This window comes from Neomonachus schauinslandi, chromosome 10, assembly GCF_002201575.2.
Source record: "Neomonachus schauinslandi chromosome 10, ASM220157v2, whole genome shotgun sequence".
NCBI lineage: Eukaryota > Metazoa > Chordata > Mammalia > Carnivora > Phocidae > Neomonachus > Neomonachus schauinslandi.
Genome location: NC_058412.1, coordinates 109,596,653 through 109,657,600, shown reverse-complemented (window position 1 = coordinate 109,657,600; position 60,948 = coordinate 109,596,653). Strand labels below are relative to the sequence as shown.

The 60,948-nt window shown below is 48.5% G+C and overlaps 3 protein-coding genes across 4 annotated transcripts in view; 2 read left to right on the top strand and 1 right to left on the bottom strand.

The window, feature by feature from the left end:
- The first annotated feature begins 15,409 nt into the window (after positions 1-15,409).
- Positions 15,410-15,882, top strand: LOC110579468 (40S ribosomal protein S24-like). Its single transcript, XM_044918746.1, has one exon. The coding sequence runs from the start codon at positions 15,419-15,421 to the stop codon at positions 15,809-15,811; it is 393 nt and encodes a 130-aa protein (XP_044774681.1). The 5' UTR covers positions 15,410-15,418; the 3' UTR covers positions 15,812-15,882.
- Positions 15,883-20,266: 4,384 nt separating this feature from the next.
- On the top strand, positions 20,267-41,340 carry TGM6 (transglutaminase 6). Its single transcript, XM_021689331.1, has 13 exons — positions 20,267-20,273; positions 27,722-27,895; positions 28,386-28,628; positions 29,402-29,520; positions 30,790-30,918; positions 32,616-32,793; positions 33,367-33,505; positions 35,923-36,026; positions 36,104-36,346; positions 37,019-37,360; positions 39,786-39,940; positions 40,233-40,366; positions 41,187-41,340. The coding sequence occupies exons 1-13, from the start codon at positions 20,267-20,269 to the stop codon at positions 41,338-41,340; spliced, it is 2,121 nt and encodes a 706-aa protein (XP_021545006.1).
- Positions 41,341-57,686: 16,346 nt separating this feature from the next.
- The window catches only part of SNRPB (small nuclear ribonucleoprotein polypeptides B and B1), a 9,265-nt gene continuing 6,003 nt past the window's right edge, over positions 57,687-60,948 (bottom strand). The window contains exons 4-7 of one of the 2 annotated variants that reach the window (XM_021689011.1): positions 59,809-59,961; positions 59,140-59,278; positions 58,683-58,808; positions 57,687-57,824 (exon numbers count right to left, since the gene is read on the bottom strand). In XM_021689011.1, the coding sequence (XP_021544686.1) occupies positions 57,787-57,824; positions 58,683-58,808; positions 59,140-59,278; positions 59,809-59,961 (456 nt within the window). In that variant the 3' untranslated portion in view covers positions 57,687-57,786. Of the gene's footprint in view, positions 57,957-58,682; positions 58,809-59,139; positions 59,279-59,808; positions 59,962-60,948 lie in introns of both variants that reach the window. The other variant, XM_044918637.1, reaches the window with a different exon arrangement.

Below are 60,948 nucleotides of genomic sequence, written 5' to 3'. Positions count from 1 at the left end.
TTTCAACATATGAATTTTCGGTGGGACACTTATTAAGGCTAACACTTTATTGACATTCCTCCCTTCCATGTCACTCGAAATGCTCCTTCACTTCTGCTTCCTTGGATCACCTCCCAAATCAGCTACGTGCACCCAAGCCCTTGTCTTAAATTCTGCTTTCAGAGGAGACCAAACTAAGACCCCATTCATCACTGCTCCCAACATGCCTCCCCAGACACGTGCCAGGGCTCCTCCTGGGTGGGTGATCACCATTGCCCTAAGCATCTCTAGACCCCGGACTCCTTGACTACTGTGGCCTTGCCTTCTTCACCTCCAAGGAGCCCTCTGGACTCAAGAAAAAGTAGCCAAAAGGAAACGATCGATGCACTCAACTTCATACAACACTGAAAATACTTCAGGTAAAATGAAAGCATGGGAGACAGACCATAGTGACTGGAAGAAGGAGTTAATCTAGTTAATCTAGTTAATTAACACATCCATCCCCTCACAGATTTATCTTTTTTTTTTTTTTTTGGTGAGAACACTTGCATACCACCCTCTTAGCAAATTTCAATTATACAATCCAGGATTTATCAACTGTAATCACCATGCTGTACATTAGATCCTCAGACCCTACTCATTCCATAGCTGGAAGTTTGTACGCTTTTACCAACCCCTCCCAGTTTCCCCCACCTAACCCCCAGCCCCTGGCAACCACCTTCCTACTCTCTGTCTCTATGAGTTCACTTAAAAAAAAAATACACTTTTGATTTGTTATTTGAGACAACTTTATCTGTAGTAGTTGAGGATGAGAGAAGAGAACCAAAGACAAAGTCATGGAGACCCCCATGTTGTTACCGCTGGAGGCTCCTCCTGACCTCGTCTTCCCACCTGTAGGAGGGGGTCCGGCTCTCAACACAGGCCCCAGCCCAGCCCAGTAAGCAGCCTTGTTCCATCTTCTGCATGTTAACCATGCCAGGCCTGCCCAGCACCCCAAACACTGCATGCCATGGGGTTTGCTCAAGGGAGGCAAAGGGGTTTATTTGCTGTGTCTAGTCACCTGATCTGACAGATGCCAAGTGCCCCTGGGCTGTTTCAGAGGGCAGTTCCCCAAGATAGGCACCAGCTCCTGCTCAAGAGTGCCACCTATAGAACTCGGAATGAGGCACCAACTCCACCAAAGGCTCAGTCCCTCAGGAACAACTCAAGTCCAGGAAGAGAGTCCTCCCCGTGGTCCCGGTGGGGAGCCACAGAACACAGAGATGGGGGAGAGCAGGGGCAGAGTGGGAGAGGGGCAGACACAGCGCCTATCTTGCCACAACCAACAGCAGTGTGGTCCTTGGCCAAAGTCGCCTCTCTCTGAGCCCTGGGTTCCTCATCTGCAAAACGGAAATAGTGACACATCTTCAGCCTCTTTGAGCAAAATTACATGAGGTGATAAATTTTAAATTTTTTTTCCAATTGTTATGTGCTGAACATGCTGACAAGGGACTGTTGTTATTACTCTGACTGCTGTCACCAGGACTCTCCTGCCCCCAAGCAGAGGGATTTGATGGCCCCAGAGGTCATCTATCCCCAAATCCCAAACTTGGGTCAACTGGGAACCATCTTCATGACTTTCACATTTTCCTGACAAGTACTGCTTCTGCCAACCAACAACCAAGAGAGAACCTTCCAGAAGAAAGGTGGTAAGATGAAGGTGAGCTGGTTAGAGACCCCAGGACTAGGGGAGCAACACAACAGCAGGGCATCTAACACCCACCACACTTCCGAAGAAGGCGGCTCACAGCCAGCCCCAACATAGCAACTGAAGGTGGTCCAGTTAGGCTCATTCCTTCCCTGGATCAAACAAGTGTCACTCTGACACCACCAAGCAGACCCCAGCTCTGGCAAGGGGGACCCATCTAAATCCCACAGGCAGCCAGGGCTTCCCTCCCCACCCGGAGATGCCAGGTACTAGGCAGCATTGGCAAGGGAGATCCTGCCACAAGGAACACCGAGAAATCTCCAAGCCCAGATGGAGAGTTCTACCAAACATGAAAGAAGAATTAACACGAAGTTTGTGCAATCTCTTACAGAAAACAGAAAAAAAGAACACTTCTCAATGTTTTGTTTTGTTTTGTTTTGTCCTGCCTGTATCTGGTTCTGGTCTCAGGGTGAGATTGACCTCCAAGCTGTTGTGTGTCTCAATATTTCATTCCTCTTTATTGCTGAGCAGAATTCCATGGTGTGGCTCTTCCACCATTTGTAAACAATTCACCAATGGTTTAGGTGAAGGGGCTGGCTCTTTTCAGCTTTGGGAATGTTACAAATAAAGCTGCTATGGACGTTGGTGTCCAAGTTTTTACATGAACATAAGTTTTCATTTCTCTGGATAAATGCCAAAGAATGCAGTTGCTGGGTCGTATGAGAATCACATGTCTTGTTTTATAAGAAATTGCCAAACTGTTTCCAGAATGGCTGTACCATTTTACATTCCCATCAGGAACAGATGAGTCATTCCGGGTCTCCACATCCTTACCAGCATTTGGAAAAACTATTGATAAACACAACTTAGATGAGCTTCATGGGGATTATGCCATGTGGAAGAGAGGAAAAGCCAATCCCAGGAGATTACATACTCTGATCCTATTTACCTAACATTCTTCAAGCATCAAAATGATAGAAACGGAGAACAGATTACTGGTTTCCAGTGGTTAGAGATGGGAAGGGGGCGTGCGGGAGGGAGATGGGTGTGATTATAAAAGAGCAACGTGAGGGGTCCTTATAGTGATGGAACTGCCCTGTATCTTGGCTGTGGGGTGATGCACAAACTGATACAGGTGATAAAAATCTGCATGAAGCTAAGTACATGCACATCAATATGAATAAAATGGGAGATCTAAATAAAGCACATGGGCTGTATTAAAGTCAGCATCTTGATTGTAATATTTTTCAATGGTTCTATAAGATGTTAGTGCTGGAAGAAACTAGATAAATGGTACCTCGGATCTCTCTGTGTTATGTCTTACAACTGCATATGATTCTGCCATTATCTCAAAATTAAAAGTTTCACTGAATAGAGACATGGCCAACGTGTTCCAGTGTCACCGCACCGTCCCCCAATAGTCAGCCCTGGTCCACTTCTCAGATCTAGGGGTACACACAGCACTGTCCAATCCACCAACAAGAGGACCAACCTGGGGAATAGATCTCTTGGAGACCAATGTGGGGAAGGAGTTAGATGCAGGCGTGGAGCTGTTCGATCAAGATTAAAGATGGCATCACAAGCTTCCTGTGGTCATGACCTCTTGACTTCCCAGAATTCTCTCCATTGAGGGGGTGGGGGAGGGAACACGGTGCATGACCCAGGTCTAGGGACAAATCAAATCCAATAACTCTACAAGGTTTGCATGAAAAGCATCAATCACCCACTTCCTTTCCCCTAACTGCCCTCTCTCCAGTGGCAACTTCTTTCCCTTTTTGTGGTAGACAGAATTCTAAGATGGCCACTGTGACGGTTAATTGTTTTTCTTTTTATTAAAGTGTAATTGACATACTACATTTTATTAGTTTCAGGTATACAGTGAAATGATTTTATATTTGTATATATTGTGAAATGATCACTGCAAGTCATTAACATCTGTCACCATACATAGTTACAAAATATTTTTCTTGTGAGAACTTTGAAGAGTTACTCTCTTAGCAAGTTTCCAATGTGCAAAACGATATTCTTAACTATAGTCACCATGCTGTACATTATATTCCCAGGACTTATTTATCTTGTAACTCAAAATTTGTAACTTTTGACCCCCTTTATCCATTTCACCAACCTCCCCACACACACACCTCTGGCACCCACCAATCTGTTCTCTGTATCTATGAGCTTGGTTGATTTTGTGTGATGGTTAATTTTATGTCAACTTGACTGGGCCACAGGGTGCTCAGATACTTGGTCAAACATTATTCTGAGTGCTCCTGTGAATCTTTTTGGATGAGATTAACATTTAAATTGATAGAGTAAAGCAGATTGCTCTCCTTCATGTCTTATTCAATCAGTTGAAGGCCTGAAAAAACAAAAAGGCAGAGTCTCCTGTGAGTAAGAGGGAAATCCTCCTGCCTGGCTGCCTTCAAGCTGGGAGACTGGTTTTTTTTCTGCTTTTAGACTCAAACTGAAACACTGGCTCTTCTAGGGTCTCCAGCCACTGACTTTCAGATTGGAATGACATCATTGGCTCTCCCGGTTCTCGAGCTTTTGAATTTGAACTAGAATTACACCATCAGCTCCCCTGGGTCTCCGGCTTTGCAACTCACTCTGCTGATCTTGGGATTCATCAGCCTCCATAACTGCATGACCCAGTTCCTTGTAATAAATACCTTTATATATACTTTATTGGTTCTCTGGAGAACCCTGACTATTACAACCACCAATAACCCTTGCCCTTATAAAAATCCCCCCTCCTTTGAGTGTGGATAGAAACTATGAATCACCCCCGTGATTGTGTTACATTACATGGCAAAAGGGAGATTATGCTGAGTGGGCCTGGCCTAATCAGGTGAGTCCTTCAAAAGCAAATTTTCTCTGCCTGGTTGCAAAAGAGGAAATCAGAAAGACCTGCTCTGGCTGACCTGCAAGAAAGCAAACATCCATGCTGCAAACTGTCTGTGGGGCCACTTGGCAAGTAGCTGCAGATGGCTCCTGGTAGCTGAGAGCCGTCCCCAGCTGACAGTTAGCAAGACAACAAGGACCACGATCCTACATCTGCAGGGTCTGTCAACAACCTGAATGAGTTTGGAAGAGAAGCTCAAGCCTCCAGTGAGAGAACGAGAACAGCACTGGCCAACAACTTGATTTCAGCCAGGTAAGGTCCTCCGCAAAGAATCCAGTTAAACAAAGCCTAGGCCTACAGAAACTATGGAATTAATGCTGTCTGGGTTTTTTGGTTTGGTTGGTTTTTCTAGAACAGAATTTTAAGCGCGCCTGCGTGGCTCAGTCAGTTAAGCGGCCCATTCTTGGTTTTGGTTCAGGTCATGATTTCGGGGTCCAGGGTCTGAGCCTTGTGTCGAGCTCCATGCTCAGCAGGGAGTCTGCCTGTAGATTCTCTCTCTTCCTCTGCCCCTCCCTCCACTCATGCTCTCTCTCTCTCAAGTAAATAAATAAATCTTAAAAAAACACACACACAAAAAACAAAAAACAAAACCGGAGTGTTATTTCACATATGCCAGGTCATAATTTCTGGATATTCCTCCCCACGCTGGAGAATAGAGACTTGTTATATTTGGTTACTACTCAAGTTTAAGGGGCTCAGAACATTTTCAAAAGACACTAATAAGCACACCCCTCACTCCGTTCTTTAAAGGGAAGTGTACTACTCCATTTTTGGGAATAGAATTAGATCGGAAAACAGAATGGAACAGCGAATGAAGGAAGAGGAGAAGGAGAAGGAGAAGGTTATCTCTACCTCATGATAGGTTCCCTTCATCAGGTTAGTGGGCTGCTACACACACTAACCCAGAATGACACCATACAATTAGATTATATAGGGTTTTTTTTTTCAATGTGGTGAAATTCACATTACATAAAATTAACCACTTTAAAGCAAACAATTCAGTGGCGTTTAGTACATTCACAGTGTTGTGCAACCACCACCTCTATATATTTCTAAAACCGTTTCATCCCCCAAACAAGAACCCCATACCTATGAAGCAGTCACTCCCCATTTCCCCTCCCCTCAGCCCTTGGCAACTGCCAATCAGTTGTGTCTCTCTGGTCTAACCTACTCTGGATATTCCATAGACAAAGAATCATACAGTGTGTGGCCCTTTGTGTCTGGCTTCTTTCACTTAGCATGTTTCCAAGGCTCATCCACGTTATATCAGGCATTAGTACTTCGTTCCCTTCATGGCTGAATAATATTCCATTGTAAGCATACCCTACAATGTGTTCATTCATGCATCCGTTGTTTCCCCCTTTTGGCCATTGTGAATCATGCTGCCATGAACATGGTATACATGCACTTGTTTGAGGACCTGTTTCCAATTATTCTGAATATACACCTTGGAGTAGAATTACGGGCTTATACGGTGATTTTATGTTTAGCTTTTTGAGGAGCCACCAAACACTTCTTCATACATGTTGTTTTAGCTGCTATTTGTGGTAATTTATTATGCAGAATTAAAACACAAATACACCTTTCTTTTACCCGATTTTTAAAAGTCTATATCCAGGGACACCTGGGTGGCTCAGTTGGTTAAGCATCTACCTTTGGCTCAGGTCATGATCCCGGGGTCCTGGGATCGAGTCCCGCATCGGGCTCCTTACTCAGCAGGGAGTCTGTTCCTCCCTCTGTCTGCCGCTCCCCCTGTTTGTGCTCGCTCACGCGCTCTCTCTCTGACAAGTAAATAAATAAAATCTTTTAAAAAAATAAATAAAATAAATAAAAGTCTACATCCATGTCTTCAAATAACATGCTCTGGATAATTTAATTGCTTCTTCTTTATTTTTCAGAAATATAATGACAACTGTCCCTTGATTTCCCACCATGAAAAATGAGGGTCAGGTCCTCTTAATTCCCACCCCCCACCCCACCCCCAGGACAGTCCTCCCATCCTCCTCTTCCCAGGGTGGTTGTCATAACTTTTGTAGGATTATTATGTGGTGCTTACATTACTATAACAACCATGCAGCTGCACTGTGCTTACTCTTCCTTTCCTGCACAAAATTGGTTTTCTCTGGAGTTAATGATTTAAAATCTAGGCTTTATGTTTGCTTCATTTTCTACGTACTTATTACTATTTCAAAAATCAAACACTCTGGCAATTGTTGAAATAGCCTCTCAAGATTTGTGGACACCTCAGCTACTCCATCCATTTTAACATGCTGGAGAAGCTTCTCAGAGCCTTCTGACCTGCTGGACCCTGGACTTGGCTGGTTCTTATGCCCAGTGACCAGCTGGAGTCCTAGGGTCTCCCTTCTGGATCATTCTGGAATTTGTCCCTCTCCATTGGGGCTCCTATTTCTTGTATCACCTATTTTTTCCTCTTACCTGACTTACTTCCTCTTTTATGTTGCAAGATATGCTCCAGTAATTTCCCAAGAAAGGGTCCTTGGAGGTAAATCTTTTGAGACCTTGCACATCTACAAATGTCTTTATTTTACCCTCATATTTGGTTTCCAGTTTGGCTGGATCAAGAATTCTGAAGCAGAAATTATTTTCCCTCAGAATTTTCTTCATCCTAGTGTTATTGAGAAAATGAAAGCCACTTCCATTCCCAATTCTTTGTATATGATCTGTTGCTTTCCCCTGGGGGCTTGTAGGATCTTCTCTTCGTGCCTACTATTCTGTAATTTCACAAGACCTGGTGATGTCCCTATTCATCTGTAGTCCATTCAATTTGTCATTCAGAAAGTCCTTTCACCCTGGAAAGGCATGTCCTCTGGTTCTAAGAAATTTTCTTGAAATATTTCATTGAGGGGCACCTGGGTGGCTCAGTCATTAAGCGTCTGACTTCAGCTCAGGTCATGATCCCAGAGTCCTGGGATCGAGGCCCGCGTCGGGCTCCCTGCTCTGAGGGGAGCCTGCTTCTCCTTCTCCCACTCCCCCTGCTTGTGTTCCCTCTCTCACTGTGTTTTTCTGTGTCAAATAAATAAACAAAATCTTTAAAATAAATAAATAAATAAATAAATATTTCATTGATAATTCATGTCTGTCTCCATCTATATCTTTTTTTTTTTAATTTTATTTTATTTATTTATTTGAGAGAGAGAGAGAAACAGCATGAGAGGGGAGAGGGTCAGAGGGAGAAGCAGACTCCCTGCCGAGCAGGGAGCCCGATGCGGGACTCGATCCCGGGACTCCAGGATCATGACCTGAGCCGAAGGCAGTCGCTTAACCCACTGAGCCACCCAGGCGCCCTGTCTCCATCTATATCTTTATGAAATTCCCATGGCTGGGATATTGGACCTTATGGACTGGCCTAGAAATTTTCTTATCTTCTCTTTATCATGCGTATTTCCTTGTTTTTCTTTTTACACTACTCACTGAGCAATATCTTCAACTTTCTTTTCCAAGACTTATATTCTAATTTTTCATTTCTGCTATCAAATTTGTAGTTTCCTAGAGCTTTTTGTTTTGAATGTTCCTTTTCTTTTTTATCATACCTTGTTTTTGTTCCATGGCTACAATATCTTCACATGGTTCTGAGGATACCAGACGTGGTTTACTTTCCTGAAATGTTTCTCCTCAAGTAGGCATTTTGGTCCAAGGTTCTTGTTTTAGTATGTTTATTTCTTTTCCCTCTCTCATGATTAGAAGTTTTCTACAGATGTCTGGTGATTCTTGTCTGCTCAGGGTTAAGGATGGGGCCCCAAAGGGTTGGTAGGAGGCCTGGGGATGCCTGGGGACAGGAGCGTCATGGTGCGGTGACAGCTTGGGGTTGTTTAGCTGAGAAACTCCAACTCTGCATCTTAAAGTCTTTCTTTCAGAGCTGGTCAGCCTCCTGACAGGTGTATCCCGCCGGCTGCCAGCATCATGGGTGGGAAGTCAAGAGGGAGGTGGAGGCGGGGTGGGTCGGTGCCTTGGCATATGATATTCAAATGCCTCCTTGATGCACCTGTTTTCAGTGCGGTGCCCCAGCCCTCAACTGTGCATGCTGTGTGTCCACCTCAGTTGTGTTCTCCCCAAAGAATAGAAGTCCAGGCTTTATTGGGCCGGGGAAGGGGAAGTCATTCAGCTCTCATGGGTGGGGGGAGGTGTACTGCTTCATAAACAGACTTCCAACCAATTCCTATTTTATTACCTTTAGCCCCTCCACCCCACCCTCCAGTTATGGAGGGGTCTGCTGCTGTCAGTTCCAGAGCCTTTGGGGGGACTCTGCAGTATGACAAGTTGGTTTTCACCACTGCCTGACTCTCCCCATTGGTGATTCCAGGTTGGGAAGTGTTTTTCAGATCTGCTAGTGATTTGGCTCTCTTGCCCCTGCCCTCCGTATTTCCAAGTTTTGCAGCTGTTACCCTCTCCCTGGCTCTCCCATCCTTGTGCACGTATGCATTTTGCATAGAAATTCCTTCCTGCCATTTTGGTGAGGTCTCAGGAAATGCCTGCACGTGTTTACCCCAGCGCCATTCCTGGAAGCCCTCTCCCACCCCTCCTTGTTCTGCGAAGCTCTCAGTAAAGTTGTGGGGGAACATTCCCTGCTGGCTTTGTGGGGTAACTGGCCTGAGGTGGTGCTGGCCTGGATACAGCCAGAACCTGACATTGTTCATCTTTTTCTTTGTTTCATCTCCCTTTAGAGTTTGAAGAATGTTTTGCGGCGGCGGGGATTGGGAATTCGGTTGTGAGAGTATTTTTCCCAACTGGTTCCATTTGAGATTTAATTAAAAAAAAAAAAAACACTCAGAATACACAGGAAGAACATCCTTCTCCCAACAGAATGAAATCACTTTTAATTCGTTTCCTGGGAAACTTACTGGAATGGTCTCTCCCAGCTCTGAGCGAACCCATTCTCTATGCATTTCTTGGGAATCATCCATTTCTACCACGTATTGTGATTATTTGGGGTATGGGTTTTATCTCTCTTATAAACGTTGAGTTTCTTTAAGGCTAGAGACTCTGTCTTATTCATTTTATTCTCTCTCCCCACCCCCTATTGTCACTTTGCCAGGAGCAGGTGTTAATAAACATTTTATAAATGATGGAGCGGATGAATGAATCGAGGGATTCTGAACAAAATAATACCTGGTAGCCGGAGTCTGTCTGACTCCTTAATCTTCCACAGTGCCTTGCCCAGATGCCCCATATAGGTGCTAATATGTGCTCGGTGGCTGGCAAGAGGATATGCGAAGCCTTCAACAGCGATAACTGGACCAGAGAAGCGGGAGCGCGGCAATCTCCTTGTGTCCCTGCTGTATTCTTGCCGTGTCTAACCTAGCCCAATAAATGGCACCAGCTATCTAGTGAAGAAATGAAGAAGCAAAAAGTTGCCATGGGGCTGAACATCGATTCACTGCATAACCCTGTGGTTGAGAATATGGGCTCCAAATTCAGGCTGCACGGGTTCAAGTTTGGTTCTATCAGTATTCAAATGTGTGACCTTGAGGCATATCTGGATCCTTGCTGAGCCTCAGTTTTCTCCGCTGAGAAGTGGGGACAACACTGGTGACTAATCACACACGAGAAGCAGGTTAGAGCAGAGGCACCTAGGAAGCACCGTAGTAAATGGTAACCTTTACAATTTCTCAAAAAGGTGAAGAAAATATGGCTTGTCAATGTTCCATCATGATCTCATCTTCGTGAGCCCTGGTCCTGCCCAGAAACAACGGATTTTAAACGTGGGTCAGTCATTCCTTATTCTTTTAGTCCAAGTGGTCCGTAGGGAGGAACCAGCCCCTAGTGGATGAATGCCCAGCCTCTCAAATCTCCTTCTCTCCTTATTTCTCTCCAGGACCGCATCTGGGGCTTTTATGATGGAGTCCTCTGATCACAGAGAGGCTCCCCGTCTGCTCCTTGACTGGTGACAGGTGATGCGTGCCCGATCCCATGTGGCCCTCTGGGAATGGGGCTGGCTCCAAGGGCGGCAAGCTTTCACTTTTTACTTGTTGCTCTCTGACCTACTAGATCTGTGATTCAGTGTCTGACATCAACTTGGGGAAATTCTCACTCATGATTGCTTTGAATATTTCTCTTTTTTTAAATTTTTTTATTGTTATGTTAATCACCATACATTACATCATTAGTTTTTTTTTTTTTTAAGATTTTATTTATTTATTTGAGAGAGAGAGAATGAGAGACAGAGAGCACGAGAGGGAAGAGGGTCAGAGGGAGAAGCAGACTCCCTGCCGAGCAGGGAGCACGATGCGGGACTCGATCCCAGGACTCCAGGATCATGACCTGAGCCGAAGGCAGTCGCTTAACCAACTGAGCCACCCAGGCGCCCACATTACATCATTAGTTTTTGATGTAGTGTTCCATGATTCATTGTTTGTGCATAACACCCAGTGCTCCATGCAGAACGTGCCCTCTTTAATACCCATCACCAGCCTCACCCATCTCCCCCCCACCCCAGAACCCTCAGTTTGCTTTTCAGAGTCCATCATCTCTCATGGTTCGTCTCCCCCTCCGATTTCCCCCCCTTCATTCTTCCCCTCCTGCTATCTTCTTCTTCTTCTTCTTTTTTTTCTTAACATATATTGCATTATTTGTTTCAGAGGTACAGATCTGTGATTCAACAGTCTTGCACAATTCACAGTGCAGGGTTTGTGCTCTGGTGAGCGCTTTGAATATTTCTGTTTCTTTCTCTCTTTCTTGTACTTTGGCATTCCCATGATGCAGACGTTACACTGTTTGTAGCTGTCCCACAGTTCCGGATATCCTGTTCTGGTTTGGGGGGTTGTGTGGTTTTGTCTTGGCTTGTTTTTGTTTTCATTCTTTTTTTCTCTTTGCTTTGCTTTTTTGAAAGTATCTATGGACATATCCTCAAGGCCACTGATTCTTTCATTAGCCATTTCCAGTCTACTAATGAACCCATCAAAAGCATTCTTCATTTCTGTTACAGTGTTTCTAGCATTTCTTTCGATCCTTTCCTAGAATTTTCTTCTTCCTGCTTACATTGCCCATCCCAAGCATATTGTCCGGTTGTCTCCATTAGAGCTCTTAGCATATTAGTCATAGTTATTTTAAATTCCCAGTCTGGTAATTCCAACATCCCTGCTGTCTCTGAGCCCAGTTGTGATGTTTTCTCTATCTCTTTAAACTGTGTTTTTGCCTGCTAGTAGGCCTTGTGATTTTTTTTGTTGAAAGCAGGACATGATGTACTGGGTAAAATAACTCCAGTAAATAGACCTTTAGTGATGTGGTGGTGAGCTGGGGGGTGGATGCAGGGAGCATTCTGTGACTCTATGATTAGGTCGCAGTTTTTTAGTAAGCCTGAGCCTCCGGTCTGTGACCTTCACAAGTGTTTCTCAGCCCCTCAGCCCCCTTCAGTGGGACAGGATGGCTAGAGGGGCATGGAGTTGGGTATTTTCCTTGCCCCAAGTCAGCTAGGCTTCTACAAAACCCCAGCAGTTTAGGCTGAGGTTAGTCTCACTTAAGGGCAGGCCATGTTAAGAACAGAATGCTCTGGCTTATTTCTAAATGGTTCCTTTTCCCCTGCCCCTGACTGAAGCATGGGGGGCATTTTCTCTGATCTTCACCATGAGAATCTGGTAGGGCTCCTGGAGACAAAACTCACAAATGTGTGGGGTCCCCTCTGGGACGGGGGCCCCCCTGGAGTTTTTCTCTCTCAGACTTGTCCAGCAATTTGTCAATAACACACTAGGTTTTCCAATCCCAGGACTGGTTCCCATGGAGGTTTCTGCTCCAGTCAATTGCCAATCTCTCTGTCTGTCTATCTCTCCAGTTTGGGAGTCTGTAGCTTGCCCTGTGACCTCACTTCTTAGACAGATCTAAGAAGAGTTGTTGATTTCCCGTTGCTTACTTGTTGTTGGAACAGCATGAGGACATCCAAGCTCCTCACATGCAGGACTGGGAACTGGAAAGCCTCCTCCACCAGCCCTTTCAGCATCTGTTCCCCAGGGGCACGTGGGAACATCTGGATCCCCACCTGTTACATACAAGAGGCTTGTTTCAGGCCCGCCTCTCAGGCCTTCTCCTTGGCAAATGCTGTTTCCAGAAAGAAAAAAAAAAGAGCTTATGAAAAGGATGCGGAGGGCCCCCAGAATCATCAGGAGCACTCAGCTTCTAGGAATGATATCTGGAACCTCACAACTAGCCTGCAGAGGAAACAGCAGGTCCTGCTGATGCTCCTGCCCCTGCCTTGCCAATACTACCTGTGGGGTAGGAGCTCATTCTTGCGATGCCTGGGAAAACGTAACTGCCGTAGCAACTGCTCTCAGCCCCCGCTCACGCCAGCAAACGCCAGACATGCAAGGACTGCGCACTCTGAGCTGGCGTCTGGGTGTGATCTGATGAGTGTACGTCACAGGCCTGCATCCTAGCTACAAGGGAGGCCGGGTATAGGGACTCCCGAGGCTGGAAATTCATCAAACACAGCAAGGGCATTCAAAGGGGGTTGGGCAGCTGGACAAGATGATGCAACATGGAAAGAAAACCCTTTTTCATTTTATTATGAAAATGGTCAAACATTCCTTTTATAAAATTTTGTCGGGGCGCCTGGGTGGCTCAGATGGTTAAGCATCTGCCTTCGGCTCAGGTCGTGATCCCAGGGTCTTGGGATCGAGCCCCACGTCCGGCTCCTGGCTCAGCGGGGAGCCTGCTTCTCCCTCTGCTTCTCCCTCTGCTCATGCTCTCTCTCTCTCTATCTCTGTGTCTCGAATGAATAAATAAAATCTTTTAAAAAAAAATTTTGTCAAAGAATTTTATAGTGAACACCATATAGATTTCGCCATTAACACGTGACTCTACTTGGTTTGTCACGTATCTCTCCATCCATCCATCCATCTCATTTTTGTTGCATTTCAACTGCACCATCATTAAATTGCAGGCATCAGTAGACCTCCCTCTAAATAATTCAGCACGACTATCATTGACTAGAGTTTGAAATTTGCTTCCAGCTTACCTTTTCTTAACTTAAATTCACATACAATGAAATATGCAAAAAAATTTTTTTCTTAAAGACTTTTATTAAATAATCTCCACACTCAACTCACCCGACTTCGAGGGGGGCTCAAACTCACAACCCCGAGATCGAGGGTCGCATGCTCTACCAGCTGAGCCGCGAAATATACAAATCTTAAGTGTACATTTGTTGAAGTTTACCAATGCCTGTGTAACAAACATCCCAATCAACTATCCCAATCAAACTATCACCCCAGAAAGTTCCTTCATGTCCCTTCCCAGTCAATCCTTGTCCCCAACTCATCCCCAAAGGCAACCACAGTTCTGATCTCCCAGCACAGTTTAGTTGGCAATAATCCTTTTAATTTCGGCTTTTCCCTCAAACTATGTAGCTACCAATACCTCCCTGCCGGTCCTCCTGCCTCTCTGGAAATTTGGTCGGGAGAGGTGAAATCGGGTCAAGAAATCTTCCTGCTTCCCCTCCTTTGGTCTCCCTTCTCTTTCCTGCAATCAGCAGAGGGGGGCTTCCTTCACTTCCCGGATGGAAAAGATTTAAATGGGATATCCAGAGATCTCTGGCCCTGGCTTACAATAACCTTGAGGGTCTCATCCATTAGGCCTGGCTCCTGATTGTTAGTGGAGGTTTAGCCTTTACTAAGCCTTTTCTCGGCAAGGCCTAGCTTTAAAGATCATTGTCTTGTTAGACACCAATCGAAGCAAACAGAAACCAGAGCACTGAATCAGGCAGCCAATGCCTGATATCCACTCTCCACTTCAGTGGGTGGGGACATAATTATAAACATAAATTTATAAGACATACAGCTGAAAATATTTCAAACACATTATCCTCCATGAAGAATGAGGGAACCACATATGAACCAAGGGGAGGATCTAAAATAGGTTGATATATAAACACTGATAATAAAAAAAAAAGTGTCCAAAGTCTATGTAGGAATGAATTTCAGAAGGAGTGATGAATGAGGAAGAATGTCTAAGTACATGAAGGGATCATGAGCGCCCATCGAAAAAACACAGTAAGCTGTGAATGCTCCGTAACTTAGTAGCAGCTTCTAGGTCCTGATGATGTCTGACAGACGGCAGGTGGATGAACAGGGCAACACTTGGATACGGGGGGCAGGCTGCCTGTGATCTCCTGGCTCATCCGCAGCTTCTGGCCCTCACGCAGGGGGCAGTAACTGAAGATGGTAGCATGGAGCCTGGACGCTGGCTAGCCATGTCACCATGGTTATTCCTCTCAGGATGAAGTGATGTAGAGATGAGTTAGAGATTCCCGGTCTTTTATTAGTTACCCAATGACTTCACCCAGGGATGGAAGGGAATAGAATCATCTCCCACGTCACAGCTCAGATTGACGGAGGCCCAGAGAGGGGAGAGGAGAGCCTGCTACCAGACCAGTCCAGGTCTACCTGAGCTGGGTCCTTCTGACTCACTGTCCTGTGAAGATGAATTCCCAAGACAAATGTAGATGACTCCCAGCCTGGGCGCACGGAGGATCATGTGTCCAGCTGGCTGCTCAGACCTTGGGATTCGCCCACAGACAGCACCGAGCTTGCAGTTGCTAGAAAGGAGGGTACCCAGCACCAGAGGGCTCAGTGGGAGGCCCCTGCAGAGCACAGCTGCCCTGGGATTTTTCGGGCCCATGGCCTCGTCTTCACCTGAGGCCACAGCCTCATGCCCACTCCCCACTCCCACCTCCTAGAGGGAAAGTACACCCTAGACCAGCACTTCTCAAACATATCAGTTTTAGGACCTCTTTACTCTGAAAAAACTCCCAAGAACCCCAAAGAACATTTTTGCTTATGTGGGTTATAGCTCTGGATATTTGCCGACTTAGAAATTAACACTGAGAGAGCTAGGCCGCCATCATGAACGACACAGTAACTATCCGGACCAGGAAGTTCATGACTAACCGACTACTTCAGCGGAAACAGATGGTCATTGATGTTCTTCACCCCGGAAAGGCAACAGTACCTAAGACAGAAATTCGGGAAAAACTAGCCAAAATGTACAAGACCACACCAGATGTCATATTTGTGTTTGGATTCAGAACCCATTTTGGTGGTGGCAAGACAACCGGCTTTGGCATGATATATGATTCCTTGGATTATGCAAAGAAAAATGAACCCAAACACAGACTTGCAAGACATGGCCTGTATGAGAAGAAAAAGACATCAAGAAAACAGCGAAAGGAACGCAAGAACAGAATGAAGAAAGTCAGGGGGACTGCAAAAGCCAATGTTGGTGCTGGCAAAAAGTGAGCTGGAGATTGGACAACAGAAGGAGTAAAGATGCTACAGTGGCTTTATCTGGTTGTGCAGATTTTTCATGAGAGGAACAAAAAAAAAAAAAAGTTAAAAAAAAAAAAAAAAAAAAAAAAAAAAAAGAAATTAACACTGAGAAACTTACAAAATGTTTATTCATTAACTCATTTAAACACTAATAAGCCCACTGCATCTTAACACAAATATCATGTACTTATGACATATAACTGTATTTTCCAAACCCAAAAAATAATATTAGTAAGAGTGGCATTGTTTTACTTTCTTTTTTTTTTTTTGGAAAAATCTCTCTAAATAGAAGACTTCACAGAAAAACAGCTATAGTCTCATATCTGCTTTCCCATTCAATTTTTTGCAATATCATGTATCACACACTTCACTGTACACTCATGAGAGAATAAAAATGAAATTAAAAAAAAACCCTTCATAGTGCTATGCAAATAGGATTGACTTCACAGATTCCCTAAAAGAACCTTGGTGGCCCTGGGCTTCCCTTTGAGAATGGCTGCTCTCAATAGAGTTTCTCAAATTGTATTATGCATATGAATCGTGGGAGGAACTGTTAAAATGCAGATTCTGCTTCAGAGGGTGTGGGGAAGGGCCCAGGAGTCTACATTTCTAACCAGCTCCCAGCTCTCTCGTGGGGGAGTGGGGGATGCTGATGCTGCTGGTCTGAGGACCACACACTCACAGATTCACTACTCTGCTGCTGCCACTCTCCAAGGCAGGACCAGACAGATGCCCTGCGTCTTGGAAAAGTCATGGTGCCCTCCAATCCATATAATTAAAAAAATTTTTTTTAATTAAAAATTAAAAGAGTAAATTTGAAATTAAATAAAGCCCCCAAATGCTTCTTTTTCCCAAAGTGAGCACTTCAAATTTCTTTTTTTAATGATTTTTAAAACTTGTTTTTGGTGCGCACACTTTGCTGGTGTGAAGCCTATGAGTAATCCATTACTGTTCAAAGGGCGGAGGTCCCACCTAGGTCTCTGCTGCTCTGAGAAAGCCTCTCCCCTACCCTCCGCTGCCCACGAGGAGGCCCCTGTTTTTCTGTATTCCCCCCACCAAAAGGACAGAGGACGTTAGCGTGACCTCCCTCTCCACCAGATAGAGGGCTCAGTGCTGGAAGCAGGTGAGAGGACAGAGAAGCTCTCCAGATGTCTGTCGTCAAGGAAACGGAAATGCAAGGATGCCAAAACAGCTCTGCAAAGAGCATGACATTTCTTGCTAAGGGCAAAAACCTGGGAAAAAATGACATTCCCATCAATTCAGGGAAAGGAAGCAAAATTATATAAATTGGCACTAGAAATCCACTAGTGATGAGTGTGCACGCGTGTATTCGTGATCTGGAAAGGGAGCATGACATGAGTGGGTCATACAGTTAAGTGAAAAGGTTAGGCTATAAATCCACGTCTCCGTACAGCGGGACATGTGTGAATTTATTTACATATGTTTGCAGTGACATGCATGTATACCTTCTTCTTTCTCTGCGTTGCTTGGACTTCCCACATGAGTATATATTATTTTTACAATCAGAAAAGCAAATTATTTTTAAAGATTTTTATTTATTCAGGGCACCTGGGTGGCTCAGTCAGTTAAGTGTCTGCCTTTGGCTCAGGTCATGATCCCAGGGTCCTGGGTTCGAGCCCCGCATTGGGCTCCCTGCTCTGCAGAGAGCCTGCTTATCCCTCTCCCTCTGCCCTGCCGTTCCCCCTGCTTGTGCGTGCTCTCTCTCTCTTGCAAATAAAAAAATAAAATCTTAAAAAAAAAATTTAGGGCGCCTGGGTGGCTCAGATGGTTAAGCGTCTGCCTTCGGCTCAGGTCATGATCCCGGGGTCCTGGGATCGAGTCCCGCATCGGGCTCCCTGCTCCTTGGGAGCCTGCTTCTCTCTCTCTCTCTCTCTCTCTCTCTCTCTGTCTCTGTCTCTCATGGATAAATAAATAAAATCTTTAAAAAAAAATTTATTTATTTGAGAGAGAAAAAGCACAAGCAGGGGGGAAGGGCAGAGGGAGAGGGAGAAGCAGACTCCCCACTGAGCAGGGAGCCCTATGTGGGACTCTATCCCAGGACCCTGGGATCATGACCTGAGCCGAAGGCAGACACTTAACGAACAGAGCCACCCAGGTGTCCTGGAAAAGCAAACTATTTTTAAAGCATGTGTTTATTCCACAGGCAAGGATTTAATTTGTGAAGCAACATTGGGGTATCCTGAGTTGTCCCAGTCTTTGGTTCCTGCCTGATCATGTAGAATCAGAGAAGGTCAGAACTGGTAAGACCTAGTCTGCAATCTTATTAGGCACCAAGGCCCAGAGAAGGTAAGTGACTGGCCGAGGGTCACACAGCCAGTTTGGCCCAGAGATAACAGAGCCCAGTCTCCTCTCTCTCATCCCAGAGTACATTGCTCTCCTCTAAGCTTGACTATGAATTGACGTCTGGGGTTGTTTGGGGCTGGAAGGGGGGGGTGCTTTTTAAATGCCCCATTTTCTGGGAGCCCAAGTCCAGGCAAACCCAAGATGAAAGATAAAGGGCCCTGGATGAGACTGTGATTAGTGGGGAGGAGCCTGACCCGCAAGGGCAGAAAAGCAGCCTCAGTAGGGCCTGGGTCCGCAGCTGCAGGGCGGGAGGGAAGGAAGAGCCTGGCCCGGGGCCAGGAGGCTGTAATTAAAGGCAGTGCAGGCCTGCAAACAGCCCATTAAAGATGTTTGCCCTGCATCAAACTCAACCCTTCTGCCTTTCCACATCAAACACTTGGGGATTTTATACACTTTCCTGCATGCTCAGGTGATCACAGGGAGCCATGGTGCACAGTGCTTCCTGACCTTGCCCCTTCTTGCCCCCAACCCCATCTTCCAGAGTACCCCCCTCACACTCCCCCTTTCCTCCCTGACCCAGCCCCACCCAGCCTCTGTGGGCCCCAAGTCATCTGCTCAAGGCACTTACCAACAGAGAGAAACTTCCCTCCCAGCTCCCAGGAAGATAAAATTCCTTCTATTTCATTCGATGAGATAAAACTTCACAAGCTTTGAGGTCCGGAATCTTGGAGCCTTGGGATCTTAGCCTTTGAGCTAAGATGATGCTTCATGCTTTAGGCCAGTCCTTTCAGGTCACAGGTGGAGAAGCCAGGGTTCTGAGATGAAGAGGTCTTGCTGAAGGTCATGAGCACGGGTGGCTGCCAGGTCTCTAAGCTTCAGGCTGGAGCCAGCTCACAAAGTCGGGTGAATTAGCCTTGGCTTTGAACCCAAGAGCCACTCCCCTCTTTCTTACTGACCTCCTCCCAAGAGCCTAGGTTGATGTCACTCCTGGAAGTTGCACTGACACGGAGAGACCCTGCAAGAAGTCCAAGGAATCGGGCTGTCTGGGCCCAGACAGAAACGGGAACTCAGTTTCTCCCCCAGTTTCTCCTTCCAATTTCCAGGCTAGATTTCACTCAGGCAGAGTGGCAGGGCAGCATGCCAGCTCCCTTGTCCCACCCCGAAGCTCAGAAGTCCCAAACTGGAAAGTTCACAGACTTTGAAGAGGTGGACAACCTCAGGAATGGTCCAACTCCCACAGGATGAGCGACTGCCAGAGCCGAGGGACAAGTGAGTCAGGGTCCCTGGGCATCCAGACCCTGTCCGTGAGTTATCTCAGTCTCCCCCAGGGTCGCCCTGTAAGGAGAGGCCCCTGTCTTCATTTTACTGCTCCTGTGACCAGGAGACGAGCTGGCCTTCAACCCCAGGCCTACGTGGGTCTGAAGTTTCTCCCTCTGAAACTCAGGGCTCCTTTCTGGAGGCCGAGGCTGCCGGTGGGGCCTGTGGGAGGCAGAGGGTGTGGCATGGTTGGGGGCCTGGCCCAGGGGAGCACTGCAGGCCCTAGCCCTGTAGATGCCTCCGGGAGCCCAGCACAGAAGAGAGCACCTTGGCCCGGGAGGCTCCTCCCCTCACCCAGGCTGGGAGAAGCCAGCCCCAGACCAGTTGCCATGAGCCCCGGGGTCCCGGCCCCGGCTCTGCAGCTTATTACCATGTACCTTGAGGGCACCCTCTCTGAGCCTCCGTTTTCTCATCGGAGGGCTGCTGGGAGGGTGAGAACGGGAGACCACAAGCCCAGTTCCCGTCGGCTTTCCTCTTCCCCCTCCTCTGTTCTTGCCAGGCTTGTGACCTTTCTGGGCCTCAGTTTCTCCCACAGACCAGCTCCCAAATCTGTGTGCAGAAAGCCTCTTGGCTGAAGCCACTCCCACGCTGGACACCCTTGAGGTGCGAACCAGGGCAATTAGTGGGTGATCAGGTGTCGCTGCTAGGGTAAGAAGGGCCACGCCTCCTCTAGGATTCTGACCGTCCTGCCTGGCAGCGCCCTGAGATTCGCCGTGTGAACTCGGGGCTGGCTGGCTGCTCCCACACGCCGTCCACACGGTCTGCACACCGCGCCCCAAGGAAGCAAGGGCAGGCTGCCCCGGCATGGCAGGTGAGTGGGCAGGGCCTGGGGCCTCGGGGCACAGGACCCCCGAGGGGAGCTTCAGGAAACTGCACGATCCATGCGCTGTTCCCTCATGCTCCCAAGAACATGGAGGCCCAGAGATAGAAAGCGCCATCCCCAGACGGCCGGGCAAGGCCATGACAGAGCCCTTCCTGGCCTGGAGCCAGGCCTTCCCCGCCCACCTGGCGAGCAGGGGAAGAGAGGGGTGGGTAGAGAGAGGCCCCATGGTCTGTGTCCTCTTCAAATTCCCACCCCACAGACTCGAGGGCAAGAGCAGCTCTGTCTGAGGTGAAAAGAGCTACGTGACCTTGAGCAGGAGAATTTGCCTTTGGTGCCTCCATTTTCCCATCTATAAAATGGAAATTATTACAAATCTTCTCACGGGCCTGCTGTGAGGAACTGATGAGACCGAGTGTGCCAAACACCCCACAGTATCTCATGTGGGGCCTCATAGGCAGCAGACTCAGAAAATGCACCACCCTCTGTGGGTCCATTATAGTGAGGGGCAAACTCACTTCCACCCCAGGAACTCATCTGCTAGCTAACAATTACATATTTTATGCCTCCTCTGGCTCGGTGCTGGGGTCCAGGGGGTGAGCAAGTCAGCCCACGCAAGGGTCTTACTCTCGTAGGTCTTTAAAGGACTTTCCTAATTCTATGCCTCCTAATCTTCTATTGTCCAGGATCATGTGATAATCATATGAGTCAACTCTTGTTTATTTTTTGACTTTCAAAGGCAGGTAGTTTAATTTCCTTGTCATATTTGAACTTCTTCTCACTCCACCCTGGCAGTTGCTAACATTTACGGGCATCCTGGGCCCTGGCTCTTGGGCTGGGTCTGCTCCCTGAGGGCCTTGCCCCCCCAGCTCACTCCCAGATTGCTGTTTCAAGAGCTGGGGCTGCTTCTGCCCTGTTAGCCCTGGGTTCCAGGGGACTGGCTCTGCTTCTTTTGGGATCTACATTTCAGGGCACACCTAGAGGTCCTTCTTCCCTAATTATCTGATACACTATCAGACTTAAAGTTGACAAAGTTTAATGGCTGAGAAAAGACCCTTCTGGGAGCAGAGTCAGGGACAGGGGTTTCCAGTGTCAGATCTGTTACTAACTTGCTGGATGGCCATTCCTCTCTCTGAAGCTCAGTTTCCCCTTCTGTAAAATAACGGGGAGACCCATCACACCTAGCAAATAGAAGTGACAGATAGTTAGGTCGAATTCAGTTCCTTGGTCGTCTGGTTCTGGGTCTTCCTGGTTTCTTGGGGACCTACTCCTCTGAGCGGTAAGCACCTGCCCACCATGGAATCGGTGAATGAATGACCAAGACATTGGATTCTGAAAGCAAAGTGCGTGGCCTGCGTGCTGATTCTCCTCTCCCCGCCGTCCATGGCAGACATCACTAGTTGAGCCCCGAACTCCCTCCCTCCCCCCCTCCCCCCTCCCCGCCATGGGACCTGGATGTGGCCCCGGGATTCTCCTCAACATAGTTCTTCAAGTAGTCCTACCAGTCGATCGGCGCCAGCAAATGAAGAAACCTTTTGCCATTATTGGATTATAATAAGCTTTCAGCTCGGAAATTCTAAGAACCGAAGGACATACTCTGGGCAGAGGTTGGTTCTGGCCAGGAAGTTCTCACTATTGCCTAGTGGTGAGAGAGGCCAGCAGCTTCCAACAGGACCAGAAAGGAAAGGGAGATTGGACAGTGGCCCCAGGCAATGCCCCAATTATCATTTAGCTGTGGAGGTCAGGTGCTCGTGATGCACACTAAGGATAGGGTCATGGTGGGGCCCATTAAAAACCAATTAAGCGGAGTCCAGAGTCTGGGAGAGATTGCTGATGTCAGCAGAGCCTCGTGGGCTCAGTCCCACTGGCCAGCCCTAGGGCTAGGACAGAGATCTGGGGAGGAGAGCATCACCAGCTGTCTGGTGTCACCCCAGGGCTGGAGGAGAAAGAGTTGGGGGGTGAGCTAAGGCTAGGGGTGGGTTGGTGGTGAAGAGCGGGGGCGGCGGGGCAGGAGGCAAATTTTTCCTCCAAGTAGGACCCATTCTTAGGCTGACGTCTGGGGCCAGCAGGTGAGCAAGGGAGCTGGAGAGAAGATGCACTTGGCCGGGGGTGGAGTGGCAGGAGGGGCAGATGGTGAAGGATCTTGAATGGCAGCCTCACGGCTGTGGGTCTGATGGCTCTGGAGCAGGGGAAATGACACGCTGACCCTCGTGCAGTCAGGAGAGTCCCTTCTCCTCGCAGAAGCTGGGTTTCTCCATAGTAACGGGATGGACTGAACAGCATGAGCTGGGAAAAGCTGAGAGGCTGTTGGAGCTGTGCGGTAATTTCAGCAAGAGGTGAAGAGGGGAGAGTACAAAGAAAACCAGTGTGTGTGGGAACAGGGAAGGGGCGGACCGAAGCGGTGGGGGAGATGTGGGGAGAGCAGGAGGCCCACCCTGCACAGACCCAGCAAACTGTGGACCCGGCACCGGGCTAAGTACCACATGCAGAGGGAGACCGCTCACGCTGGCCGACGCTTGTTGCCGGAGAGTGTTTATTAAATGGCTCCTCTCATTCTCTGGATTTCCAGGCTTGGGAGACACATTTTCTCCCCGCCCTACTTATGGTCCTTACCTCCTCTTCCCGAAAAGCCTATGAGCAAAGTATTATTATGATTGCCACTTTCCAGGGAAGGCAATCTGAACCTCAGAGAGGTCCATTCACTTATCCAGGGCCACACAGCCAGTAAGTGGAAGATTCGGGAGAACACTGGACAGGCAGTGAGCAGCTCTTGGGCAAGTGCTGATGAAAATCAGATTCATAAGCCGCACGCGTACTGAGCACCTCATAGGGGCCAGGTACTGCGCTAAGTACTCCACATGACTTGTTCCCCTTCAGCGTTACCACCTGAGGGGGCGGCTCCTACCACAATGCGCATTTCACCGGGAGACTGAGGTTCAGAGAGGTTCAGTCACTTGCCTCAGGTCACACAGCCGGTGATGGGTGAAGCCTGCATTTGAATTAACGTGTGTGCCTCTGAAATCGCCGTGGAAGGGAAGGCCAGGAGAGGAAGGTGGGTGGGAGAAGGAAACGACAGCAGCTGGAGGGGCCACGAGGCTTCGCGGTGACAGGACAGGCGGAGAGAATGCTCTCACGGCATCCCTCTTCCCTCGTGTCTGGCGGGCACAGCCTCAGGTTTGGCATCCGTGGGCCTTGAGCTCAGGGCTGGAGCTCACCCCGCATATCCCCAGGGCGGGGGCCCCGGGGCTGACAGCACGTCCCCCAGTGTGTCCTCAGGGCCTCAGGGGCAATGTCGATCAGAGAAGTCCTCCCCCAGCCGGTGTGACCAGCCTCCGTCAGTGCAGGCTCCGGGGTGGGGGGGCATATTGTGGGCAGGGGCTGAGAGGAACCCCAGGGGTATCTGAAGCACTTGATTCAGCAAACCGCCAACTACCAGCTCTTCTGGACTCATTTCACAGATAAGGAAACTGAGACCCAGAGAGAGGAAACGACTTGACCCCTATCCCATGGGGAGCCAGCGGCAGGTGCCCCACCTAGGCCCAGGACTGCAGAAGGAAGGAAGACAGGAAGGAAGGGCCAGTTTGGGAATGCGACGGGTTGACAGAGGGGATTATGCGTAGGTGGGGGGCACAGGGTGTGGGCAGCTGACGGGGCACTGGTGTTGATCCCCAAGGGTGTGCCAGGAAGCTCGGGAGCTCCCCTTTTCACACCCTTGTCCCAGCTGAGGGACAGGGAGGGACATCCATTCATCCAACCAACATTCACTGAGCCTCTACTGGGCCCTGGGCCCTGAGCGGGGCTCAGCCGACGCAGACAGAATGAGACCCGGGCCTTGCCTTCACGGGGCTCACAGCGGAGGAGAGAGACATGTAAGCAAACAATTATGTCTGGGCTTCCTTGATGACTGATTAGAGACACAGCCTTAGTCTCGGCAGAATTGGAGCTGAGCACATGGAGGAGGCGACGTCGGGTTTACTTTGATAGGGGTTCTGGAAGCCATCCCGCATGCACACCTATCTCCTGGCCTTGGGCTGCCCCATACGAAGGCCCCCCCTCCTCTGTGCCCAGTGGTCCCCATGAGGGCTGAGGAGGACACCAGTTAGGGCCCAGTTGGGCTGTAATCACCAGAAAAGTGGCTTTCTCCCTGTGGGATCCTGCCCCCGACCCCCAGCGCTCACAATCAGCCCGCAAATGCCGGGTCACGAGGGTGTGATGCTCCCGAATACCGATGGCGCAGGAACCGGAGCAGTGACCTCCGGGGTCAGGGCAGGCATGGCGCGGGGAGGGTGGCAGCTCAGGATTTCTCAGTAACAGCTCTGCAAAGTCGGCAAGGGCCAAAACCAAAACAGCTGTGTTCTGTGAGGGTAAGGGAAAGGCCGAGCAGGGACAAATGGGGGCCGGGGGTGGGGGGGGAGTTGCAAGAAAAAAGTCTTTGGTTCAGCGGAAGGAAGAACTTTTTAACATCGGGGCGGTGGATGAGCCGCCTCTCAGAGGTATGCAAGCTGGAATTATGATCCTGTGGTCACCGAGAATTCGGAGGAGGGACTCTGACTTCGGCAGGAAGTTGTGAGAGAGATGGTCTCTGAGATTTGGGGGTAATGATGGTAATAGCAGAGTGACTCATTCCACTCCTCCTGCCCCACCGCGATGAGGCTCCAGATGCCCAGAGGGCAGTGGGAGCTGGTTTGAGCTGTGACAGGGAAAGGTGAAGCCAAGATGGGATCCCTGGGACTTGAACCCATGACCCGGAGCCCAAGGACTCTTTTTACCTCCTAACCACCCCCCTCACAAGAATCCCTGGGGCGAGCCAGCACTGAGAAAATTACCACCCAATAACCTTATCCCCTGCTCCTTGCTCATCCCCTACAAAACAAAAGGAAACGAAACACAAAAAACAACTGCATCCTGTTCTGGCCTGTCCCCGCACGGGGTGTGGCTGGATTGGTGTCCTTGGGCAAGAAGTCCCTTTCTTTCCATCTGTGGGTCTCAGTTTTTGTCCGTAAAATACAGCCCTGGGCTTCTAATGGCCCTCGCACCTCTCCTGCTATCAGACAATCCCGTACGTAAAAGGTAACTGGGGTTCCTGCCTGTGTCTGCAGACAAAACAGAGGCCACCTGAGCTCAGACTCCTGGGACCTGAGAGGAAGGTTCCTGACGGAGAACTAATGGGGCTGGACGGGTGGTGGATTCCATTCTACTATCAGGCGGGAGAATTAGCGCGCGAGGTGGGGGCAGGGGGCAGTCCTGGCTCTGCTATTCTGGCTACCGCCAGACGGGATCGCTGTTGGAACCAGTCCTTGCTCACCCACCGCCCCGCTGCCGAGCTGGGGACTCAGTGTGCGCCGTGTTACGTTCCCGTTCACCTGTTCAGTCATTATCCCCAAATCATGATGCCCTGCGAGGGCTTCCGGCTGAGTTAGAGCTAGCTAGAACCAGCCTTTTCCAGGAATCTCAGGCCTGGGTATCGAGACTGGAGCACCAGCCTGGCTCCTCGTAAGTGGACACTAGTTGAAAGACTTTTGCAGTCTAGACAAGAAGGATGTCCACAGCCTCCCAGTGGAGGTCTCCAGAACCAGGCTGAGGAGCTGAGACTCTTCCTTGGGGGAGGAGAAGCACCCCAAGAAGTCGTGGAAGTCGGGGGCAGAGTACCTACATCTGCACCGTTCACAACTGCCTGTCGCTGGTCCACAGTCGTTAGCTGCTGGTGAAGAGTAATCCTGGGACCAGGTCCATTCCAGCTACGGTGGAAAGATGGGAAGAATTACTTACAGGGCCTGCGTCAGGGCTCCCAGGCTGCACAGAGGACTTGGACTTGGCCTTGACCATGGGAAGAGGCAGAGGTTAAGCCGGAAAAGGGACAGAAGCCTGTGGTATCAGAGTGCAGGTCCCACCTTCCCCAGGAAAGAACATGACACTTGCTGAGTGCCTACCATATGCAAAATGCCACACCACTGGATTTCCTGCAGGGGCAGTCTTTTTGGCTGAATCCTTCCAAGAACCCTGTGGGGTAGGTGCTGTCATGGCCTCCACTTTTTAGATCAGGACACTGAGACTCAGAAAGGTGAGATGTGCCCAAGGGCACACGAGAGATGACCCAACTAGAGTCAGGCTCCAAATCCTGCGTTTTCTCCATCCCACACCCCAATGACGCAAGACAATTCCTGGTCTGGGTCCTTGCTCACCAGAGAGGCAGGATAGCATGGAACCCTGGCACCACCCATACTAGCTGTGTGACCTTTGTAGAGTGACTTTACCTCTCTGTGCCTGAGTTTTCTCATCAGTAGAATGGGGGTAATAGTAGTACTTACCTCAAGGTTGTTGTCGTGATTAACTGAATTTATGAATGTAAATCACAGAGGATGATGTCTAGCTCATGGTGAGTATTGAATATATATGTATTAGCTATTCATCTTATTACTCTCATTATCATACTTGGGGGCAGGGTGGCTTTCACATCACCTGGGAGAGTCTTACCAGGCCTCTAAGTTAGGATTTGCATACTGGAAAGAAGTTGATTGTTATTGCTGAAGAAGAGTCCTAAGGATTTATCCAGATACCAGAGTTGCATGTTGAAAAGTTTTGCAGGTATGAACTGACAACCCAAACTTGGATGTGAAAGGTGTGTCACGGGGTGCCTGGATGGCTTAGTCAGTTAAGCGTGAACTCTTGATTTTGGCTCGGGTCATGATCTTAGGGTCATGAGATCCAGCCCCGCATGGGGCTCAGCGCTGGGCGTGGAACCTGCTTAAGATTCTCTCTCCCTCTCCCTCTGCCCCACCCCCCTCTAAAAAAAGAAAGAAAGGAATGGAGGGAGGGAGGAAGGATGGAAGGAAGGAAGGAAGGAAGGAAGGAAGGAAGGAAGGAAGGTCACATTTACTGATACTATTTAAAGGAAATCTAACTTTGGGTCCTGATCCCACTGGGCTTGTTGGAAAATTCCATCCCAGTTATTCCTGGGGCCCCTGCATGTTTTGCTTATCTACTGCTATATAACAAACCGCCGCAACACATAGAGGCTTAAAACAACAGCAATCATTCTCTCACTCACAAACCCGCAGTCTGGGCAGAGCTCGGTGGGGGCAGCTGGGTTCTGCTTTGCTTAGAATCAGTGGAGGCAGCATGACCAGAGGCTGGAGGATTTGCTTGCAAGATGGCTCGGTCCCATGGCTGCCAAGTCGGTGCTGGCTGTCAGCTGGGCGTTCGGGGGGCTGGGGGCTGGGGGCCAGGCTAAGAGTAATGGTTCAGTATTCGCTAAATCAGTGTTCACGGCAACTTTGAGGAACGTAAGTACTGCGAATAACAAGAGCCAACTGCATATGATTAAAAGTAGCTGCATGAGCCAATGACTGGCAGGTTGAAGCAGGTGGGCGGGCAAGGCAGACGTGGATGAGACACGTGTCAAGGGCTTGGCCTCACCTCTCTGTCCTCTCCCTGCCCAGGGATCAGAGTCACCAAGGTGGACTGGCTGAGCCGGAAGAACGGTGCTGCCCACCACACCCAAGAGTACCCCGACCCCGAGCTGGTGGTTCGCAGGGGCCAGGCATTCACCTTGGTGCTGGAGCTCAACAGACCCCTGGAGGAGCAGGAGACCATCATCTTCACCATGCAGACAGGTAACTGTCTCGCCAGCGCCCCCTGCTGGTCTACATCCAGAAAGCTCTGTCTTGTGACCAGTGACCTGAGACCCTTCGGTCATCAGTGCAGACTGGAGGGAAGCAAGTCCCAGTCCCTGCAGGTGGGCTGAGCTCTGACCCATGGAGACTTTTGATGACAGCGTGCTGCGTGCAGATGGCTAGCAGGATCGATGATGCAGCCCTGGAATTCTCTGCCTACTAAGGAATCTAGGGCTCTGGAAAACCACGGGAATTCTTCACGGACTTTTGGAGCCCAAGCTTTTCTTTCCTAGACAGACATATGACAGACTTTGATTTCAGGGGTCCTGTCACTTTCTCCTAGATCCAGGAGGTGGATGGGAAATCGGGAACAGCGGGGGTGGCCCCCAAGAGTGTCCCGGCGGTTCAGGGAGTGAAGTTGGCATTCCAGGCTTGTAGCTTTTCTGCTTCTCTAGAGCTGGGTCTCCTGATTCCCTCTCCTCTCTGCCAGGACCCCAGGCTTCTAAGGACCAACACACCAAAGCTGTGTTCCAGATATCGGAGCCGGAAGTGGGCAAGACCTGGACAGCCGTGGAGGAGGCTCAGACGGAGAACAGCATGACCGTCAGCATCACCAGCCCTCCCAACGCTGTCATCGGCCGCTACCGGATGAGCACCAGGGTCTCTTCTCGCCGAAAACAAAATGAGCGGAAGCTGGGCGAATTTGTTCTCCTTTTCAACCCGTGGTGCCCAGGTAGGGGCTGACAAGTCCAAGGCAGAGGATTTCCCGGAAGCTGTCCTAGAGGCGGGCCTGCCCTTAGCAGGGCATCTGGGAGGCAGGCTAAGCAACAGGGAGGTAAATGCCATGCCAAGAGCTTGGCAAGAGCTAGGCCTAGGCAGAAGCGGGCCCTGGGCAGAGGGACCCGGTGGCAGGGACTACAGAGGATCTTGTGCCAGAGGGGCAGGAATCAGTGGTTTCTGGTGTGCGGGGCCAGTCAGCAGGGATGGGACCTTGTGGGAAGAGAGGCCCGGGCTCTCGCCATCAGCAGCCTGGTTTAGTCCCTGCTCTACTAAGTTGCCTCCCTCTGTGAGTCTTGGTTTCCCCATCTGTGAAATGGGAGTTATAACAGCGCCTACCTCTTGCAATTACGGTGGCAATTCATAGTGCTGATGCTTGTAATGTACAAAGTACATCGTAAGGAGTACTGGAGTCAGTATTCTGATTAATATTTAAGAAATGTGAGGCTGCTGTCGGCACCAAGCAGGGTTACCCAAAGGGTCAGGATTCTTAAAGTCCCTCAGTCTTGGGCTGGGTTGGGGTGGGTCTCTGCCTGGGGAATGGAGTCCCCCAGGTGGAATGGGGCTTGGCCAGAAGGCAGCCTAGGAGCCTGTAAACCCCTCTGCCCCCTGCCCCGCCCCGTCCCAAGCCCCCAGGCCCCATCTCGCTGCTCTCCCTGATGTAGCCCCTGCCCCAGGCCTGCAACACCAGAGCCCCAGCCCATGCTGGGCCCGACAACTGCTTTTCAGAGGACGACGTGTTTCTGGACTCAGAGGAGGAGAGACAGGAGTATGTGCTGAATGACAGTGGGATCATCTTCCGAGGCGTGGAGAAGCACATCCGAGCCCAGGGCTGGAACTACGGGCAGGTCTCCAGGGGCACAGGCCAAACAGGGGATGCAGGGTGGGGCGTGCAGGAAGTCAGCCCAGGAGCCCTTCTGTCTGCTCACTTCCTCCCAGCAGGGACAAGCTGGGCTGACTCCTAGAGCAAATCCGTTCATCACTCACTGTTAGCTGTGCCAAGGCCCTGCGCTGGGTCCTTGGGAAGGGGAGGTGCTTTGGATACAGTGCATTGTAGAAGAAAAAACAGCCTCGATCAGGGGTTCTCAGTCTTGTGCATGCACCAGAATCCCACGGAGGGCTCTTTAAAACACACAGATGGCTGCCCCCCCCCGCCGCCCCCCGCACCCTGCCGCCCCAGAGTTGCTGATTCGGTAGATCTGGGGTGGGGCCTGAGAATGCGCATTTCTAACACGTCCCAGGTGGTGCTGCTGCTAGTCAGGGACCACACTTAAGAGCCACTGACCAGATAAACAGTTACAATAAAAGGTGTGATGGCGGAGGGGAGGGGGGCATCAGAGTGGTAGAGATGGGGTCAGAGGGAAGTCAGAAGAGCATGAAAGAAAACTCCACCTCGGGGATTGCGGAGGCTTCGTGGCATTGGGGCTGGGTGTCCCAAGCCGGGCGCGATGTGGCCAGGTGGAGGGCAGAGCCCATAGCAGCATGGCGGCGGGAGGCAGGGAACAGAGGAGGCTCTGCTAGAGGAGTCCGGTCGGCCTGGGCTTCAGGTTGGCGGGGCAAGTTAAAGACCCTGACTGTCAGGCTGAGGAGCCAGAGGTTACTCTGGGGCTCAGGGGCTGGGTAGGGACCAGGGACTAGAGAGTCTGGGGTCCACTTAGGGGGTAACCACTCCTCAGCACCCGCCTCTTCTTGCCATGTGGCTCCCCAGACTTTCCAAAGACCCGCCAGAGACCAGAAATCATAATTTGTTTTTAAATGCTGTCAAAGATCCTCCAGTTTTTAAATGCTGTCAATTCGTTCAAAGGTCTTTGGAAAAAGTCATTTAAGCAATAGGGGTGTTCCGGCAGGATAGATGTGGCTCCAGAGTCACCCGTTTACCACAGACTTTACTGTGGGGGGTGGGGAGTCCAGGGGGTGGTCACTGAACCGGGAGGGACATGATTAAGGTGCAGCTTCTGGTTCCCAGTGACTCTTTGAGGGAGGGTTCCTGAGACTTGGGGATGCTTTGCGGTGTCCCCGGGGTGGCGGTAGACAAATTCCCCTGCACGTCACAAGGGACCCACTGGGTACGCATCGTGGGAGGCTCTGGCCTCTAAGCAGAGCCTCTCTGGGGACAGTTCGAGGAGGATATCCTGAACATCTGCCTCTCCATCCTGGACCGAAGTCCTCTTCACCAAAACGACCCTGCCACCGATGTGTCCCGCCGCCACGACCCCATCTACGTCAGCAGGGCCATCAGCGCCATGGTGAGGAGCCCCGCCATCCCTGCATACACATGTCCTCCTGGGTCCCTGAGCCAACCCCGGGGTCACACCCTGTGATTTTCCCAAGTTGCTTCTTGTTCTAATTCTCTATCACTGCCCCAAATCACAGCCAAAACTCAAGTGGCACAAAACAACCACTTATTGTGCTTAGAGTTTTATAAATCAGGGACTTGGGCAGAGCACCGTGAGGACGCCTGTCTCTGCTCCAGGATGCTTCAGTAGGGGGTGTCTGAATGGCGACCGATGGTGGGACTGGTTTCATGAGACCATGTATCTGGGGCCTGGGTTCTGGCAGGCAGGGCTTCTTTGGTTCTCTTCCATGCTGTGTCTGCTGGAGCTGGGATGTCAAGCTGGCTTGCTCACTGTCGTGTGTGGCCCCTGGGCCAGGCTGGTTAGAACAGCTGAGGCCGGCCCAGTCAGAACAGCTGAGGCCGGCCCAGTCGTGGCCCTCTCTCCATGCAGCCTTTCCATGTGACTAGCTTGGGCTTCCTCACAGCATGGCGATCTCCGGGTAATCAGATAGAGCTGCTGGCTGCTGGCCAGACAATGGTTCCAAAACAGAAGAAGCGGAAGCTTCGAGTCCTGGAAAGCCTGGGCCTGGAAATTGGCACCGCATCCCTTCTGCCGTAGTCATCGGCCAGAGCAGTCCCAGGCCAGCCCAGATTCAGGGAGGGGGGTACTCAGGCCCATCCCTCCGTGGGAGGAGAGCCATCTTTATTCTGTTACACACAACAATTCCTCCTCCTCCTCCCAAGAGAGCCAGAAGGCCTACTGCAAGCAGGTGCTAAGACCAGTGGGTGGGTATCTGTGATTCCAAAAATGTATGAAGCTGATTTTCTCAGAGTAGATACGCCTCATTCCTCGAGACCTCAGACAAGTGTGGGAGCCCAGAGACTCAAAAGCAGTGACCAGTTCCAGACAGTGGAGTGACACAGCCCTGTGGGATAGCAGGACAGGCTCCAAGTCAGAGTCCTGAACTGAAGGATCACCCGCACCTTTTTTTTTTTTTTAAAGATTTTATTTATTTATTTGACAGAGACAGAGATAGCGAGAGCAGGAACACAAGCAGCGGGAGTGGGAGAGGGAGAGCAGGCTTCCCGCCGAGGAGGGAACCCGATGTGGGGCTCGATCCCAGGACGCTGGGATCATGACCTGAGCTGAAGGCAGACGCTTAACGACTGAGCCACCCAGGAGCCCTCACCCGCACCTTTTGCTAACTTGCTGTGTGGCTTCTACAGGTCCCTTAACCCCTCTGAATCTGTTTAAAAAAAAAAAAAAAAGGAAAATAACAAAACCTACTTTAAAGTGGGTTAATATAGTGTGCAGAGAGCCCTTAGAATACTGCCTGCACACAGTAAGCGTCTAATGAATGTTAGCTGCCTCTGTAATTATACCACCAACAGTCCCCGAAACAGATCATTTAAAAGAGGAAATGCTGTAAAATCATAGGTAATTTTCAACAGTAGAGTATCCCAATGGAAGGTCATTGAAGATGATAAATGGTACCAAAAGTAGGTATTTTAAGACTGCAGATGCCCCCAGTTTTTCGGGGAGTTTAAAAGGAAGGGGTGGCCCCCAGCGAGGAGGTGGTCCAAAGTGTGAGATGATTTTGCAGTAGCGAGGTCCCGGGGAAGGAAGCCCCGCCCGTTGGTGGACCTGTCGGCGCCTCCTCTGCGCAGGTGAACAGCAACGATGACCGGGGCGTGGTTCAAGGCCAGTGGCAGGGCAAGTACGGCAGCGGCACCAGCCCCCTGCACTGGAGCGGCAGTGTGACCATTCTGCACAAGTGGTTCAAGGGCAGGTTCAAGCCAGTCAAATACGGCCAGTGCTGGGTCTTCGCTGGAGTCCTGTGCACAGGTACCCAGGGAAAGACGGTCCCCTGCCCCCCACCACAAGCTGGCTCCCTCATTTGCCTTCATTTGCATACACTTGCACAGACCCCACCCTGAGTCCACCTCTTTTGGCGATGGGGAAGGAGAAGTCTGGTTAATGATGAGAGAAACCAGGTAGTTCATTGACATGACTTTTGATCTTTTATTTTGCAGAAGGAGGCCCAGATCCTCCTGTCTTGAGCTCTTTGAGTGTCCCTGAGCAAGTCCTGTGGCCCCTAGGCCTCTGGCGCCGCAGGAAAATGAATGGGCGATTATGTGGCTATTATGTGACTTCCAAGGTCCCACCAGCCTCAGAGCCTGGCTGTTCATACGGGGGGTGGCATAGTGTCTTCGGAAGTCTCCGGAGAGGTTGTACGGGGAAGGCGGTGTTTCTGAGAGTGAGGCAGGCAAAGCAGACAGAGACAGGGAGGGGGTGTGGCAGATGTGGGTCCTTGCCACCTGATGGGGGGGGTCCCTGCCACCTCCTAGGGGGTCCCTGCCACCTCCTGGAGGGTCCCTGCCACCTGCTGGGGGTCCACACCAGCCTCCTGCTCTTCAGTCCTTAGGTGCCTGGGGATCGCCACCCGGGTGGTGTCCAACTTTAACTCAGCCCATGATACGGATAGGAACCTGAGTGTGGACAAATACGTGGACTCCTTCGGGCGGACGTTGGAGGACCTGACAGAAGACAGCATGTGGTGGGTCGTAGTCCCCTGGGTCGCCAGCCCAGCCCCAGGGCTCCCTGAGCCCGTCTGCAGGAGGGGTGGCCCCGGGACACATGACCCAGAGGCCAAGGAGGGGGGACTCAAGATTTGACTGCCTTGAACTCCAGTTCCCCCTCTGTGGGACTCTGAGCCTTCCCCGAGATTCCCTGTGTGTCGTTACCCCTATGTTCTACCCCTGCTTCTCCGTCAGCAGCCGTGCGCCCTGAATGTGTCCCGGGGGGGGAGATAGCCTCCTCCTCGGTCCCGACAAGACTCTTCCCACAAAGCTTTAAACAGTTCATTTTAATTTAACTTTTTATTTTACTTTTTAAAAGATTTTATTTATTTATTTGAGAGCGCAAGAGAGAGTGAGCACACAAGCAGGGGGGGTAGGGGGAGAGGAAGAAGCAGACTCTCCACTGAGCAGGGAGCCCTACTCGATCTCAAAACCCCAGCATCACGACCTGAGCTGAAGGCAGACGCTTAAATGACTTAGCCACCCAGGCGCCCTAATTTAATTTTTTAAAATAGGAAATACATGCATGTGCATTAATATTCAAAAGGTACCAAATGGGTGACAGGGCTAAGCCTCTCTCCCGCCCGGTTCGAGCCTGGCGTCCTCCTCACAGGAGGCAACACTGCGACGAGCTTCTTACACCTCTTCACAGGGAGGCTCTGCAGATACCAGGACGTACATACTCACAGTCCCTCGCTCCCAAGCTTTTTACCCACTTAGTATCTGCAGCATGATGTCATCCTGCTCATCTTGTTCTACATTTCAGAATTTTAAAATAAGGTTTTAGAAATAATAATAACACCACGCTCAGTGAGCACCTAGTCTATGCCAGGCCCAGTTCTAAGTGCTGTGCATATACGGACTCATGAATTCCTCCAGACAGTCTTGTGAGCAAGCTAGCATTATTAGCCCTATTTTGTCGATGAGGAAATCCAGGCACAGAGAGGTTAGGTAACCTCTCTAAGGCTGCACAGCAAAGTGAGTGGAAGAGCTTGGGTATGAACCTGGTCTGCCTTTCAGTTGTATAGAAAACCATAGTCAAAACCAGGAAAAACCAGGTCTATAGCCTCATTCCTTCCCTCTGCCTCTCTTCTCCCCTTTCCTCCTCCTTTTGGTTCTCCTCATTCCCTCTCTCTGCAGGAGCACCAAAAAAAAAAGTCTTCTCTTTTGATGCTGGGACCCCTGTCACCACAGAGGTTATCAGATTACACCCAAGTCCTTATCCAGATACTCTCCCACACAAAGACAACTACCTCCTTAAGAGGAGTCCTGAGGTCAGCTATAAAGATGCCAAGTCCGGCAAACTGGGGTTTGTCTCTCCTGCTTCCTTCCTGGGTGAGCCTTGTGCAAATGATGTCACTTTGCTAGTCTCATGTTCTCATCTTTAACACAGGAAACATAAAGTCTGAACTCCTTACCAAGACCTACAGAGCCCTGCATAATCTGACTCCTACCTACCCCCCCCCAATGCTGGCCTTGAACCAGCATTCTTTCTGTTCCTTGAAGACACAAAGATTTTCCTTATCTCAGAGTCTTTGCACATGCTGTTCCTTCTGCCTGGAACACTGTTCCCATCGCTCTTCCGATGGCTAATCCTTTCTTATTTAAGCCTCATCTTAAATGTCATTTTCTTAGAGTTGGTCTCCAGCCGTTACTCACCACTCAGGTCTCTCTCTTTCTTCACAGCATTTATTGTTACTTGCATATGTTTTATTTATCTGCTTACTTATTTTTACCCATCTCCTCACCCCTCTTCTCCTTTCGTAGAATGTAAGCTTCATGAGGGCAAGATCTTGTGTCTTTTTTTTTTTTAATTTTTTTTTTAGATTTTATTTCTTTGAGAGAGAGAGAGACAAGAGATAGTGAGATAGAGAGCACAAATGGGGAGGAGAGGGAGAAGCAGGCTCCCCACAGAGCAGGGACCCCGATGCGAGACTCGATCCCAGGACCCTGGAATCATGACCTGAGCCGAAGGCAGACGCTTAACCGACTGAGCCACCCAGGCGCCCCAAGATCTTGTGTCTTATTTGCGATTGTATTTCTGGTACCTTGAACAACAGTTTCTTGATATATATATATCAATATATGTATATATATATACACACACACACATACATATACATGTATATACATATATACACATACATACATACACTACATATATATGGAATATATATATATATACACACACCTATATACATATACCTATATACATATATTTAACTCTCAGATTGTATATAGAACTGTTCACCAATATGGTTCAATGAATGGTTCCTAAGATTCAGCCCCAGTACTGCAGTCTGGGGCCGGGGCCTGGCTCACAGCAGGAACTGGCCATCCTCTGGGCCTCTGTGCTCACTGAAGGCCCCCCTGCCCCCTCCTCTCTCTGTGGCAGGAATTTCCACGTCTGGAATGAGAGTTGGTTTGCCCGCCAGGACCTGGGCCCCTCCTACAACGGCTGGCAGGTTCTGGACGCCACCCCCCAGGAGGAGAGCGAAGGTATGGGCTCAGCCGGGCGGGTCGCAGACCCCCGCTTTCCCTCACCCATGCTGCTCACGGCCATCCCTCCTGCCCAGGCGTGTTCCGGTGCGGCCCGGCCTCCGTCACCGCCATCCGCGAGGGTGACGTGCACCTGGCCCACGATGGCCCCTTTGTGTTCGCCGAGGTCAACGCGGACTACGTCATCTGGCTGTGGCATGAGGATGAGAGCTGGGAGCGGGTATACTCGGACACAAAGAAGATCGGGAGGTGTATCAGCACCAAGGCCGTGGGCAGCGACTCCCGTGTGGACATCACCGGCCTCTACAAGTATCCAGAAGGTAAGGGCGATATGGCGGCCTCCGTCGGTCTCCCAAGACAACCTGTCTGCTCTACGGACCACCACAGGCCAACCGGGGCCAGGCCCCTCCCCGCGGGCTATGATGGCAAGGGAAGCAGCCATTACCCAGCTCTAGTCCATCACCGCCGTGTAGACAGTTGGAAGGGAGCATGACTAACAACATGGAATTTGGAGCCAGACTGCCTGGGGTCAAATCTTGAGTCCCTTAGGAGTTGCTTTATTTCTCTGTGCCTTGGGTTCCTTATCTATAAAATGGGGTGATGGTAGCACCGACCTCCCCGGGGAGGAAATACAGCGGCTAGAACTGTTGTGCGCGGCACCTAGCACGTCTACGCGAGTGTCGGCTCTCCCTATCGGATGAGCCTTCAGACCCAGTTGTCAGAGAAGCTGCCAACCTGTATTTTTGTGCGAAATTTTCCAATCTGGAGTTGTTGGCGACGAATTTAAAACGTATTTAAATAGTCCCAGAACCAAACACGGTGCATATGGCTGGTTCCTGGGCTGTCAGTCTGAGACCCCCCCATGGCCGTGGCAAATCGAAGGGGTGAAGGAGGGATGGTTTTGCCTAGAGAGGAGGGGAACTGAGCAGAGAGGCCCTGGGACGGGTAGAGGAGGAAAGGGGTGCCCGCCTCACCGTGCGTGATGCCTGCAGGGTCCAGGAAGGAGAGGCAGGTGTACCGCAAGGCCGTGAGGAAGCTGTTCAGTGTGGAAGCCTCTGGGAGGAGGACCCGGGTCCGCAGGATGGGCGGCCGTGGTCTTTGGCGCGAGGACCTCCTGGAGCCCGCCACCAAGCCCAACATCACCGGCAAGTTCAAGATGCTGGAACCGCCCGTGCTGGGCCACGACCTGAGCCTGGCTCTGTGCTTGACCAACCTCACCTCCTGGCCCCAGAGGGTCCGAGTCAACCTGAGCGGCGCCACCATCCTATACACCCGCAGGCCGGTGGCTGAGATCCTGCACGAGTCCCACTCGGTGCGGCTGGGGCCGGCAGAAGGTAGGAAGGCCCCCACTTGGGGGGACCTCGCCAGCCCAACCCCTTAATGGGGGGTGGGGAGGGCGGAGCACACCTTCCCAGCATCCTGCACTCATTTCCAGGAAAGACAGGGATGTTGCTGGGCATGTGTTCAGTGCCTTGCCTCTTGTCCCCAATTGACAGGTGAGAAAACTGAGCTCAGAGGGGCTCACTAATGAGACTAGTAATAGAAGTCCACAATCATCTGGTGGCAAACTCGGATGGAGGTGAGGTGATCGCAATCCCTCTGAATATTTACACCCGGAACAAATACCTGCCGGGAACATTTCACAGTCTATGGAGTATGCCTCGTCACCTTCCTAAAATCCAGCAAATTCTGGAGCCCAGCTGTCTGCAGGTGTCCCATGTGAGGGGCATGGACCAGTAAGCAATGGTTACTAAGTGCTTACGTGTGCCAGGCCCTGTCCTGAGAATTCTGTACACATCAGCTGCTGTCCCCACAACATCCTCTGTCCCCAGGCCTCCTTTCCTCCCCTCCGGTTTCTGTCTGTCTGTCTGTCTCTCTCTCCCTCTCCCCCCCTCACATAACATTCTGCACTCTAAGGATTCACTTAAACAAAGAAATTGTTCTTCTGGGCCCAGTTTCAGAAGCTTGTGTGTTTTGACAGAGGGAAAACATGTGAAGGAGACATCACACACCTTTTCATTTTTTTGCTTTTACCTTTCACGAAATCCAAATGGCAAAATAACACTTCATGAGGAAATATTAACTAACATGCACTTTCTCCTGGTTTTTTTTCATATTAAAAGTAATATGTCTTCATTAAAGGTTTTGAGGGCACAGAAAAAGATCACCTGTGATCCTGCCACCCCCCCCCCATAAATTGTTAACATGTTTTCCTTCCATATTTTTAACACCTGTTGCTTTTTGCCAAACAGGTCTGATTACACTGTGGGCACTCAGTGTTTATTAGTGCCTCTCTCTGTTCACATTACATTGTTATTTACATATTTTTATAAGCTCTCCGTCCACATCATTTTAACAGATGTATAATCTTTAAATAAATATACAGACAGTTCTTTTTATATGTGGTGGGAGTCAGTTTGCTAATATTTTATTGAGGAGTCTTGGAATTTGCATTTCTAACAAGTTCCCAGATAATGCTGATGCCCCTGATTCCAGGACCACGCTTTGAGAACCACTGATCTCCTGCCACACAAGGAGTAAATGATGTAACATATGTAAAGTATTTGGTGTCATGCCTACCACCTAAGGAACATAATTTATTGTAGGGATTGACAGGATTATTGAGATTATAAATTGGAGATAAATATTACTGGCTCATGGAATTGTTGGGAGGATTGAATGAGTTCATCAACGAATGTGCTTCTAAGTGCCCAGCAGTAAAAGTTAGTAAAAATTAGCTTTTATAATTATTAATTATTGCTGTTATTGTGTTAAGGATTCTCCCAGTCATGACCTACTGGACTAAGGAAACCCATAAAGCAAGGTAGAGTTTTGACCGATGGATCGGCATTTGGGCATTCAAGAAGCACCTGCTATATGCAAAGCTCTGGGAGACCATAAAGTGAACCAAGTTCAAATCCTTTAAGGACCTTTTCCACAGGTTGTAACCCGACGCCCTCAGGGGCAGGAAGGAAAGAGACACACGGGAAGAGCAGTAGGGGGTGGTAGGGCCGGGAGCAAATCAGAAAGAACATACCGTAGCTAAAGGAAAAAAACATACGTGGTCCAAAAACACCCAGATATGACTGGGAGTCCGCTGGGGCCTGTGGCGACCCATGCTCAAGAGAAGGAAATGCACAGGCAGGGTGTCTGCGGCTGGTGAGAAACCCAGATGGCCTGGACCACGGGAGCTCAGAAGGCAGAGGGCGTGAGATCACTGAGTGGGGTACCCGTGAAGGCTTTCCACCTGGGGGGGGCTGACTAGGATGGGCCTTAATGGGAGGGAGGATTTGGAGAAGCGGTGAAGAAGTTGGCCTCCTCACCGGATTGGAAGCTTGAGGCAGACCTTTGACCCCCCTCTTCTCTGCACCTAGCACATAGTAGGTGCTCAAGAAACAGTGAGTGGATTCCTGATAATGGACTGAGAGACTTGCATCTGGAATGATTAGGGAAAGTTCAAACACACCTCTGGGAGTTCTTGGAGAAACAATCTGGTGTCATTGGTAGCCAACTGCCTGAATTTGAATCCCACCTCATCTTGGCTCCTTGATTTACTTGCTGTGTGACACTGGACAAGAAACTAACCTCTCTGAGCCTTAGGTTTCTTCATCTGTGAACTGACGATAATAATGCCTGTCTCAGGTTGGTGGCAAGGACCAGAGAGAGTGTAATTAGGAATGGAGCCTTCCCTCCCTCCTCTTGGGTACTGTTGAAAGAGATTGTTGGACCCCTAACTCCCACCTCTGCTTTCCCTTCCAGCAAAAGAGATCCCAATCACAATATCTTACTCTCAATATAAGGAAGATCTGACAGAGGACAAGAAGATCCTGTTGGCTGCCATGTGCTTTGTCACCAAAGGAGAGAAGCTCCTGGTGGAGAAGGACATCACTCTGGAGGACTTCATCACCATCAAGGTGAGTCCCATCTGCATCCACCTCCATTTTCCTGGCAGGCCCCCTTCACAGCTAGGGGAGGGCATCAGAAGCTGGGGGGTTTGTGCTTTTGGCTCCGGTTTCAGCTCTCAAGGGCCAGAGACAAGTGGCATGGATGGATATAATGGTGGAGCTCAGTAAGGGGGTAGGTGGATGCAAGGGGTGGCCATGATTCATGCCCAGGCCAGGCTCCAGCCAGCATCCTAGCCGGGACCTGTGGGTTTCCTGGGGGAGTGTGGAGGAGGACGATGACTTATGGGGATCACCCCTCCAGGTGCTGGGCCCTGCCGTGGTGGGGATGGCAGTTGTGGTGGAAGTGATGGTGGTCAACCCCCTTCTGGAGAAAGTGGAGGACTGTGTGCTGATGGTGGAGGGCAGTGGCCTTCTCCACGGACAGCTCAGCATCGAGTAAGTGTCAGCCTGGGAGTGGGAGCCCTACTTTCCTTATATGATGGGCCACAGAGAAGCGGCCAATGGAGGGGGCTGCGGGGAAGACTCTGGACCCCCAGGAACCAGCTCACAGCCTAGACACACCAGCCTTCATTTATTTTTTCCTTCCTTCATTCATTTGGTCCTGAGCTCAGTCATATAACTCATCCACTCACCCACCCACTCGTTCACATGACCCTTAATCAGAATGACCTGTTCTCTGAGCCACGTGGCAACCGTTGGGAACGCCAAGATGACCAGATGGGGTTCTGCCTGGAGAAGTGTTCTCATAGACAGGTGGTCCTTCAAATGAGCACAGTGTGATTTGTGCAGAGAGATGGATCCCCAGGGCCCAGGGAATCAGAGGCAGCCCTTAATTGGGGATGGGGTGGAACCAGGGAAAAGCTACAGTGGAGCTGGCCTTAAATGATGAATCAAGAAGCTTTTTAGGCATCAAGAAGGACAGAGGGCTTCCCAGTCGGAGGTCTCAGTGGCTGGGGTCATCAGGGAAGGCCTCCTGGAAGAAGAGGGACTTGATCTGGTCCTTGGGTGCAATTGGAATGGGAAGGGCATCCTAGGTGGGAGGAACAGTGCAGACAAAAGCCCAGAGAGAGGAAGTGTATGGGATGTTCAGGGCACAGGGAGGGGACAAGCCTGGCATTAAGCTGGAAGCATACTGACAAGGCTTGAATGTCAGTCTCAAGGTGTGACCTTGATCCCAAGGGCTCTGGAGATGGCAGGCCAGACTCGGGAGGAGAGGGGCCTGATGGTCTGCCTTTCTCCCATTCCCTTTCCCCAGTGTGCCCAGCCTGGAGCCCCAGGAGAGGGCCTTGGTCCAGTTCAACATCACCCCATCCAAGAGCGGCCCGAGGCAGCTGCAGGTGGACCTCATCAGCCCCCACTTCCCGGACATCAAGGGCTTTGTGATCATCCACGTGGCCACAGCCAAGTGACCGTCCGCCACAAGGGGCTGAGAGCGGGGGAGATGGCCCCCGTTCCTTTCCGGTCCACCTCTTTGTCTCTCCTGCATGGGAGCCAGGAGGCCCGGTTTCCAGTTCTGCTTCAGTTTCTGCCCCACTTGGTGAATTTGGGCGAGTCCCTTCCTCTCCTGGGCTTCAGTTTCCCCATCTGTAAAATAAAGTGTGAGACTTAAACTTTTGGCCAACGATGGATGATGTAGGGAGCCTCTTCCACCTTCATCAACCACCCTCACGGCTGGGAAGCTAACAGACCAAGCCTCACAGTAACCGAGGCCCACCTGGCTCTGCCACCGCCTGCCTGGTCTGCTCACCGTCACCCTGGCCAACCCCTGGGCTCTCCTTGCTTCTCGCTCAGCGCCTCCATGCTCTGGCCACCTCCAGACCCAAGAACGTCCTCCCGGCACTGAAAAGGACCCCAAAAGTGTTCGAGCTTGCTCCTAAACATCCCTCAACATTCCCATTTTACACAGAAGAGTCTTGCCCATGGCCATAGGGTGAGCTAGAGGCAGAATTGGGGCCCGTGTGAATGCCACTTACACTATCTAAGCTTTACCCCAAAGTCATGTGCTGAAAACCATTAGATTTGAAGCAATGGGAGATCTTCCCTCCATGAAGACCTGAGGGGCCCCTGCTGCCTGGAAGAAGCTGAAGATGGAAGAGCCTGATTGCATCTGAGGATGAAGCCCCAAATCTGATCTCGGCATGGTCATCAGCGGTCTCCTACCACCAGCCCAGGGGTTATTGACTTTTTGAGAATGAGAACAGCGTTAACTTTGCAAAACATCCCCAGCAGCTACACACAATCAAGTTCTTAGCCTCAAAACAGGACAGAGGCCTCTGGGACAAGGACTGGAGTGGAGACCACCAGGACCTGAGGATAACCGCACAGCTCAGAATGTTCTAGATAGCCAAAAGAATGACAACTAATCATAGAATTTAAGTCATCCGCATAACAAAACAGCCTCATCTGCAGTGAGACACCTCCTGCCCCCGAACTTAAGTGGGAACAATTTACGTAGAAAGTCTTTGCTAAAAGGAGGTCAGGGAAACACATGGGCAGTGTGTGATGGGTGGTCCTTGGGACCCAGGCCTCGGGGAAGGCATTTGTCCGACGATTCTACGCAGCCATGACAGCTTGGGAGAATCCAGATGTGTGGAGGACCCCCTTTCCAAACCTCGGTTTGGGATGCTGATCCTGTCCATCTAAGAGGGGCACAGCTGGAGATCCAGAGTGGGCAGCCACTTCCTCGGGGCTGAGCAGCAGGAAGGGGTATGGGGGGGTGGACTCCAACAGAGGGGATCTCCCACGCTTAGTAAAAAGGACGCTTTTTTTTTTAAAGATTTTATTTATTTATTTATTTGACCGCGAGAGACACAGCGAGAAAGGGAACACAAGCAGGGGGAGTGGGAGAGGGAGAAGGAGGCTTCCCGCTGAGCAGGGAGCCCAATGCGGGGCTCAATCCCAGGACCCTGGGATCATGACCTGAGCCGAAGGCAGACGCTTAATGACTGAGCCACCCAGGCGCCCCAAAGGGACGCTTCTTTTAGCAAGGAGACCTTCTTGGCCCCTTCCAGTTGCCCCAGACACCTCATCCTTCCAGCAAATGCCAATTGCCCGCCTTCCTCAGGCTTGGCTGTACCGGGCTGCCCCTCCCAGGAGGTGGACTCTGAGACAGAGTTTAGGGTGCAGGACATTTAGTAAGGAATGACCTAGGGGTCCACACAGTGGAAGGGAGGGGGAGGAAGCAGGATGGGTGGAGGGAGGAATCGAGCCATGAGTCAGGTCCAGTGAGAACCTGGGCCGGTATACCCCACGGGCGGCTCTGGGGCTAGTGTGGCCCATGAGAGTTGTCCCAGGTTGGGCCAAGGTGGCTGGGCCTTTCTATGCTCACATCCGTCACCGATTTGCCCCAGAAGAGGTGCGCCTTTGGGCAAGCTAGCTCTCTATGGCGGAGGCCAGCCCTGGGGTCATCTGCAGTCAGCCCTCCCGGCGGCTGGGGACAACAAGCCCTCCACTGAAGGAAGGGCCGGACGGCGTGTCTCCACCTGCCTTCTGTTCAACCCAAGGCCAGAGCAGTGACATTACCCGGTTCCCTGCGCTTACCTTCCAGTGGGTGGCAACAGGTACTCAATCACCACATTTTAAAAGGTGCAAAAAGTTAAAATGAGAAATAAGAGTAAACAAGTAAACAAATCCGTGGGTTAGCTAATTACATGTAGTGACGTGCGCCAAAGAGAAAATAAAATGCACTGTCGCCTCTCCCGGAGTTGTGGGGGACAGGATAACACCACCTCCCGTGGTGGCCTCAGAGAAAGTCTCTGAGGAAGTGATATTCGAACTCAGATTTTAATAGTAACCCCAAAAATGATTGAAAACTACATGAGTGTGCTTACCACATGCCAGGAACTGTCAGCAGGTCCCTTACATATATTTATTTAATCTCCTAACAAGTCAGTGAAGTACAAACTATTGTCTCCGTCTTTAACCTGCCTCATGGCGCAGCCAGGGCTGGGCACCTTGACTCACACAGAGCTCTGGATGGAGGGTGTGTTCATCCCATCACGGATGGCAAAGCACCCCCCTCCCCCCGGGCAGTGCCCGAGCCAGGTAATTTCTGACATGACACGTTCCGGTTACCAATCGCTGTGTAACAACCACCCCATGACTTAAGACTTAAAATAATGACAACAATCATTTTGCGGATGAATCTGCAGTTGGGTCCAGGGCTTGGTCGGGATCGCTCGTCTCTGCTTGACTCCGTGGAGCGGGGAGAGCGCCAAGGCTGGGCCAGGATCGTCAGAAGGCTTATCCACTCACAAGCCTGCCGGTGGATGCTGGCTGTTGGCTCTTGGCCGAGCACCAGGCTGGGCCGTCAGCCACAACACCTACCCACAGCCTCTCCGTGTGGCCTGGGCTTCCTCACAACACGGTGGCCGTGGGGCAAGGACAAGCATCTTGAGAGAGAGAGAGTCAGATGGAAGCCATATGGCCTTTATGTGTTGGGGCTGGAAGTCGTCCAGTCCCACTTCTGCCACATTCTATTCATCAAGGCAGTGACAAAGTTCCTCCAAGTTTCAAGAGGAGATAGACCCAATTCGTGATAAAAAGTGGAAAGATCCCGGAAGGGCTTATAGGACTGGAAATATTGCCGTAGATACTTTTGGAAATATACAATCTGCCATGCGGTTTCCTGCTGCCTGCTTCTGGACCCTCCGAAGACTTGTGGAGTCCCATATTGCCCTGTGTCTCGTCTCTTAGTATCCTCTCCAATTTGCACTTAAATTCTACACCGCCCCCTTTGCTTAAGCCGACAAGAATCCATTTCTTCTGCTTGCAACCAAGAAGTCTGAGTCATGCAGACACCGAGGTGGAAATGAGCTTGGTCTGTCCCAGGAACAAAATGAAGGCCAATGTCTCCAAAATGTCCTACCCTCTTCTTGATACTGGTCAGCAGTCCTAAGCTTCAGTCCCTAGACGGTAACCAACAAGGGGGATTTACAGGCCAGTACCTTGACCCTGACCCCTCCAATAGCTTTCCGTTCATGTTATCTGTGCCCATGTTGCAGCCCTAAAAGCTGTCCCCGTGAAAGATCCTTTAGCCTCCTCTTCAATGGTGAGACTCAGTGGGTTCTGGGACTATTTCTTAAATTGAAGCAGGCAAGGCAGAAAGGTGGTGGCCGTACTGGTGGTGTTTGTGTTAGCCAGGGTCCCCCAGAGAAACAGAACCAACAGGATGTACGTATTGGCCTTGTCGGCCTCCAAAATCACATGAGCCGATTTTGTAGTCAGCTGTATTTCTATGGACTATCAACGAATAATCCAAACCAAAATTTATTTTTAATTTACACTTAAAATCTATTTAAAAAAATACAAAATACTTAGATGTCAATCTAACAAAACATATGGACTTACATGCTGAAAACTAAAAAACGCTGATGAGAGAAATCAAAGAAGATCTAAATAAATGGAGAGATGTCTCTTGGTCATGGATTAGAACACTCAACAAAGATAAGAAGCCAATTATCCCCCAAATTGTTATGCAGGTTTAGTGCAATTCCCATCAAAATCCCAGCAAGAAAATTTGATAAACTGCACTTCATCACAATTCAAAACTTTTGCATCCATGAAAGATCCTGTTAAAATAATGAAAGACAAGCTTCATACTGGGGGAGGGGGGGGAATGTCTGCAAACCATGTATCTGACAAAGAACTAGAATCCAGAATATATAAAGAACTCTCAAAATCCAACAGTAAAAAGCAATCTAAGAAAATGGGCAAAAGATATAACCTTTTCACCGAAGAGGATATACAGATGGCAAAAAAAAAAACATATGAAAGGCTATTCAGTATTATTAGCCATTAGGGAAATGCAAATTAAAACCACAAGATATCACTATATACCAATGAAATGGCTAACATTAAAATCCAGTGGCAATGCCAAATGCTAACAAAGATGCAGAGAACCTTGATCACTCTCATCTTGCTGGAGTAAATGTAAAATGTTACAGCCACTGTGGAAAATAGTTTGGTGGTTTCAGAAAGAAGAAAGAGGGGTGGAGGGAGGGAGAAAGGGAGGGAAGGAGGGAGGGAGGGAAGGAGGGAGGGAGGGAGGGAGCCACTAAGATACAAGCAAGGAATTGCTCTCCTGGGCATTTATTCCAGGAAATCAAATTTGTGTGCACACAAACACCTGTGCATGGATGTTTAGCAGCTCTATTTGTAACAGCCCCGAACTGGAAACAAGCTAAATGTCCTTAATTGCTAATTCAGCTGTGGTCCATCCATAGCATGGAGTATTATTCAGCAATAAAAAGGAATGGACTATGGATGCTCCTGGAGGAATCCCCATAGAATTATGCCAAGTAAAAAAAAAAAAAGCCAATTCCAACAGGTGACATACTATGTGATTCCATTTCTACCACATTCTTGAAATGACAAAATGCTAGAAATGGAGGGCAGATTAATGGTTGCCTGAGGTTAAGGAGGACTGAGGGTGAGAGTCAGGATGGGTATCGCAGGGCAGCACAAGCATCTTTGTGATGGAATGTTGTTGCCCTTGACTACATGAAGGTCAGTATCCTGGTTGGGATACTGTACTGTAATTTGCAAGATGTTCCCGTTGGGGCAAATGGGCTGAAGAGCACCTGGGATCTTTCTGTATTGTTTCTTACACTGCATGTGAACTATTGTTATCTCAAAATAAAAAGTTTAACTTAAGAAAATAACTGATGGGGGTTTGTTTTCTTGTGTAGTATCATCTACCCTCAAGAAGGTTACCGTGTGCTTAGGAAGAAGGTGTATTCTGCAGGGGTTGGGCGGGATGTCCCATAGATCTGTTAGGCCAGCATATTGGTAAGAGCTGCTTTGAAGTCTTTGCTCAGAGATCATGTGTATTGACTGTTTTGTTTGTTTGTTTGTTTTCCTTTGGGGAGAGAGGGAGGTCACGGTTTCCTAGCTTGTGTGTGTGTGCACGTGTGTGTGCTGCATGTATTATCATTGTTGACTGAAGACTAGACATTTTACATCAGATATTCCTCCAACTCTGAATTCCGATCCCTCCCAGGAGGGGCAGTTGCTACTGCTGTTTCTTTGTGTCCTCTTTTGTTGGCCTGGATTAATTCTGTTGGCGTCTATTTCCCTTGCATTGTGTGGTGGCTGACCTCTCGGCTTAGAGTTTGGGGTTTTTTTATTCTTGTTTTTAAGTCTGACTTCTTAGAGGTCATCCCTGGGTCGGCAGATGATTAGTCAGAGGTTGGGCTGAAGCAGCTTGAGCCAGCAAGGCTTCTATCCTTTGCTGATGCATCTGTGGGTAGTTTCAGGAATGCATTCAAAGTTGAGGCAATTTACAAGTGGGCCCCTTTTTTAAGTTCTGTGTGTACAACACCTCACCCTCAGCCAGGAAGGAGTAGCTGGCTGGTGTTCTCTGTGCTCTCTTTTTAGGGGCTCACAGCCTTGGGTATGACCTCAGCCTTCCAGACCACCAGAGACAAGTAGGATCTTATCAAGACCCCGTCTGGCTGCCTCCTTCCCACATATCCACTGCTAAATTTCTGGCTGGCCTATCTGTCTGGTGCTTGCCCCAACCAGTTCCAAGGCCTTAGGCTACCTGTGATGTTGGCCTTCCCTGATAGTTTGCCACTGATCTTGCTGTTGGGTTTGACATCACCCCCGGGCATGTACTAATCTGCACTCTTCTCCAATAAAGTCCAGCCCCTTCATCTGCAAAGCCGCAATCCTCACGGCCTACCTTGCCCTGGTAGGACCACAGAGCTGGGGGTAGGGGACCAGCAGCTCTAAGCTAAAATGCCATGGACTCCCATGGGTCTTACTGAGGTTTGGTAGATTTTCTTAAGTAAATGCCTCTCAATTTGTTGTGTCTTAACACATCCAAAATCGAATCCAAATCCAAATCCCGGACTCCTGTCCCCTTCCACTGTAGATGGGCACTCCCTCCTTACAGCCTTTTGGGTCAAAAACCTTGGAATTATTCTTTACCCCTATTTTCCTCTCTCATCTCATGACATCCAACTACAAGTCTGTCAGTTCCACCTTCGGAAGATGCCCAGAATCCATCTGCCTCTTGGCACCACCACCAAGCCCGCTCGGATCCCAGGCACCACCATCTTTTGCCTAGAATACTGCAGTAGCCTCCCTGCTGGTCTCCCTCCCTCTGCTCCTGCTCCCCTTCTCTCCTTTCTCCTTGAGGCAACCAGGGGAGCCTTCCAAATGTAAGTCACATCATGTTATTCCTTTGCTCAAATCCCCTCCTTGGGCGCCCCATCTCACTCAGTGAAAGCAAGGGTCCTCCAGGGCCCCCTGGCTGCTCTCTGGCCTCTCCTCTATCACTCTCTTACTTACCCACTCCTCAAGAGCCAGAGGGACTGTATCAGTCAGGATCTTCCATGCAGTAATCTGTATGGGGAAAGTTTAATATAAAGAATTATTGAGGGGTGCGGGGGGGTGGTGGTGGCGCAGTTGGTTAAGCGTCCAACTCTTGATTTCTGCTCGGGTCATTATCTCAGGGTGGTGAGATCAAGCCCTGCCACAGCCTCTGCACTGGGCATAGAGCCTGCTTAAGATTCTCTCTCTCCCTCTGCCCCTCCTCTCCCCCACCCCCTTCTCTCTCTCAAAAAAAAAAAGAATTATTGACTATAATGGGGGTTGGAGTAATAAGGGATTAGCTAAAAAGAAATAAGGAGCACTCCAAAGAATTTAGAGATTTCATATTTAACGAGCTGCTACTAGCCCTGCGGCGGAGAGAGCCCCAGGAAGAGCCCACTCCCACCCCCCACCAAGGTTGAGATCACATTTGCTGTAGAGGACATGCTATGTTGAGCACATTGGTGGAAAAGTGAGCTGTGTGCCTCACTACTGGAAGTTGCTGGAAATCTGCCCTCTCAGATGCAAGGGAAAGCCATACATGGTGAGGTTATCTCCCTGGGGGCGCGCTTACAAAACCTGAGACAGGTGCCCGGGACGCTGCTGGCCATGGGGTGCTGATGGCCAGTGCATCGCAGGAGCTGGTGCTGACGAAGCCGTCTTCCGTGCAGAAGCTGGTGCTGCCGACACCACCCGGGATGTGGGAGCCGGGCCCCAGGGAAGCAGTGCAAGCTGCAGGAGCCGGCTGAGAACACACCAGAAGCAGAAAGCAAGCCCTCTCATCCCGCCGTGTCTCTCCAGCGCCCTCTACTGACAACCCGTAACATCGCGCCCCTGACCAAAGGGGTGGGTTTGGAGCGGAGATGCAATAAATTGGTAACTGGCATGGAGACCTTGTTGATATTTTGTGAAAAATAAAGAGCGCTCCCATCTCAGTGCCTTTGCGGTTGCTGTACCCCCTACCTGGAATCCTTTTTGTCCATCCCCAACCACACCTGCCAGGCTTGCTCTCTTACTCCAACAGGTTTCTGCTCAGACTGTTCTTTATCAGTAGGACCGTCTCTGACCGCCCTAATTAAATAGCGCCAAGCTCACAGCACTTCACATTTCCCTTCCTGATTTACTTTCCTCCATAGCATTTGTCACCATTTGACATAATGTATTTACATGAGTATTATTTACTGTCCATCTCCTCCTTCTAGATTGAAGTTCATCAAGTACAGAGAATTCTATTTTGTTCATTCTTATACCCAGCAGAGTTGAATAGAACAGTGCCTAATACACAGTAGGCATGTAATAAATACTTACGGAATGAATGAATGATAGTAAGTTAGAAACATACAGAAATTGAAGGGGAAACACCAGCCAAAGTCTTCTCACCTAGATACTACCACAGTCAGCATAATGGTAAGTTTCCTTTGAGATTTTCCCCAATGAAAATTTCATTTCCATTTTTATAGGGGCTTAACATGCATACAGAAATATATTCATATCAAAAGTGTGCAGCCATGTAATGAGCACTGGGTGTTTTATGCAACTGAGGAATCACTGAACTCCACCTCTGAAACTAATAATACACTACATGTTAATTGAATTTAAATAAAATACAATTTTTTAAAAAGTGTGCAGCTTGCTGAATTCTCAAACTGAACTCACTCAGGTAACCAGCACCCAGATCAAGAAACAGAACATTACCAGCACCCTATGAAGCTCCCTTTGGGCCCCCTCCCAGGGTAACCATAATCCTAAATTATAGAAGCAAAGATTAGTGTTTGTGCTTTATGTGAATGGAATTCCACAGAGCTGCCACTTGACATTTTATACAGAAGATTCGTCTATACTGCTGGGAGTTATTGTAGATCTTTCATATTCTTTGATCTGCTATATTCCACTGTGTGAGTATACTACAATTTATCTTTCATTATCTTTCAAACTATATACTACAGTTTATCCATTTTCCTGTTGATGGATATGTAGGTAGTTTCCAGTTCGGGCTATTACAGATAGAGTGGCTATATACACTCTCGTATATGTCTTTTTGTGAACAGATGTCAGCATTTCTGTTGGGGATACATCTAGGAGTGGAAATGCTGGATCACAGAACATGCGTATGCTCAGCTTCACCAGCCAACCTCCCCGCCCCACGCCCCAGGGATATTCTCTTTCATTCATGTCAACTAGCCTTCCCTGACGTACCACATGTGAAGTGCCCAGCACCATGCAAGGTCCTCAATATGAGGCATTCTGGAAATGAGCACGTTCTTTCTTTGATTCCATGCAAAGCACTGTAACTGGTCCACTGGGATGAGACAGACAAACAAGCCATATCATAAGTAAAAGTGGCCAAACCCTGTAATTATATAGATCTCACTCCTGAAAAAAAATATTCTAAGGTTATATTTAAAAGAAAAAACTCTCTCTTTACAAAGTTAGGATTGAAAGACTCAAGAACCATAATAATGGCAAATATTCACTGTCTACTTCCTTTGTGCTAACCTTATTAGGTATATAACATCATCTAATCTTCAATGAGGCACTGTTCTATCACCCTGTAATACAAAGCCCAACTTCATTTTTTTTTTTTTAGATTTTATTTATTTATTTGACAGAAAGAGAGATAGGGAGAGCAGGAACAGAAGCAGGGGGAGTGGGAGAGGGAGAAGCAGGCTCCCCGCTGAGCAGGGAGCCCGATGTGGAGCTCGATCCCAGGACCCTGGGATCATGACCTGAGCCGAAGGCAGACGCTTAAGGACTGAGCCACCCAGGCACCCCCAGCTTCATTTATTTTTTTTTTATTTTTTTTAAGATTTTATTTATTTATTTGACAGAGAGAGAATGAGAGAGAGCGAGCACATGAGAGGGGGGAGGGTCAGAGGGAGAAGCAGACCCCCTGCTGAGCAGGGAGCCCGATGCGGGACTCGATCCAGGGACTCCAGGATCATGACCTGAGCCGAAGGCAGTCGCTTAACCAACTGAGCCACCCAGGCACCCCCAACTTCATTCAACAACTTCAACAACACCCCCAAGCCCATGAGAAAGCCTGTGGGCTCCCTCCCTTGGCACCTGTGGTCCCTCTCAAGGGCCCCTCACCACAGCCCCACCCCCTAAGCACAATCAAATGGGCCAGTCACCTCTCCCTGCTCTCTCAAGCCATTTTCAGACCTGCTTAGGAGCCTGCCTGCTCTGTCCCCAAAGCCACTTTATGTCAATAATAAATCTTTTTTGTTGCCCCTTGATGCATGTGTAGGGTCATCAGCCCCCGCTATCCAACCAAATTTGCGTGGGGGGGGGGGGTGTCAACATCCCAACAGGACAACACTTGCATTTTATAGATGAGGAAACCGGAGCCTAGAAAAGTTATTTCCCATCCATTCATTCAACAATATGTGCTGAGCGCACAGAGCCATGGGGAAACAAGAGGGGAATTTCCTGCCCTCATCAAAGTGGGGGAAGTTGCTCACAGAAAAATAAACATAAGCGGCTTTTCAATATATGAAAACATCACCAGCCTCTCTTATAACTAAGTATTTACTAATTAAAACAAGAGATACTTGTTTTAACTTATCGTATCGAACAAGATCTAACAATGGAACATACACCGAGTTAGCAAGGACGTGAGAAACAGACGCCTGCCTACCCTGTTACAGATGGTGCAAGATAATACAGTTGGAGGACTATTTACTTGGCGTATCTAGCAACATTTTAAATATCCCTCCTCTTCCTCAGTAATTCTTTTCTTTTTAATTTTATTTCATTATGTTATGTTAATCACCATACATTACATCATTAGTTTTTGATGTAGTGTTCCATGATTCATTGTTTGCGTCTCTTTAGTACCCATCGCAGGGCTAACCCATCCTCCCACCCCCCCCAGAACCCTCAGTTTGTTCTTTTAGGAATTTATACACATCATACAGAGGTATGGTCCCACAGCCAAAGAGGGGCAGGGCTTGACACTTCCTTCTTTCCTTAAATAAAGTGTATTTTATTTCTGTATGGGTCTTCGTAGAAAGTTAGAACAATACAGAAAATGCGGAATCAAAAATCCAACCCACAATCCCAGCACCCGGGCCAGACTGAGCTCATATGCCACAGAGCAATGCTGCCTCCTGGTGGTTTTTTTTTTTTTAAGTACATTCAGGAGGGGCGTGGGAGGGATGGGGTGGCTGGGTGATGGACATTGGGGAGGGTATGTGCTATGGTGAGTGCTGTGAATTGTGTAAGACTGATGAATCACAGACCTGTACCCCTGAAACAAATAATACATTATATGTTAATAAAAAAATTTTTTTAAATTACAGATTGATGAAAATTTTTTAAAATGTACTGAATTTTCTTAACTAGGGAATGCACTCACATGGTTCATAGTTTAAAAGTTCTAAATGGTATACAGTGGGAACCTCCTTCCTTTCCTGTTCCCTTCAAACTAGATTCCTTTCCCCACAGGCCAGCAAACTGGCCAATCCCTGTACACAGACCTCCACAAATCGTGTACGCATACACCTGCATTGAGGAAATGGGAGCTTCTGTCTGGTGCCTGCTTTTGAATCATGAATCGCTCTCCTAAAAACTTACAAAATTCAAAGAAAAAATATTTCTACACGAAATATTCATTACTGCCTGGTTGTAGTCATGAAAAATCAGATCTGAATTCCCAAAATGAGAAGAATAAGCAGGTTATATATACATCCACCTGTAATCATTATCAAGACTTAAATAATAACACGGAGAAATGTCTGTCACAAAAGTTTCTTTAAAGACAACAGCAAAAGAGGAAAGTGATAACTTAAGAATAAAAACAAATCCCCTCCTTGGAAATAAAAAGAACACAATGATATAACAATGACATATCATTTGCAGCAGCCAAACTAGGAAAGTATATTTCTTCTTTTTTTTAAGATTTTATTTATTTATTTGACAGAGAGATAGAGAGCACAAGTAGGCAGAGTGGCAGGCAGAGGGAGAGGGAGAAGCAGACTCTCCGCTGAGCAAGGAGCCCGATGCGGGGCTTGATTCCAGGACCCCAGGATCATGACCTGAGCCGAAAGCAGACGCTTAGCTGACTGAGCCACCCAGACACCCCAAGTGTATTTCTTCTTGATGACAATTATCAATTTTGAGGAGCATGTTGTAAAAAGTGTAGCCGTGTGTTTTGGAACAGGGCAAATCAATGCAAGTTTTAATGAAGTTAATGAAAATATTTGCAACCTTTAACTCAGAAATTCATTTTGAATTACCTAAATATAGAATGATCTTTATGCAAAAATAGGATCATCACATTATTTGTAAGTGAAAAAGCTGAATGTCCAACTACAGAGATCTGGTTAATAGTGGTAGGTACAATGTTCACTTAATGAAACACTAAAGTCATTATGTTTGCAAAGATTTGGGGGATGTTTTTGATGTTAAAAGAAATAGGGGGGCGCCTGGGTGGCTCAGTCGTTGAGCGTCTGCCTTCGGCTCAGGTCATGATCCTGGGGTCCTGGGATCAAGCCCCGCATCGGGCTCTCTGCTCAGCGGAGAGCCTGCTTCTCCCTCTCCACTCCCCCGCTTGTGTTCCCTCTCTCACTGTGTGTCTCTCTCTCTGTCAAATAAATAAATAAAATCTTTAAAAAAAAAAAAAAAAGAAAGAAATAGGAAGTTGAGGATATAGCAAGATCACAAAACCCAACAAGTAGGCAAATGTTCAACATTGAATGTTCAGGGTGTTGGGACTCTGAGCATTTTTTCTAAAGTCATTCTTTAATGAGCATTATATAATAAAGTATTTTTGAAAGAAACAAGCAGAATACATAAACTACAGAAGAGTTTGCATGTGGGTCTGACCAAGCAGAATTTGGATTTAAACCCATAGCAAACCTGACGCTTGAACTCTTATCTTATTCAGTGTTCACAGCCACAGACCAATTGACCTACTGAACTAACATTCTAGAGGCTTAATATGAAAACCAGAGTAGAGAAAAGCCTACAGGCAGGTCAAAATGCGCGTTCAATCCTCTACCCAAACCTCTTGCACCACCGGGGACGTAGGAATTTTCTTCAAGATAAAATAGTTGGAATGCCCAGATGTCTGACCGCAGACTTTTCCTTTTGTTCTTTCTCCCTGTTTAGTCAATGGTTCCCAAAAGCAAGTGTGCCTAGGATTTTTCTGCATAGGGTTGTATACACAGAACCATGTAGACCATACTTCAAGAAGGTTTTAATGGATTTTCGAGAATAGTTTTGAGCAGACAGTATTTTTACTTTGCTAATCACTAGGCAATGCGTGACTCTACATTTTTCCTCCATTGAGGAAAATATTTATTATTTGTGTGATCAAAGGAGTCGGTGCCTTTCAGCTCACGCTAAGAGTACCAAACCCTTTTGGGTCACGCCTGACAGGCAAATGGGAGGCTCCCCAGGGGGATGTCTCAGCCCTGCTTTGCAGTTTGTTGCTGCTCACTCGGGGCATAATGTTCCTATGACATTGTCTGAGCTAGCCATTGAATCTTCTGCCAAAAGCTGCCGCCAAGCTCACCTCCCTGATGTCCTTACTCCTCGGCCTTTTCCTCTGCTGAAATATCCTTCCCACAATAAAAAGCCTTGGTAAACTCTTTCCATGAAGAAACTCTCTTTTTCCCTTCTTTCTTTTTTAATTCAGGTGAAATTCACTTAACATATAATTAACCACTTTAATTTGACCATTAGAACTCAACTGTATTTAGTTGTATTCACTATGTTACACAATAGCCAGCTAGCCATCTCTAGTTGCAAAAGTTTTTCATCACCACATAAAAATCCACTAAGTAATCCATCTCCATTCCCCTTGGCCCCATCCCCATGCCCCGGTAACTTCTAATCCGCTGTCTCTATGATCTTACCTATTCTGGATATTTCAAATAAAAGGAATCCTATGATGTGGCCTTCTGTGTCTGGCTTCTTTCCCTTAGCGCAATGTTTTCGAGGTTCATCTAAATGGCAGCATGTATCAATATTTCATTTCTTTTATGGCTGAATAATATTTTATTGAATGTAATATCCCACAGTTTTGTGTATCCATTCATCCACTGATGGACAGCTGAGTTGTTTCCACTGTGTGGCTTTTATGATTAATGTACTAGAAACATTCACATACAAGTTTCTGTGTAGACATAGATTTTCATTTCTCTTTGGGTATATACTTAGGAGTGGAATTGTTGGATCATATGCTATTTCTGTTTAACTTTTTGATGAACTGCCAAACAGTCTTCCATTCTGGCTGCACCATTTTATATTCTTGCCAGCAGCGCACAAGGGGTCCTATTTCCGTATATCCTCGCCAGCAGTTAGCCCCCCCACCCCACCCTTTTTTTCCATGAAAGCCATCCTAGTGGGTATAAAATGGTATCTCATTGTGGTTTTAATTTGCATCTCTTTAAACCAGTGATGCTGATCATCTTTTTCATATGCTTGTTATCTATTTGTAGATCTTGTTTGAAGAAATGTCTATTCCATTCCTTGGCTTTTAAATTGGGCTATTTATCTTTTTACTGTTGAGTTGTAAAAGTTCCTTATATAGTCTGGATATTAAACCCAAATCAGATACAGGATTTGCAAATATTTTCTCCCATTCTGTAGGCTGCCTTTTCAGATTCTTGGTAACATCCTTTGATGCACAAAAGTTGTTTTGCTTGTGCTTTTGGTGTCAAATATAAGAATTCATCACTGGACCCCAGGTCAAGATTTACCTGTTTTCTTCCGGTAGGTTTATAGTTTCAGCTCTTATATTTAGAATGTTGATCCATTTTGAGTTAACGAGTGATGTACAGTGCAAGGCAGAGGTCCAACTCCACTCTTCCACATTAGTTATCCAATTGTCCCAGCACTGTTTGTTGAAGAGACTTATTCCAATAAAAAGTTTTAGCCCTTATCAAAAATCAGCCATATAAGCAAGAGTTTATTTCCGGATTCTTAATTCTATTCCACTGGTCTGTATGTCTACACCACACTGCTTTGATTACTGAAGCTTTGTACTAGGTTTTGAAAGCAGAAGTGTGAAACATCCAACTTTGAACATTTTTCAATATCGGTTTTGCTAATTTGGGCGTCTAACAGCTTCATAGGGATTTGGAGGATCCACCTGTTTCTGGGAAAAAAAAAAAAGCCATTGGAATTTTGACAGAGATTACACTCAATCTATAGTTCATTTTGGAGAGTATTGCCATTTTAACAATATTGTCTTCCAACCCATGAACATGAGTGGTCTTTCCATTTATTTAGGTTTTCTTTCAAGATGTTTTAGTTTCAGTATACAAATCTTTCACCTCCTTGGTTAAACGGATTTCTAGGTATTTTATTCTTTGGAATGCTACTATAAATGGAATTATTTAAATCTCCATTCCAGATTGTTGCTGGTATAGATCACAATTGATTTCTGTGTGATCTTGGACCCTGCAACTCTGCTGAATTTATCAGCTCTAGTTTTCTACTGGGTTCTTCGGGATTTTCTCTACATGGGGTATTGGTCAAGTTTTACTTCTTTTCTAACTTGTGTATCTTTAATTTTGTATACTTACCTAATTGCTGTGGCTACAACTTCCAGTACGAGGGTTAATAGCAGTGGTTAAAGGGGACACCTCTATTATGTTGGCTGTGGGTTTTTCAAATTAACCCGTTGGTCATGTTTACAAAGTTCCTTTCTACTCATGTTTTTATCATGAAACAGTGTCACAATTTCATCAAATGTTTTCTCTGCATCTATTGAAAGGTTCGTGTGGCTTTTTCCTTCCATTAATGTGTATTCCATAATGTTGAACCACCCTTACACTCCTGGAGAAATTCCTAACACCCCAGTAGTACATCACTTTTTCAAGGTCTCCTTTGCATTTAGAAATGTCTTCCCCCAGACAGTAACTTCAGAATAGTGTCCACTTCGTATTTCTGTACCCTTGAATATTGATGTACTAAGTACTCAAGTACTGCTCAGTGATCAACGGAATGTAGACTTTAGGTGGAAGAAATCATGGAGATCCACAACTCAAAAGTTAGGTCATGCATGTGTGTGATGCTGGGAGAATGTTATACCAAATTGTTCCTCTCCCAGTGGAATTGGTTTTCATTTTTAGTTATCTGCCTCCTACTTTATCATATGAAAATGAATATAATCTCAAGTACTGCACAAGAGGCTATCAAGATGAGTGCCTTCCAAAGAAGATCTGCCAATTTACAACCATTACCAACACTGCATGAGGGTTTACTTCAACAAACTAATCTTTGCCAGTTTGATATGTGAAAATGTCTCGTAGTTCAATTGTGTGAATTCTCAGTATGCTGTGCATCTCTGCAAATGTGTCGTAAAATATTTTATAAGGGAAACAGCTGAGATTAGCACTAGCTTTTCCAAGGAACCTTTCTTGACTCTATTAAGCACCCCATTTTCTAAAATTAAACAGACATACCAGATACACTTAAATATTCTTAAGAGTTTATTATAAACTAGTTTCACAGGCCACAAGGAAGTAAAAGGACTATGTACAGCCTTACGGGAAACAGGCAGGGATCTGAGGAGGGCCAAGATGAGCCTAGGGCCTTGGTGGGCGCATTCCCGGGGGAGGGGGCCCTGAAAGGGAAACCAGACAATCCCGTGAGACTCCAAGAACAACGGCATAACAAACAAACAGGTCTGTGGTAATCGGGCCCACGCCTCTGTGGAGCTACTTCCATAACTCTGTGGCCAAGGGTCAAAGAAGGCCTGAAGTAAGAGTAAGAAGTTTAGTCAGTGCCTGATAATGCAACTCAAATCCCCAGCCCCAGCCCCCGCCCCAGCCCCAGCCTCCCACACCCCGCAGTCACCAAGGGATCAGAGGGACGTACTTAACATATATGCTAACTAGGAACTTCTCTGGTACATATGGGTTCCTATGCTTATAAAACCCATAAACAAAAAACCCAAACTAACTAGAGATGCAGGGGTCACCCACTATGTCTTGGTTCAAAGAACACCAATCTGGGAGGCAGAACACTAAGCTCTCGGGGCCCGTTTCCTTATCTACAAATGAGGGCTAATCTACATCAGCATTTCTCAAACTAGAATTAAACAGATATATATAAATAAATAGTACAGCAAAGCCCAGAGCCCTCTTAATTACTAGACATTATCAAACCCTAGGGCATAAGACAATCCTAGGACCTTTGCTGGGGACTCTCAGAATGTATTATTTCGCAGTGCCCTGAGAATACTGCCTTGGACACTGAGTTCTCTGGGTATAGGACCACTCTAACTGCTCTAAGAGGGAAGGGAAGGCTGATCTTAAGAAATGCTTTTTCCCTCTTTCCTTTGTGGACAAAGTTGCCTCTGAGTTCACTTCCCTAGGCTTAAGGCCTAGAAGCCCAGAGGGTATAGTCAAAATCCAACCTTCCTTCCATTTCCCATCCCAACATGCTCTAAGGAAGTCAAGTCACTGCTGTTGGCACTTACCTCGCATGCCCGGGGGAGGGGGCCGCATCCCTGGTGGGGGCATGCCCATCGGAGTTCCTCGTCCAGGGGGGATCCCCATTGGGGGACCCATGGGAGGCCTCATGCCAGGTGGTGGGCCCATCATGCCTACAAGAGAAAATCCCCAAGAATACAGCTCAAGTGTCTGTCTTGAAAAGGTAGCAGGAAACATAATAAAGCTGTCCACCAAGTTCTGAGACAGATGGACCATTCCACCCTCCCAGTCTCTCCTAAGAAACTGGGCCTTGAGCCAAAGAGGTGGGGCTCCCTATGGCTCTTGTCCAGCTAGTTCCATGGTCAGTCAGCCAGGCTGGATCTCAGAGTAATCCTGCTTAATTACACAAACTCATCATCAGTTTCCATCAACGTTATGTCTCATCATGAATCCAGCTCAGGCATCTCCCATTAGGTGGCCACGGTCTCCTTACGGGCTCCTCACCTGGAGGTGGTGCCCCCCGGCCCATAGGTGGGGGAGGACCCCCACGGCCGGGCGGGTACTGGGTTGGGGCCCCCGCGATGCTGGCCGTGGCAGCAGCTGCAGCAGCGGCCACAGTCCCTCTTCCTTGCGGGGTCATCACCTACGAGGACACAGGAGCCGAGTCAGGCAGGACAGCGCGGGGCGACGCAGCATCCCACTCTCCCAACTCGGTTAAGACCGAGCAGACACCCCATCCCCTAAGCTACAATTCGCAGCATCAGGCTATCTGAAACCACCTGCCAGAGAAGAGCAAGCCTGAATGCTCATTCCCATCTTCCAGGCCCGCATTAGGGAGGCCCAGTCCCAATTAGAGACAGCTCCTGCAACTGTCAGTGTAACTGCTAACAGGCTCTAAGAGAGCACAGCTCCTATGCTGTCACAGAAACATTCTGCCCCAACATGCTCGGCTAAAACACCTCCTATGCATCTCTTTACTTCAACAGCAACAAGATAATTTACAATGCTAAGTTTTCCTTCTCACTTGATTCTGGGACTACATACAGAGCACAACGAAATACTGACAGCCTGACAGTCAGAGGTCACTCCTTCTGGACTCTTCCCCAACTGTGGGCCCTCTCTCTATCCTTCATTTTAACCAGGAGAAGTTGGTGCCCTTCCCCAGCTCCTTACCTGTTGGGATGGCCCACCAACCCCTCGGACTGGCCCCGCCAGTCCTGCGGGAGCCTGGGGCATCGGAACACCAGCTGGGATTCCCCTGCCAGCAGCCCTGCCAATCCCTGGGCCCCCGGCAGCTCCAGCAAGCGGCACTCGGGCAATGCCAGTCTAAAAAATAAAGAAATACGCTAAAATGCTGGGGGCCTAGAGAGGCAGAAGTACCCTTTGGAATACCATTGCCAAGAGAGCCTCTAAGATTTATGGGGCATCAAAACAGCTTAAAAACACTACCCAGCCACCCATCTGTGTTAATACCATTCCTCTTCCACCCAAGATTATGCGTCTAGCTGTCACCCCTACAGCAGGCTAAGAGGAAGTCTAGAGATAACAAACCACAACTCAACCTATACGCATTCCTATGAAAATTAAACCAATGAAGGGCCAGGGCTCTGTTCAGAAGTGTATAGAGGACAAGAGCACTTGACCTGGCATCAAAGAGAAATGAGGTCCAGTCCCGCTCTGATTCTCACCGGTGGGTTACAGTGGGCAAGTAATCCCACAGTTCTGGGACTGTTTCCTCATCTGTAAATGATGGGGTTATGACAAAACCAGGTGTGGTCATGAAGCCTTACGATGATCTATATAAGAGTAGCAACTTTTACTAGAAGTAGATCCAAGAGTTATGAATATAGACATATATATGCTTTAACCAAAAAATGTGGTAAATCCCTTGCAAACATTTATCATTGGAAAGGCTTCAATGTACAAGTCCAAAAAGAAGGAAATGACTAGGATAACTACTCCATCCTCACTTAAAAGAATATTTTTAACATGACTTTTAAAAAGTATACCAAAACGGGAAAAATGTTTACAATGTTAAGTGAAAAAGCTGAATAAAGCATTACATACATATCATGCGTTAAACACCAAAAAACAGATATATATGTGAAAAAAAGCAAAAATAAGGAAGATTATCCCTTTGATGACAATGTCTTAAAATGAAAATGGAAAAACCTGCTTAGACGCTCTAAAGTCTGTTCTAAGTGTAGGCTGGTGTTTATAGAACCAAGACTGCCCAGTCAAATGCCAGCCCCACCACGTAATAGCTGGACACTCAGGGATGTTACTAAACGCCAGTTTTTTTAATCTGTTAAG

What these genes read in the sequence shown, in the direction of transcription:
- LOC110579468 (XM_044918746.1), top strand. Translation starts at nt 15,419, where the DNA reads ATGAACGACACAGTAACTATCCGGACCAGGAAGTTCATGACTAACCGA.
- TGM6 (XM_021689331.1), top strand. An exon ending in GCAGGGCCATCAGCGCCATG is followed by an intron (nt 30,919 to 32,615) that starts GTGAGGAGCCCC and finishes TCCTCTGCGCAG; the next exon opens with GTGAACAGCAACGATGACCG. An exon ending in CTGACAGAAGACAGCATGTG is followed by an intron (nt 33,506 to 35,922) that starts GTGGGTCGTAGT and finishes TCTCTGTGGCAG; the next exon opens with GAATTTCCACGTCTGGAATG.